The sequence below is a fragment of the Chiloscyllium plagiosum genome, chromosome 5 (genome assembly GCF_004010195.1).
Source record: "Chiloscyllium plagiosum isolate BGI_BamShark_2017 chromosome 5, ASM401019v2, whole genome shotgun sequence".
NCBI classification, from domain to species: domain Eukaryota; kingdom Metazoa; phylum Chordata; class Chondrichthyes; order Orectolobiformes; family Hemiscylliidae; genus Chiloscyllium; species Chiloscyllium plagiosum.
The window spans coordinates 64,064,341-64,136,429 of record NC_057714.1 but is presented as its reverse complement, the minus strand read 5'-3'; the positions used below and the strand labels follow the sequence as shown (position 1 = coordinate 64,136,429).

The window sequence follows — 72,089 nt, the reverse complement described above, 5'->3', positions numbered from 1 at the left end:
CAGAACTAAATCTCACTCACTTAAAAACTTCCCAGAAGCCCTTCGCTCCTCCCTCGCACCTCTCGGCAAACGGAGACCCCGACGCCTGAACTAAGGTTTTTAAATGGTTAGACTCACCTTCCCAGATGTCCTTCGCTCCTCCCTCACACCTCATGGCCAATGCATTGTTCTTCTTCATATGAAGTTTCTTTCCTTTCAGTATTGATGTGCTTTTCACAACGTTCAGTTGTGAAGGCACAAATGCATAAGTTGAGTGATGATTTGCTCTTCAGACTGTAACATGTCTTTGGGAAGGGACTCTCTTTGCTGCAGTGAGTAGCTTGTTGGTCAAAATCTGGATGGTTTGATTTTGCTGATGTGGGGTTTTGCAGTTACGCCTGTGATTAGGTATTATAGCGTAGGATTGTTTCGGATTTAACATTGATATTGACATTTGCAATACATAGTTGAGAGATTTGTCTCCTCTGGTCAGATAACTTATTGTGCTTTAATTATTCAACGCACTCTGTCGAAGGTTTTGCATTAAATCAATCCTTTGCTGTACGATGCTTCCAGAAAAAAATTCCAAACTGTGAATTGACTGTTATTTGGACTGCTTTTCCTAGATTTATATCCTCTTTGGGTTGAAGAAATTCAGTGACTGATTTATCTAAGAGTCCAATGATAATTCTATCACAAATGAGCCCTTCTTGTAAATAGCCACATGATTCAGATAGTACACACAGTTTATTAAAGATACTCTCTACAGATTCTCCTGGAAGTTGATATCTGCAATAGAGGAGGAATCTTGCCAGGTTCTTATTTGATTTTCAAGTGATATATTGATCAAAAACTGCTGTGAGGTTGTCAAACAAATTTGTTTCTTGTTGGTCTGTTTTCTATGTAACATGGTGATCTGATGTTGTTCCCATGTCATTAAGAAACTGTTGTGTTTGATTTAATATCAATGCCGAAACTGTTCAAAATCTTAGGAATTGTGCTTTCCGCAAGAGCAGCTTGCTGATCTAGCAAATCGAACTAGAAGTTTAAACTTTTCTAGCAGAAAGATTAATACTGATGAATTTTGATATGTTGTTTGATCGTTGATGGGAACTTGAGTTGTTCAATAATTTCTTGAGCTGTAAAATGTTAGGACTTAGATCTCCTTCTACAATTGTTGCCCTTGTACCATTTTGTTGCCTGCATGTGTTCTTTGTTGACTGAAGTTATTGTTGAATCTTTAGTTTAGTAAAGATTATTGTTGTATTACTAAACTTTAAATTGGTTGAGATTACTGTTGTTTTCAATATAAAGTTGGCTTTTCCTTTACCACTACGATAAGTTCATAGAAATGAATAAAAATATTCATTTTCCAAATAGGGCGGCATGGTGGCTCAGTGGTTAGCACTGCTGCCTCACAGCCTCAGGGTCCCAGGTTTAATTCCAGCCTCGGGTGACTGTCTGTGTGGAGTTTGCACATTCTCCCTGTGTCTGCGTGGGGATGCTCTGGTTTCCTCCCACAGTCCAAAGATGTGCAGATCAAGTGAATTGGCCATGCTAAATTGTCCATATTGTTAGGTGCATTAGTCAGAGGGAAATGGGTCTGGGTGGGTTGCTCTTCGGAGGGTCGGTGTGGACTGGTTGGGCCAAAGGGCCTGTTTTAAAACTGTAGGGAATCTAATCTAAACTGGCTGAAGGATGTCTCAAACACCAATGGATAGAATTTACTCAAAATAGCTTCACTCAAAAAGGTTCAGTCATTTTTTGACTGTATCAAAAAATCTTTTCTGTATGCAAGGTATTTTTGTGTCTAATTCAACACCATGCAATTAGATTTGTGCTCTTTTCCTTCATTGTATTTTCATGAATAAAATCCTTCAGACTCTGTAATGGTTTAAAACCATGTGTTTGTTGTTCAAATGGTCAAAATAATAAATTTCTCTAACTCCACTGTTAGAGTTTTGATACTTAGAATTTCAATCAAGATTTTTATTTCTGATTTTATTTCCTTAAGCCAATCAATTTTCTTTAAGCTTGCACCGAAAGAGTTTCCAAAGCTTGTTATTGTTAACTTAATTGTCAAGAAAATATTTCATAACTTTAATCCACTGTTTGCTCTCTGCCTTTATTCCTGATGAAGGGCTTTTGCCCGAAACGTCAATTTTGCTGCTCGTCGGATGCTGCCTGAATTGCTGTGCTCTTCCAGCACCACTAATCCAGAATCTGGATTCCAGCACCTGCAGTCATTGTTTTTACCCTGTTTTGAAGTATTAACTGAGTTCCTTAGCCTCACCTTTCAAATGAAGCATTTTGTACCTTCCCTCAAGGGACTGAATCTGCTTTAAGGACTTAATAATCAGCCTGTTTTCATGGGGACTTGATTCAGATTTGTCCCCTTAGCTGCTGTAGCCTTTTACTGCTCTCATATCAATTTTTTAAAAGCCTGTTTCCCCTATTACAAACTATAAAAGAGATGTACAATATTTTGATGGTTTCCCTAGTGCATTTTTGTCAGGTCAGAGTGACTCTTTTCTGGCTGCCAGCTGGTCTTAAAGTTTTATGAATAATTTCTTGAAAAAAATGATGCTTTCGAATTTTTTATTCCTTTGACAATCTCATGTCTATTTCTTGATGTTCACTGCTGACATAGTTTCTAGTCAGTAAATCCAGAAGTGTGGCCATCTTTCATTGTGTGGTTTGATGCCACATATCTCTCCACCCTTCAGGCTCTCCTGATGAAGGGCTTTTGCCCGAAACATCGATTTTACTGCTCCTCGGATGCTGCCTGAACTGCTATGCTTTTCCTGCATCACTAATCCAGAATCTGGTTTTCAGCATCTGCAGTCATTGTTTTTACCAGAGAGAAAGTGGGGACTGCAGATGCTGGAGATCAGAGTCGAAACGTATGGCGATGTAAATGCACAGCAGGTCAGGCTGCATTCAAGGAGCAGGAGAATTGATGTTTCGGGCATAAGCTGTTAACCAGGGCTGTGCTTTTCCAGTGCCACACTTCTTTACAGACTGATCAAGGAGAAGGTGAAATGAAGAACTACTTTCAGGCTTAGACTTAAAAGCAACGTTACCTATTATATATTGATCCTGAATACTGCAAGACATGGTATTCAGAGATACACTCGTCTCTGATTTAATAGTTGCATTAGAAATGGGTGGATCTATCATTTTTGTGAGATCATGTTGATGTGTCCTTGAGACTCACTCTTATCATACTGTTACAGTCTTCTTCGACAGAGTTCTAATCCTGCCCATTCTGTGCTATTTATTCATAGTAATGTGTCACTCCGTGACATTATCACAAGTTTGCTCTAGGATCTTGATGCCATTACACAACAATTTCCATATGTCTCAATTCAAATGTATACTCCTTCTTTCCCAGGAGATATATATTACTAGTCTTTGGGGCACATTAAGGGAACATAATGATCATTTTTCAGCATGATACTGAGGGGCTCAATGGATCACCTGCTCTTTTGCTGTTTCATGTGTTCATGTGATGATAAACAGGACTCAAAATATTAAATCTGTTTCTTTCTGTACAAATGCTGCCAGACCTGCTGAGTTTCTCCAGCACTTTCTCTTTTTACGTCATTTACAATCAGCGTTGTTCAAACTTCTCACACGACAGAATTGTAATTATTCAATTACACGTGGCCAAATCAGCAATTTTACAGGCAGTCTTGGATGTTAAATTACTTGAAATGATTCATCTTGGAGTCTTTATTGATTTCAAAATCACTATGGTAAATAAGAAAGCCCAAAATCAGCCATTGTTTGCAGGTTTAAGGTGAAATAATGTCACAGAGGCCAGTATCCTGTCACCAAGTCACCTCTTATTTACATGTGGAGAGTTATCAACACTGATCCAGCTTCCTCAGAGCAGCTCTCAGAGTGAACAGAACCTCTGACACTTCTGTTTATATCTGTCAGCCCAGGCTCCCTGATAGACAAGGTTAACAGCTCAGTCAGGGATCTCATATTCCATGAGGTCCACCTGGTTGACATTGACCTTGTTACAATAACTACATTTAGGTGATAAAAAAAGCACATGGGCTATATGCTTTGCAAAGATTATAATTGGGTTTCATAAATTCCAAATAGATGACAAATGAGTTGGACTGCCCCTTTCTCATTCCTGCAGCCCACAGAGAGTTAAGAGAGTCTGCAAAATCTTACTAATGCTTCAATCATAAAATTTATTCACTGTTAATTTGAGGCACTTTGTTTTTGCTAACAGTAAAATCCTGCTGTGCATTAAATTGCAGTATGTAGGGGAACATCATTGCCCACTCACTTTTAAATTATCAAAATAGCAAATTCTATACTTGGAAGTAAGTTCTCAAAAATTCTGATACATTTTATATCTTTAAATAAATGACAGAAGAACCGAGTAGTTCACCCAACCACATACATGTGAAGAACATGTAAGACTCCCACTGGTTTGTATTGTTATGCGAGTGACTTGGTAAATTAGCAACCTTTGTTAAAAGGCAGAATCATATTTGTACAATTCATAATCGTAGACAGAGAATCCATGTTAGTACAAGTTTCATTCACCGATAAGCTACCAGCCGCATGAAAGACTCTGTTGGTGATGTGAAGTCTACAACATTCCTGCTCAAAGTGTAAGAATCTAACATGCCCAGTAGGAATTTCATGTTCTCCACTGATACAGTATGTCAAATCAGAACAAAGAATTGCCTTGAATCAGCCTCACATTGACAGGATTGATCACAACAGGACAGACTGAAGCCTGTGTTAACAAAACTTTTGTAGATCTGCCAAATGGCCCTTTGTAGATACACAGCAGACAACTGCTTCCTATCAGGTCAAAGCGCTGCCAACATTCAACTAAATTAGTATAATTGGGGTTTTGCAATGAAAACAGAAAATACTGAAAACTGGCAGCAGGGTGATAAGTATCTGAAAGAAAAAAAGATTGATTTGGCTAAGACCTTTCATCAAAATAATATTGGGATATTTCAAAGTTTGGTTATATCAAATATCTTTTCTACAGCAATTTTTCCCATGTCAGTATTGAAGGAATTAATGCTTAATGAAATCATATCCACTTTGAACTCTTGAACCTCATTACTAATGACTACTAGATCTTCACAGTTGCTTTTGTGATAAATAGTTGTCTCTAATGCTTATATGCAAAATTATGTTTATTGTTACTACATCAGGAATTCAAGGAATGTTGACTATGTGGATCCAGAATTTTACTTTGGCTATGTTCTAAGAACAAGTGGTCAAGCAAATATCATAACAGCCCTCACTTGAACATGGAAGAGCAAACCAGAAATGCAGAGTGAGATGGATACGGTAACTTCAGTCAGAACCCAGTGCCATTTTAACTCTTTTTCAATGAAGTTACACCTGGTGCCAGTTTTGCCTGGTTACCAAGACTGATCTGGAAAAAGCCAGGAGAAGAACACTAGGGACTGTATTGAGCTACAATCAAAGGCCGAGATGAAAGGACAACAAAGACACTAATGAGTGGTATAGTGAGTCCATTCACTTTCTGGCAATAGGAAAAGATTTTAACTGTATATGTACAGAAATAATAGGCATTTTGAATTTCCCTGTTTACATTAATACCAATTTTAGATTTTTATAAGTTGTTATTATCCCTATGGGAGAACCAAAAGACAAAGTAGCCAAATTTAAAAACAAGTCCCAAGTGAAGAAATTGTCAATAAAAGTTAACTTTTTTTAAAATTTCATCTTTAACACAGATTAAACATGAATTAACAGGCAAATAAAAGGGTAAATTTCATTTTAAACTGTCAGTGAAACAGTCTTTAACAATCACAAATGTAACTATACCATTCCACAATTTGTTTATCTTTACACTTGCAAATTGTGTCAGGAGTCTCCAATATCAGCTTTCATCTCTGTGTTTCATGTGTACATTATAATTAGCAATGAGCATTTCTATGAATTCACTTCCCCTTTGGTCATGAAAACGCCAATGATGTAACTTTCCAGAGTCCTTTGCAACAACCAAGCAATAACACCATGGTTAAGCCACTTTTGGGAACACACCCAGCTCAATTTAGTCAAATTTCCAAGTTCTGCACCTTTTTAAATAGTTCACAGGGTGCCACTGAGAGCTCTCGTCTCCTTTTCTGACAAACAGAAAATGTATCAGTTCTTGAAAGCGATTCACTTCCATTGTGATAGCAATTTAATGATCCTGTTTTAGTCTCTGGCTACTTTCTCTTTATGTCTGCGTGTGTATACATTCATCTTCTCATTCCCATGCCACTGCTTGTCACTCTCCTTTATATTTGCAGCTCACCTTTACATCTACTGATCAACTGATTCTTTAGTTAATTCTTCCCTGTTGGCCCTGCTTCCTGGTCCAGACTCACCAGTGGATCAGAATTTCTTATTATACAATTAATTATTGAGTGCCCAGAACTTGAATATTGCCAAAAAAGACAGTTTGTCAAAGCCTTGAATATTGCAACCACATCAAGATAATTCATAAGAATATCAAAATGACAGGGAAGCAGTATATACACTCTGAGAGGGGAATAATGATTGGTTAGCAAGTGGACTCTGATTGGTAGAATCATTGACACAGAGAATGTCTTAATTAATGATTACTGTCAACTAACTGTCAAGCTTTATTTAAATTTTAAAATGGTCAAGTTTATTCTGAAAGCCTTAAAAGGATTTACTTTGAGATTTTCCTCTTCTACTATTCTATCTAAAACACTGAACTGTTCATCTTAAGGCTGTAAATCCTCATTAAAAATATACATATCATTACACTTCAGAGACCCCATCAGAACACACAGAACAAATCTAAGATTAAACTAAAACCCATGTTCTATTTTCTTAATATACGCAACATAGAAATATAAATCAAACCAAAAGCCACACTTTAGAACCCAAATTTTCACATAATAGTAATAAAATATTATGAACTTACATGACAGTAATTATAGCAAGCAATTAAGAAGGCAAATGGAATAAAAGCCTTTATTGTAAGGGGACCATATATAAAATCAAAGTAGGTAAAAACAATGACTGCAGATGCTGGAAACCAGATTTTGGATTAGTGGTGCTGGAAGAGCAGCATCTAAGGCAGCATCCGAGGAGCAGCAAAATCGACGTTTCGGGCAAAAGCCCTTCATCAGGAATAAAGGCAGTGAGCCTGAAGCATGGAGAGATAAGCTAGAGGAAAGTGGGGGTGGGGAGAAAGTAGCATGGAGTAAAATCAAAGTAGCCATGCCACAACCTTACAGCACATTGATGAGAGTGCATCTAGTGTACAATGCAGATTTCATTTGCCTTTTTAAGGAAGGATAAATTTGCATTGGAAGCAGTTCAGAAAATAACCTACTAAACTTACTCACGTGATGAAGGTGTTGCCATTAACAGAGTTTATAAAAGTTTGAGGGGGCTTGACACGGTAGTTGCTGTGAGGATGTTGCATCCCAAAGGGATATCTGAGATGAGGACTCAATTTCAAAATAAGAGATCTCTCAGTCAAGAGAAATGGCTCAGGCAGCCATTAACTTCTGGAATTGTTTAGCGCAGAAAGCAGTGGAGACTGGACTATTGAACATATTCAATTGGACAAACTTTTCAACTACAAGAGTCAAGGTTATAATGGGGCAGGCAGGAAAATTATGTTTAGTCTACAATAAGAAAACTACAATATACTGAATAGGCAAACGTGAGGACTGCAGATGCTGGAAATCAGAGTTTAAATTAGAGTGTTGCTGGAAAAACACAGCAGTTCAGGCAGCATCTGAGGAGCAGGAAAATTGATGTTTTGGGCAAAAGCCCTTCATCAGTATATGGAGGCATGGAGTCTCCGGGGTGGAGAGATAAATGGAGGGTCTGTAGCTGGGGAGAAGGTAGCAAAGAGTATAATAGGTGAATGGGGGTGGGGATACAGGTGATAGGTCAGAGGGGAGGGTGGAGCGGATTGGTGGGAAGGTAGGACAGGTCATGGGGACAGTGCTGAGCTAGAAGGTTGGAAATGGGATAAGGTGGGAGGAGGGGAAATGAGGAAACTGGTGAAGTCCACCAGTGGTGGACCTGTCCTACCTGCCTGATGAAGGGCTTTTGCCCAAAATGTCAATTTTCCTGCTCCTCGGATGTTGCCTGACCTGCTGTGCTTTTCCAGCACCACTCTAATTATTACTGAATAGTGTAGAAGGTTCAAGGGACCAAATGGCCGACTCCTGACCCTAATTCTGATGTTGTTTTGTGTTTTTATGTGGTGTACTCCACTGCCCTTTTGAAAGGGTCACAGTCATTTTAGCCGTCTGTTGTATTCCCCATAACATGGCTCTCCACCCGCACCCTTCCCAGAGCTATGTGGACCTGGAGAACAGTGAGATGTTTGGATTACATAAATCACTGGTTGGGGAGTGGTGTGTGTGTTGGTGTAAGGGGGTGTGGGTGGAGAGCAGGAGTAGGAAGTGAATGAGAATGAGAACGTGGAGGTAGAAGGGGATGAGGTTGAACAAGAGGGGTGCCCTGGCTGCGCAATATGGTGGCCAGATATGACATGGGGTATGAAGAGTTTGTAAATTTGTGAGAGCAGCACTCATTGCTGCAGAAGGCTGTGGAGGCCAAGTCAATGAGTGTATTTAAGACAAAGGTAGATAGGGTCTTGATTAGTGGAGGGTTCAAGGACAGAAGGCAAGAGAATGGGGTTGAGAAACATATCAGCAATGTATGAATGGTGAAGCGACTCGATGGGGCCAAATGGCTTAATTCTGTTCCTATATCTTATAGTCTTATAAATGTGAAGTATATCCTGATCCAAGACAAGATCAACTAAGCCCATCTGATCTAGGTTAAGGAGTATGATGAAGAATCTGAGATACTTATGGATGGCTGATACAGCCTGGATCTTCTAATCACTGTCACCAGAGCAGAAGCACATCTGCACAAAGGCTTTGCCCCCTTTCACCATCTCATACCCATTTTTTGATCACAGATGAAATGAGATGAATCCAATACCCTCCCAACAAAAACCAAAGAACTGTAGATGCTGGAAATCAGAAACTAAAACAGGAATTGATGGAAAAACTCAACAGACCTGGCAACATCTGTGAAGAGAAATCATAATTCATGTTTCAGGTCCAGTGACCTTTCTTCTGCTTTCTCTTGACCGCTGAAAGGAGACCAGGTATCTGGCTTAGTAGCATTGGTTATACCATGCAAGTTGAGGAAAACAGTAAACAGAGACTGTCAGAACACACCCTGAGATGTACTCAGCTCTCCATCTGACACCATTCAAGAAAAAGGCTCCCTTCTCTCCCTTGCATTTGCCAACATTAAATCCAGGCTGACTTCAATGAAGCAAGAGGTGACCGTGTCCCAGGTGCCAAGCCAGCAGCTCTCCTGTGACATCTCACTCCCCAGCGTTGCTGTGGAAGGCTTTGGCACAATCAACAGATCTCTCCTTTCGAACAATCACCAGCTTCAGTGATGGCTGTAGAGAGAAATAGAAATAGGTTATTTGGTTCCAGTCCACCACTGTTTCTAATTGGATGGGAAGCCAATTTCTATCTCAAGTAAAGATTCACCCAAATGAAAATCTTAATTTAGATCAATTTCACACTGAGATATGTTTCTGATCTGAAAATGGTCCGAGCTTCAGTTTGCCACCTCTGCAGCAACAATTTGGGCCCGAATGTCTGGAGGGCAAGCAGGGCAGTTGAAGTCAAACACAGAATTATGGATCCATTGAATGAAACAAATAAATATAGTTTCAGACTGAAGAAGCAATAGAGGAATGTCAAGAAAGCAAATGCGAAAGAAAAAGTGAAGATTAATTACATGAAACAGCAATTAGAATAGTTGTAGTGCTACTTCTGTTTGTTTACACCAAACTTTCGTGCATTACTCCAATATTTTAAGATACACAGCAATGACTTGGTGTCATGGGCATCAGAGTACATAGTCAGCAATGGCAGCTGCAAAGCATCCCAGGTGATTGCTAGAATCAAGTATTTCTTATGCTGCAACATAAATGTCCTGTCTCCCAGAATCACAGAAACACAGAATTCTATGGTTCAGTCGGACCAGTTCTATCGGATGGAACCTGCTCATGGTTTGGAAAACCTCGATGAAATCTCCTCTGTCTTCCCTTCAAGGAGAACAGTGTCAACCTTTTCAAGCTGTCCCCTAACGAAAGTTTCATATATCAGGAATCATTCTGGTAAAATGCATCTGCATTCTCTTCAATGCTTTCCCATCTTTCCTGTAATGTCGCACTCACACTCTACATAATATGTCAGCTGTGGTCTAACAAATGTCTTGTATAAGTTTAACATTACCAGCTTTATTTTGTACTCTATGCACCTATTAATAAAGCTGAAAATGCTGCATGCTTTCTTATCTGTTGTCTCTCCCTGTGCTGACACTTTCAATGATCTATTCATATAAACATTCGGGTCCCTCTGCTCTTGTATTCTCTTTAGACTGTATCCCCTATTTTATATTGTCTTTCAATATTCTTCTGGTTAAAGTGCATTGCTTCACATTTCTCTGCTTTGAACCAAAGGGTTTTTACAAATACATTAAGGACAAAAGGGTACGCAGGGAGAGAGTAGGGCCCCTCAAAGATCAGCAAGGCAGCCTTTGTGTGGAGCCGCAGAAAATGGGAGAGATACTAAATGAGTATTTTGCATCAGTATTTACTGTGGAAATGGATATGGAAGATGTAGAATGTAGGGAAATAGATGGTGACACCTTGAAAAATGTCCATATTACAGAGGAGAAAGTGCTGGATGTTTTGAAATGCACAAAGGTGGATAAATCCCCAGGACCTGATCAGGTGTACCCTAGAACTCTGTGGGAAGCTAGAGCAGTGGTTGCTGGGCCTCTTGCTGAGATATTTGTATCATCGATAGTCACAGGTGAGGTGCCGGAAGACTGGAGGTTGGCTAACGTGGTGCCACTATTTGAGAAGGACGGTAAAGACAAGTCAGGGAACTATAGACCACTGAGCCTGACGTCACTGGTGGGCAAGTTGTTGGAGGGAATCCTGAGGGACAGGATGTACATGTATTTGGAAAGGCAAGGACTGATTAGGGCTAATCAACATGGCTTTGTGTGTGGGAAATCATGTCTCACAAACTTGATTGAGTTTTTTGAAGAAGTAACAAAGAGGATTGATGAGGGCAGAGCAGTATATGTGATCTATATGGATTTCAATAAGGCGTTTGACAAGGTTCCCCATGGGGCACTGATTAGCAAGGTTAGATCTCACAGAATACGGGGAGAACTAGCCAGTTGGATACCGAACTGGCTCAAAGGTAGAAGACAGAGGGTAGTGGTGGAGGGTTGTTTTTCAGACTGGAGACCTGTGACTAGTGGAGTGCCACAAGGATCGGTGCTGGATCCACTACTTTTTGTCATTTACATAAATGATTTGGATGAAAGCATAAGAGGTACAGTTAGTAAGTTTGCAGATGACACCAAAATTGGAGGTGTAGTGGACAGCGAAGAGGGTTACCTCAGATTACAAACAGAATCTGGACCAGATGGGCCAATGGGCTGAGAAGTGGCAGATAGAATTTAAGTCAGATAAATGCGAGGTGATGCATTTTGGGAAAGCAAATCTTAGCAGGACTTATACACTTAATGGTAAGGTCCTAGGGAGTGCAGGTTCATAGCTCCTTGAAAGTGGAGTCGCAGGTAGATAGGATAGTGAAGAAGGCGTTTGGTATGCTTTCCTTTTTCGGTAAGAGTTTTGAATACAGGAGTTGGGAGCTCATGTTGCGGCTGTACAAGTCATTGGTTAGGCCACTGTTGGAATATTGCAATTCTGGTCTCCTTCCTATTGGAAAGCTGTTGTGAAACTTGAAAGGGTTCAGAAAAGACTAACAAGGATGCTGCCAGGGTGGGAGGATTTGAGCTATAGGGAGAGGCTGAACAGGCTGGGGCTGTTTTCCCTGGAGCGTCTGGGACTGAGGGGTGACCTTATAGAGATTTACAAAATTATGAGGGGCATGGATAGGATAAATAGGCAAAGTCTTTTCCCTGGGATCGGGGAGTCCAGAATTAGCAGGCATAGGTTTAGGGTGAGAGGGGAAAGATATAAAAGAGACCTACGGGGCAACTTTTTCACATAGAGGATGGTATGGTTATGGAATGAGATGCCAGGGGAAGTGGTGGTGGCTGGTACAATTGCAACATTTAAAAGGCATTTGGATGGATATATGAATAGGAAGGGTTTGGAGGGATATGGGCCGGGTGCTGGCAGGTGGTACTAGAATGGGTTGGAATATCTGGTTGACATGGACGGGTTGGACCGAAGGGTCTGTTTTCGTGCTGTACATCTCTATGACTCTATGACTCCATGACTCCATGCTAATTATCTGCCCACTCTGTCAATTTGTCAATTTTCTGTTGAAGTGCCACACTATTCTCCCCACAGTTTACAATTCTTCCAAGTTTAGTGTAATCTGCAAACATTGAAATGGTCCTCCGCACACTAAGATCCAGATCATTAAAAACTCCCAGGAAAAGCAAGGGCCCCAACACTGATCCTTGGGGAACTCTACTGTAAATTTTCCTCCAGCCTGAAAAATATCCATTGGCCATTACTTTCTATTTCTTGTCACTCAGCCAATTTTGTACACACATTACAAGTGTCTCTTGGAGACCATGACATATAACTTTCCTCACAAGTCTATTGACAGAAGGTGAGAGCTACAGATGCTGGAGAGTCAGAATCGAAAAGCGGTGGAAAATCACAGCAGGTCAGGCAGCATCTGAGGAGCAGGAGAGTCTCTGTTTAAGGCATAATTTCTTCATCATTCCTGTTGAAGACCTTATGCCTGAAATGTCACACTCTCACTCCTCAGATACTGCCTGACCTGACCTGCTTTTCCAGCGCCACATTTTTCAACTCACAAGTTTGTTGTGTGGCAGTGTATCAATCGCCTTCTGGAAATCCATGTATATAACAAACTATAATACCCTCATTAATCCATTCTGTTATCTCTTGAAAGATCTCCAGCAAATTAGTTAAACTTAATCGCCCCATTAGAAATCCATGCTGACTCTTCCTAACCAATCCACTTTTTTTCCATGTGATTTTTAATTCTATCCCAAATACTTTTTTTCTCGAAGTGTTCCCACCACCATCATTAAACTGACCGGTCTGAAATTGTTGAGATTATCTTTACAAACTTTCTTGAGCAAGGTCATAATGTTTGGAACTCTCCCTTCTTCTGGCACCTCTCAGAAGTCTTGGAAAGACTGAAAGATTATGGCTAGTGTCCCCAAAATTTTTACCTCGCTTTTTTCAAAATCCACTATGTATCTGATCCAGTCCCAGTGCCTTGTCAAATTTAAGTGCTAAGCTATCTTCCTTGTAAATTTTAGACCCTTTAAGTGACAGAATTTCCTCCTCTGTCACTATGGCCTGGACAGCATCCTCGTTTCTAATAACAAATGCAAAGTATTCATTTAATACCTTAGCTTTACCCCAGCCTCCATGTGTAAACCTCCTTTTTGAACTCTGATAAGCCCTACTTTTTCTTTAACCATTCTCTTACTGTTTATAAGGCAATCGAAGACTTAGAGATTTCCCTCTATGTTAGCCACTCATCTTTTCTCAAAATTTATTCTTACTTCTTTTATTTCTTCTATCACCTCTTCACCGACTTTCAATATTCTACTGATTCTCAAGTGTACTTTCTGACTTATGCCTGTCATAAGCACACTTGTTTTCTATTAAGTTCTACCTCCTTTGTCACCCAGGGATTTCTGTTTTTGTTTTTCCTATGTTTTCCATTAGATGGAGTGTATCTTAATTGTCCATGAACGACCTGCTCTTTGAAGGTGGCCCATTGTTCATTTAATGTTTGTTCCACCAACCTCTTATTCCAATCAACCCTGCCCAGTTGTGCCCTTGCCTCATTGAAGTCAGCTCTCCACCAATTGATTTGTTTTCCTCTGGATTGTTACATGTCATTCGCCAACACCTTCCTGAAACTAATGATACAATCATCACTGTCTCCTAATAACCCAGTTCACCACTAACAGAAACCCCAGGCCATCACCAACTGTTATGATTTGAAATGCATTGGCTGAATGGGATTGGAAACAGATTCAATAATCTTTAAAAATGAATGGATAAATCCTTAAAAGGGAAGTATTGCTGGTTTTGGGGGGATAGGGGAATAAGATTAATTTATTAGCTCTTTCAAAGTGTCTTCACATACATGATGGGACCAATTACCTCTTTTTGTGCTGCATGCCTCTATAAAATCAAATGCACCCACTCTGACCCTCAATTTCCAGTCTTTTATGTCAAATGACACACTCACCATCAAAATTTTGACCTATAATTTCTTTATGTAGGGATTGAAAAGATTCACACTTGCACCTAGTTCCAGAAGAGTCAGCTACCACATCTTAAGGAACAAGTGATTTGATTTAACTAATAGGCTGTGAGTAGAATAAATACAAAAGAAACATATTCCACCTCTATTCCCTATGGATCTTGTTAATTGGACTCTCTTTTCTGAGGCTTGAGCAATTTCCAGAGTTTGCAACCCATAAGAAGTCATATTATAACAATGAATTTAAATGTTCAGTTGTTTTCTTAATATATTAGTCCAAAATTAGACTGGGTTTGTTCTAGTTTTGAAACAATGGATAATTAGTCAGCAAGATTATGTTTTCCAGTGTGATAAGACTTGAAAGCTTGAATCCCTTACTATCAACATCCTGGGGTTAACATTGACCAGAAAGTGAACAGGACTTGTAGGTACAACAGCGGGTCTGAGGCTAGGAAACCTGCAGTAAGGAATTCACTTCTGGACTCCCAAACCTGTCCAGCATCTATAAGGAGTGTGATGGAATACTCCCCACTTGCCTATATGGATTCAGCTCCAACAACACTCAAGAAGCTTGACACCATACAGCACAAAGCAGCCAGCTTGATTAGCATCACCATCCTCAATCACTCATTCCCTCCTCCACCAATGCTCTGTAGTAGCAGAGTTTACCATTTATAAGATGTATTGCACAAATTCACCACAGACCGAATGCACAACTATTACCAGCTACAGGGAGAGGTGGGGAAGATTCATGGGCTTATCACAAACTTCAAACTCCCTGAAAGCCCCTCACCATCTGTGTTTGAAATATATTGCTGTGTATGATTCTAGTTTGCAATCAGTTATATCCTGATCACTCTCAGCTCCTGCTTCTGGACTCTGGGCTTATTTAGGGAATGCAAAATGAAGGGGCAATAGCAGGTGCTTCAGGGCAAAAGAATCACTGTGTTTATTTAAAATACAAAATGTAGGTATAATGCAAGAATTTAGGTAATGGATGTAGGCTTGCTCGCGGAGCTGGAAGGTTCATTTCCAGATGTTTTGTGACCCTACTAGGTAACATCTTCAGTGGACCTCAGGCGAAGCAATGCTGAAAATTCCTGCTTTCTGTTTATATGTTTGGGTTTCTTTGGGTTGGTGATGTCATTTCCTGTGGTGATGTCATTTCCTGTGTCATAGAGTTATAGAGATGTACAGCATGGAAACAGACCCTTCGGTCCAACCCATCCATGCCGACCAGATATCACAACCCAATCTAGTCCCACCTGCCAGCATCCGGCCTATATTCCTCCATGCCCTTCCTATTCATATACCCATCCAAATGCCTTTTAAATGTTGCAATTGTACCAGCCACCATCACTTCCTCTGGCAGCTCATCCCATACACGTACCATGCTCTGCGTGAAAACGTTGCCCCGTAGGTCTCTTTTATATCTTTCCCCTCTCACCCTAAACCTATGCCCTCTAGTTCTGGACTTCCCCACCTCCGGGAAAACGCTTTGACTATTTACCCTATCCACGCGCCTCATAATTTTGTAAACCTCTATAAGGTCACCCCTCAGCTTCTGATGCTCCATGGAAAATAGCCCCAGCCTGTTCAGCCTCTCCCAATAGCTCAAATCCTCCAACCCTGGCAACATGCTTGTAAGTCTTTTCTGAACCCTCTCAAATTCCACAACATCTTTCCGGTAGGAAGGAGACCAGAATTGCACGCAATATTCCACCAGTGGCCGAACCAATGTCCTGTACAGCTGCAACATGACCTCCCAACCCCTGTACTCAATACTCTGACCAATAAAGGAAAGCATACCAAACGCCTTCTTCATTAGTCTATCTACCTGTGACTCCACTTTCAAGGAGCTATGTACCTGCACTCCAAGGTCTCTTTGTTTAGCAACACTCCCTAGGACCTTACCATTAATATAAAAGTCCTGCTAAGATTTGCTTTCCCAAAATGCATCACCTCGCATTTATCTGACTTAAATTCTATCTGCCACTTCTCAGCCCATTGGCCCATCTGGTCCAGATCCTGTTGTAATCTGAGGTAACCCTCTTCGCTGTCCACTACACCTCCAATTTTGGTGTCATCTGCAAACTTCCATTAAGTGTATAAGTCCTGCTAAGATTTGCTTTCCCAAAATGCTGCACCTCGCATTTATCTGAATTAAACTGCATCTGCCACTTCTCAGCCCATTGGCCCATCTGGTCCAGATCCTGTTGTAATCTGAGGTAACCCTCTTCGCTGTCCACTACACCTCCAATTTTGGTGTCATCTGCAAACTTACTAACTGTACCTCTTATGCTTGCATCCAAATCATTTATATAAATGACAAAAAGTAGTGGATCCAGCACCGATCCTTGTGGCACTCCACTAGTCACAGGTCTCCAGTCTGAAAAACAACCCTCCACCACTACCCTCTGTCTTCTACCTTTGAGCCAGTTTGGTATCCAAATGGCTAGTTCTCCCCGTATTCTGTGAGATCTAACCTTGCTAATCAGTGTCCCATGGGGAACCTTGTCAAACGCCTTATTGAAATCCATATAGATCACATATACTGCTCCGCCCTCATCAATCCTCTTTGTTACTTCTTCAAAAAACTCAATCAAGTTTGTGAGACATGATTTCCCACACACAAAGCCATGTTGATTAGCCCTAATCAGTCCTTGCCTTTCCAAATACATGTACATCCTGTCCCTCAGGATTCCCTCCAACAACTTGCCCACCAGTGACGTCAGGCTCAGTGGTCTATAGTTCCCTGACTTGTCTTTACCACCCTTCTTAAACAGTGGCAAAACGTTAGCCAACCTCCAGTCTTCCGGCACCTCACCTGCGACTATCGATGATACAAATATTTCAGCAAGAGGCCCAGCAACCACTGCTCTAGCTTCCCACAGAGTTCTAGGGTACACCTGATCAGGTCCTGGGGATTTATCCACCTTTGTGCATTTCAAAACATCCAGCACTTTCTCCTCTGTAATATGGACATTTTTCAAGGTGTCACCATCTATTTCCCTACATTCTACATCTTCCATATCCATTTCCACAGTAAATACTGATGCAAAATACTCACTTAGTAACTTCCCCATTTTCTGCGGCTCCACACAAAGGCTGCCTTGCTCATCTTTGAGGGGTAAAAACATTGACTGCAGATGCTGGAAACCAGATTCTGGATTAGTGGTGCTGGAAGAGCACAGCAATTCAGGCAGCATCCAAGGAGCTTAAAAATCGACGTTTCGGGCAAAAGCCCTTCATCAGGCTCACTGCCTTTATTCCTGATGAAGGGCTTTTGACGAAACGTCGATTTCGAAGCTCCTTGGATGCTGCCTGAACTGCTGTGCTCTTCCAGCACCACTAATCCAGAATCATCTTTGAGGAGGCCTATTCTCTCCCTAGTTTCCCTTTTGTCCTTAATGTATCTGTAAAAACTCTTTGGATTCTCCTGAATTCCATTTGCCATGTCCCCTTTTTGGCCTCCTGATTTCCCTATTAAGTATACTCCTACTGCCTTTATAAACTCTTCTAAGGATTCACTCAACCTATCCTGTCTGTACCTGACATAGTGGTGAAGTCACTTCCTGTTCCTTTTCTCAGGGGTGGTAGATGGGGTCTAACTCGATGTGTTTGTTGATAGAGTTCCAGTTAGAATGCCATGCTTCTAGGAAAAGGAACAGGAAGTGACTTCACCACAGAAATAACATCACCATAGGGAATGACATCACCAACACAAAGAAACCCAAACATATAAATAGAAAGCATAAACTTTCAGCATTGCTTTGCCTGGGGCCTACTGAAAATGTTACCTAGTAGGGTAATGAAACGTCTGGAAATGAACTTTCCAGCTCAGCGAGCAATCCTACATCCAAAAACTTAACCTGAGCTACAAATCTTCTCCAAAAACGCTAACATAGGTAACGCAACATATCAAGGAAATTAACACAATCAATTGTACGAAGAACAGTAGTATTTTAAATACACTATTAACAAGACTAACACTATTAGAACGGTATCGTGCTAGCACACACAGAAAAATATCCATGTTTAATTTCAGAATCTTTAATTGGAATTCCTAACTTTAGGGTCTCAATGCACCATCACCTACTGCCTTCTCCTCCGTGCTAGCTCTTCCAGCACCACTAATCCAGAATCATCTTTGAGGAGCACAGCAGTTCAGGCAGCATCCAAGGAGCTTAAAAATCGACGTTTCGGGCAAAAGCCCTTCATCAGGAATAAAGGCAGTGAGCCTGGAGTGTGGAGAGATAAGCTTATGCCTTTAGGTCTCAGGGGTTTTAAACTCACTGCTAAGTAACAAGTTTTTGAAATGAGGTTGGCTCTTCTCGCTTGCTGCACCCCAAGCGTGGGAAAAAGACTTTGGACTGCGTAGGTTTTTCAGTTTGGGTTGAGTCTGCTGATACGGAAAGGTGTGTATTGGATCTATCAGATAGGTACCTGGTTTTATTTACTTTTGCTGGTTCTGCGGGCCCAGACTGTGTCTTACAATTGTGTCCTCCACAACCATCTGATGAAGGAGCGGTGCTCCAAAAGCTAGTACTTTCAAATAAACCTGTTGGACTATAACATGGTGTTGTGTGATTTTTAACTTTGTACACCCCAGTCCAACACTGGCATCTCCAAATCATGTAACAGATGTGGTTTGTTGCACACACCGAGTTTTTCTGGATACCTGTAAAGCGTATGGCAGCAGGAGACATAGAACATAGAACATAGAACATAGAACATAGAACATAGAACATAGAACAAATCATGTAACAGATGTGGTTTGTTGCACACACCGAGTTTTTCTGGATACCTGTAAAGCGTATGGCAGCAGGAGACATTGTGCACATGTGCACAAAATATGGTTCCCAAGGCCAAGCCAAGCCTAGAGTAAAACATGGGTGATCTACACAACAGAACAATGCAACAAACTGGCAGCAAGAAAAATATTAATAAGATTCACACTAATTATTCACCAAGAGAGTGAAGAAGAACTCTTTCACAATGATAATTGTGTGGTGATATTGGTTGACACCAACTATCAGCAAGATAACCAACTCCTCATCAAACAACTGTAACAAAGAACAATACATGCCTCTCCAGGCACCAGGTCATGATGAGTTGTCAAATCTCCAATTAGATTAGATTACTTACAGTGTGGAAACAGGCCCTTCGGCCCAACAAGTCCACACCGCCCCACCGAAGCGCAACCCACCCATACCCCTACCTTTACCCCTTACCTAACACTATGGACAATTTAGCATGGCCAATTCACCTAACCTGCACATCTTTGGACTGTGGGAGGAAACCGGAGCACCCGGAGGAAACCCACGACACGGGGAGAATGTGCAGACTCCACACAGTTAGTCGCCTGAGGCGGGAATTGAACCCGGGTCTCTGGCGCTGTGAGGCAGCAGTGCTAACCACTGTGCCACCGTGCCGCCCACGATTCATTACTTTGAAATGTGAAATGTTAGTCTTGTAAACTCTGTTTTACTTTTTGTATAATTAATGAATTTACAACTCATGCCTATATAAAACAACATAAAAATCTGTTTGAAATAAGTATCCATCTTTGAAAAATAGGGAATTTTGTGTATTGTCTCAGGGTCAGTAGGTCCGCAGACCTTTAAGAGACGTGCTCATGATACTGACGGTATAAAGAGTTCACACTCCATCTTACCTCAGATGCCTTGAAGCATGATAATCTACAGAAATCATGCTGCTTTCTTTTACTCATTCATAGGATATGGCATCACTAGCTAGGCCAGCATTTATTGCCTATCCTGAATTGCCCAGGGGGCAGTTAAGAGTCAAACACATTGCTATAGGTCTGGAATCACATGCTGGTCAGACTAGATAAGAATTGCAGTATCCTTCTCCTAAACGGCATTAGTGAACCAGATTGGTTTTTCCAACTATAAACAATGGATTCATGGTCATCATTACACTCTTAATTGTAATTTTTTTATTGAATCCACATTCCACCATCTGCTGTGACAGGATTTGAAACTGCGACTACAGAACATTATCTGGGTCTCTGAATTAACAGAGCATCAATAATACCATTAGGCCATCATCTGCCCTGTTCTAAATGCTTTGTTCTGTGGGTAGGGTATAAATGCCTCATAACCATCTTACTGTGGATCATTGCCTCTCAATGCCCATCTATTGTGATTGAATAGCTTGATGTAAACTCAGACACGCTGTGACTGTAACTGTAATGTTTGTCCTTAATGATGTCATAAATGTTTGTTGGATTCTTCAATACTGTAATATCCATGCTTGATTTTCTCAAGTTATGAGAGATCAAATGTACGTTTCCGAAGGAGGTAAAAATATCCCACCGGAAGTAAAATCACATCAACCACAATAACTTCCCTGTGCCGCAGTTTTGATTCCAACCAGCGGGGAGTTTTACATTCATTCTGAGTGATTCTAGTTTTTGAGAAGGTTCCTTGATATCAGGCTCAACCAAATGTTACATTGATGTCAATCCCACCTCCTATTTGGAGTTTAGATATTTTGCCCATATTTGGTTCAAGGCTGTAATGAGATAAGGATATAAGTAACCTTAGCAAAACTCAAAGTGAGCATCATTGAGCAGGTTATCCCATTGGTATTGCTGCTTGATAACAATCAACAACCCCTTCCACTGATTCATTGTGATCAAGCGTAGACCAGTGGGGTTGTAAATGGTTCCATTGGATTTATCCCAATGTTTGTGCGCAGACATACCCTGAGCAATTTTCCACAATGCTAGGTAGTTACTTTGGAATAGCTTTGCTACTGATGCAGCTCATGCAGGAACAGAAGGCTTCCCATGCAACTGCAGGAATGTTGGCAAGGTGCAGAGCATTTGCAGTACCTAATAACTTTAAGTTATTTCTTGATCTCACATGGAGTGAGTCAAGTTGATTGAAGACTGACAGATATGTTGCTAGTGACCATCGGGAGAGGAAGAGATAGATTATGCATTTGATATTTTGGCTGAAGTTGAATGCAAGTGTTTTAGCCTTGTCTTTTACATTGATGAATGTGCTGCCCAGTTGTTGAGTGCTGGGATATTTGCAGAGTCTCCTCTTCCTGTCATTTGTTTAGTTGTTCACTATTGGTCATGACTGGGTGTACCAAAACTGCAGAAATTTTAATATTATTTGTGAGATCACTTGTTCCATCTTTTTTGTGCTGCTCACATTATCTGGCATGCTGAAAGTCCTGTGCTGTAGCTTCACAAGGTTGATGTTGCATTTTTAAGTGTGCCACATGCTGATTTGGAATGCCCTCCTGCACGCCTCATTGAACCATAGCACAATTCAAAATATGGGGTCTCTAGGTTGAATTGAAGGCTTTCAGCATTCTACAAATACATATGGTCAGCCAAACCTCAAGAGCTAACTTGTACTTTTCTGCAACTGGATAAAGCAAGATAAACTTGTAATTGTACAACCACAAAGTCTGTGAGGGAAAGGAAAAGCAAAACAAATCAGAAAATATAGAAAAGCAGAAGCTTATGGAAAAGAAGGTAATAATAGGAAAAATTCATTACTGATACATGACCATCCCAAGTACCTCAAGGATTTTTGCCAAGATTTCAATTTTAGTTACAGCTTAGGGTCTGTGCTTTGTGCTTCAAGTCTTGCACCTAAGATTCGTCCAACATTGACAGCTTTGATGAAGTACTGAAAGTATGGAAAATTTAAAATTCTGGCTAATGTATTGCTGTTAGATCCTGTTAAATGAATAAATTTGACCTACAAACAGGATATTAATTTACTAATACTGTACCAGGTTACAAATGTATTTACTGGTACTTTGGCAGTTTTTACAAAGCTTGAGCAACTGACGTCATTTCTGCACTCACTGCCAGGGTCATTGCATGATACTATTCTAAATACTTGAAGTTACGGGGTAAGGATTAATTGAAAATATCTCCCGGCTTGCATTTAATGAGTCTATTGCACCAAAGAAAAATTTTTGCTGAAGATCATGCCTGTAAATTTTGAAAAAGCTTGTATAATGCGAAAATTAAAACTAAATGTAATGCTTTCATTGTTCTGCTTTAAATTATAAAGCTATATATTTCTTACATTTTGATTGTCTCGCTATGAATAAAGGCTGAAATTAACTTGTATCAATTTGTTTTCTCAAGTGTGGTATCTGCAGTACTGAATGTGATGTACATTTAATTGTTTGGCTATCTGTAGGGATAGCATAATTGTTTAATTAAATGTATAATGGTAAGATCATCAAATAACTGACTATAGTGGTCATATACCTTAGTAGAATTAATTGGCCCTTTTCAGAAAGCCTTTCCAGGCTGTAAAATTGATATTTGAATCAATAACAAAGATACAGTTCTCTCCACAGAATTTTATAAAATGTGTTATCACCTGATAATTTGTTGTTGCTCTTACTTCAAGTACAGTGAAATCCTAACATTTGCTGATTTGTTTGGAAATCCAGTTCCACAGTTTGTGAATTAAGACAATTTGCTCTTTCTAAAATGCATTACTAACAACTATTATTTAAAACAATAGTTGCAAAATTGCTCTGTTTGCAGTAATATTGCTACATTGAACACCTAATGCAATGCCTTATCTCAGCTAGTCATCTAACAGCTCTGGTAATTACCATAAGTCCTCATTTTGTGTGTAACATTTAAACAAGCTAAATTGGAATGTTTTACAGTGTCTAAAATATCAATTAAGCCAATTATTAGTGGGTTGTTCTAATTAAAATAATTAATATCACCATACTCCACATTACATAACCTTGAGTTCTGAAACTGTTTATTGAAGTAGGGTTAAATACTGCTACTTAGACATTCAATGACTTTCCTTTATGTACAAGTTCAAAAGTAGCTCATGAGGGAAGTGTTCCCTTTGCAGATTTTCTGCATCAAAGACAGAACAGAGGATGGTGAAGGAGATAAAATATCAGATATTGTGTACATGAGGCAATTATAAATTAGTTGGCCTTGTCTCAGTATTACAATTTTTGTTATTCATTCAGGGGCTGCGAGTATTGTTGGCCAAGCAGAAATCTTTTACCCATCCCTAAATATTCCTGGGAAGATGAAGGTCAGCTACCTTCTTAAACAACTGCAATCCACATAGTGTGGAGAAACTGATAATGCTGCTATAGGAGGAAGCTACACGATTTTCACCAAGAATCAGTGAAAGAACAGTAATATCGAGCCAGGTCAGGATGATGTGAGACACTGAGGAGAATGTATAATTGAAGGTTTCCCCATGCAGCTGCGACCCTTGTTTGTTTAGGTGGTTGACATCACTGTTTTGAGGTGCTTTCTAAGGTGTCTTGGTAAGCTGTGCATCTTGTAGGTGGTGCACACTGCTGCCACCATGCATTGATGGTGCACAAAGGGAGTGAATATTGAGTGAATATTGAATCTGCCAATCAAGTAGACTACTTTATACAGAAACTTGCCAAACTGTTTGGGTGATATTGGGTCTGCACTCATTCAGGAAAATGGAGAATATTCCATTAGATGCCTGGCTTGTATCTTGTAGATGGTGGTCAGGCTTTGGAGAGCCAGGCAGTGAGTCATTCATTTGGACCAGGTAGATTCCAGTTTTATAATTACTGAAACAGCTTGGCTGTGGGCATGGCTAGTTTTAGAGCACAAGTCTTCAATACTATTGTCAGAATGTTGCCAGTGCTCATAATCTTTGCAGTGTTCAAAGCATTCGGCCATTTCCTAATATTACATGGAGTGAATCAAATTGTCTGAAATCTGACTTCTGTGATTCTACAGACCTCTTCAGGAGACTGAGATGGATCTTCCATTTGGAACTGGGAAACACTTCAGCCTTATCGTTTACACTGAGGTGCTGGGTTCCCTCATCTTTGAGGATGGGGTTATTTGAGGCAACTCCTCTTCCTCCAGCAAATTGTTTAATTGTCCACCACCATTTAAGACTGGTTGTGGCAGAATATTAGATCTGATCTGCTTATTTTACCATTACTTAGATCTGTTTATCATTTGCTGCTTCTGCTGTTTGGCAGGCCTTGAGGTTGCAGATTGTGTTTGAATACAATTCCCATTATATTGATGGCCTACAGTGCCTCATGGATGTCCAGTCTTGAACTACTACATCTATTCAAGATCTAACCCATTCAGCATGCTAGTGCTCAGCCATACAACACAATGGAGGGTATTCTCAATGTAAGGACAGGACCACAACACAAGGACTGCTGATGGGACAACACATATCCAAGAATGGCAATGGTCCTGTCTGGAACATTGTGTGTAAGGTCTAATTCCATAAGAATGACTATGTCAGGCTGTTGTTTGACGAGTCTATGCAGCAGCTTTACTAATTTTGGTACAAGCCTCCAGATGTTAGTTAGGAGGATTTAACAATGTTGACAAAACTCTATTTGCCATTACTGTTTCTGATGTCCTTGCCTATACTGGTTGACCCATCTGGTTTGATTTCCTTTAACAGATATTGAAGTAGCTCATTTTGAATAAGTGGCTTGCCAAGCCATTTCAGAGAGCACTTGAGAATTAAGGCTGTGAATCAGAAGCCTCATGTGGACCACGACAGGTAAGCACAGTATATGTCCTTCCTAAAGGACATGAGTGAACGGGATGGTTTTCATGACAGTCATTTCATAGTCTGCATTTCAGAGCTCTGTAAGCTGCTGGTATCATCTACTTAACTAGAATTGCTGTGTCATCTCAGTGCAATTTTACTGTATAATTGGTGTGAGTAAGTCTTTTTGTCTATTAATAGTTGAAACACAAAGTTCTGGGTTCAAGTCCCATCCAAGGAAATGTTGTACTACAGGAGGTGTTTCTTTCAGATGAGATAAGCTGAAAATGTAGCTGCCTACTTGGATGGTGTAAAAAAGTCTTATGACACTATTTCAAAGAACAGCAAGAGAGTTCTCCCAGGTGACTTTGCCAATGTTTATCCCTTCTTCAACATCACAAAACAGATTATCTGATCATTATCGCTTTGCTGTTTTTGGCAGTTTGATTGCAAACATTAGTCGGTGATACATTGCCGTAATGATTACACTTCACAAGTACTTCATTGGATGAAAAGCTCTTTGAAATGTCCAGTGGTCCTGAAAAGTATCATATAAATGCAAGACTTTCTTTTTTTTTAACTCTCTCTAAAACAGATCCTCTTGAATTCCATAATATTTTTGGTCATTTTTGCAAACAAGTTGTGAATGCCCTGATTTATATAAATTTGCTCCATTTTGTGCTGCTTCACATCCTCTTCCATCAAGGTAGTAACATCAAAGATATATTCAAAGGTAAAGCTGTAAGATTTTTTGAGAAGGGCCTCACTGTATGGGTTGGATAGAAAGGAGTTCTGGTTTGGGGTTTGAGAAGGTTGTGAGGGGGGTGGGTAGATGAAGTCAGCCAGTCAATGGTAATACCGTATCTGAAGCAGAACAAAATGCATCCAGCTCTTTTAGCAAGGTGACAAAAACTGCAGATATTGCTGCAGCAAGTAGGCAGCAAGGGACAATAGAGGACCCAAGATCAAAGTGTCAAGGGGCAGGAATTAAGAATGACTTCTTCCGTACTAAGACTGCAACTGCTGCTATATATTTCTGTAGCAGTATTCCACCAAGGAGCCACTGAGGGTGACAGTAACTTATGATGGGGTGCTGCAGGAGGATGGGAAGGATCCCTAACCCTGGCCCTCTTGTAGAATTCACTTAGAACAGGAGTGAAGTTGTTTAGGAGGGAAAACAAAAGCAGTGAAGCAAATTGTTTCTTTGAACACAGTATTCCTAATTTATTTCCAATAAACAGTATTCTGGAACTAATTGTAGAGGTATTGTCATTGACTGTTGGCCTTTTTCAATAAGGCAACCCTTTTCCAAATTTTGCTCTTTGAGAGTTCTCCATATGCAGGCTCTTCAAAAAGTTCAGAAGTACGTCCTTGTCAACATCTGTGAAAAGACGAAATTCATATCGCAGGCATGTACTCTGCAGATTACAGCAATACGAATGCTTAACACATTCATTTGAAATTCTTGTCTCTGTTAATTTATCAGAACCATTTAAATGAATGCATTAATTGTTTGCACAATAGTTTTCTATGGTGTAATTTTACTGCCATAATTCTTATGTACATTAATTGCATGTGATATGTTGAACATAATTACACTCAAACTACTTCAGTTTGCACATTTGTAGAAAATAAATTAGTTTCTTATGAGGCTTAGTAAATAAATTATTTTTGACGTATATACATAAATTGTATGGATAAGATTGGTGGAAAAATTCAAAAAATATTGATTTATTTTCATTATTAGAAGCATAGAAAATAGGAGCAGAATAAGGCCATTGGGCTCTTCCAGTCTGGTCTGCCATTCAATATGATCATGACTGATCATCCAATTCAGTCCTGCTTTCCCCATATTCTTTGAACCTTTAATTCAAAGAAATATATCTATAGTTTTCTTTAAAGTCTTCAGTATTTTGGCCCCAACAGTTTCCTGTGTTGGAGAATTCCACAGACTCACTACTCTTTGGGTGAAGAAATTTCTCCTCCTCCATGTTCTCCCCATCCTTTGTCCTGAGACTGTGATCCCTGGTTCTGGACTCCCTGGAAAATCCTTCTGCATTTACCCTGTCCAGTCCTGTTAGAACTTTGTAGGCTTTTTTGAGAATACTCTCATTCTTCTAAACTCCAATGAATGTAGTCCTAACCGATCTCTCTCAACATGTCAGTTCTTCAACAAGAATCAGTCTGGTAAAGGTTCTTTGCACTCCTTCAATAGTCAGAACATCCCTCTTCAGATAAGGAGACTGAAACTGCACACAATACTCCAAGTGTGGTCTCATCAAGGTTCTGTACAGCTGCAGAAAGACATACCTGCTCCTGTATTTGAATCCTCTTACTATGAAGGCCAATACCATCTGCCTTCTTCACTGCCTGCTGTATCTTCATGCTTACATTCAGCGACTGGTGCACCAGGACATCAAGGTCTCATTGCACCTTACACTTTCCTAATCTATCCCCAGTCAGATAATAATCTGCCTGCTTATTTTTGCTCCTAAAGTGGATAGACTCATATATATGCATATTGTACTGCCATGTATTTGTCCGCTTACTTAATCTCCCAAATCACACTGAAGCTACTCTGCATCCTAGTCACAGCATACCGTTCCACCCAGGGTTTGTGTCATCTGCAGCCTTGGACACATGTTTAATTTCCTCCTCTTGTGAATATCTGGAGTCCAAGAGCTGATCCTTGCAGTAACCCACAGTTTCTGCGTGCCGCTCATTAAAATGATCAGTTTATTGTGACTCTTCATTTCTTGTCTGCCAACCAGTTCTCTATCCTCCTGATTTCCAATCCCATCTGATTTCCAACCCCATGAACTTTGATTTTGCAATCTCCAGTCTATCATAGCCACCTCATACCATTGAGATGTTTTTAGTATAAATTCAGGATTCTAGTCTCATAAACAACTATGTCACTCTCTTTCTATCCTATCCTATTATGGTCAATCTTCTCCAAAGGCTCAGATTGTCAATGTTCCTTTCTCATAACACATACCAAGTTAAGCCTTTTCTCTAGTTGACTCTTCAACATATTGATTCATAAAGCTATCCCATTAACAGTACAAGAGCTCCCCTGTTAGTGGTATTGCTACTGATTAGATTTATCCAATCTATATGTAGATTAAATGTACCCATAGTTACATCTATTACTTACATCTCTAATTTCCTTTTTAATGCCTTCCCCAATATTACTACAACTTTGGAGTCTTTATATAACTCTGATGATGTTTTCTGTCTCTTGGTATTTCTAAGCTCAACCCATACCGATTCTACTTCACCAGAGCCAATACGCGTCTTCACAATCACATTAATTTTTTTTATTATAATCAGCTACCCCGCCTCCTTTTCCTTTTTATCTATCCTTTCTGAAAACGAAAAAACCCTGGTTATTCAGTTCCCACTCCTGGTCACCCTGCAGCCACATCTCTGTAAATCCCACGATACCATATCCATTTAGATCTATTTACGTGGCTAATTCATCTTTTTAATTGCAAATGCTCCATGCATTAAGGCAGAAGGCTTGTCTTTCTGGTGCTGCGTGATTCTAATCCTTGAATTCACTGCCTAGCACCTTTCGTAATTCCCATCTGTCTATTGTTTTAGTGATTATTTCCCTGTCATCCGTATCACTGTATAGGTTCCCTTCAGCCTGTCACTTTAGTTTAAACCCTCCCTAACTGCATTCAAAAATACATTCCTGAGGTTGCCAGCCCCCATCCTTGCCCTGGTGTTCAGCCTGTACTGGTGCAACTGTCCCCAGAACAGGTTCCAATGCCCCAGAAATCTGAAACCCTCCCCACTTCACCGTCTCTCCAGCTACGTTCATCCGATATATCCTGTCATTTCTACTCTGGTTAGCATGCAGCACTGGCACAATCCCAGAACTTTTGAGGTCCTACTTTTTAACTTGCTTCCTAACTCCCTATAACTTACTTTCAGGATCTCATCCCTTTTCGCCATGTTGTTAGGACTGCTTTGTATCACAAATACTAACTGTTCAAACCCCTATTCTAGAATGTACCATAGCCACACTGAGATATCCTGAACCCAGCACCTGAAAGGCAAGGGATCATCCTGGAGTTTGGCACTGGGGGCCACAGAGCCATCGATCAGTTCCCCTTACAATTGAATCCTCTATTATTAAAGCATTTCAGTTGTGTTTCCTCTGCTCCTGTGCAGCAAAGCCAACTGTTGCGCAATGAGTTTGGCTGTTGTCACCTTCCGCAGAAAGGCCATTCTTCCCAACAGTATCCAAAGCAGTAAATCTGTTTTACAGGGAAATGACCACAGGGATTTCCTGCACTACATGTCCCGCCTTCTTTCTCTGTCTGGTGGTCACCCATCCCCATTTTGCCAGTGGAGTTTTAGCCTGTGGAATGACCACCATCCTGTAAGTGCTATACACAACATTCTCTGCCTCATGGATACTTCTCTGTTTCCCAGTCACTGCTCCAGCTCCAAACCTTGGACTGTCAGGATCTGCAGCTAGAAAGACTTCCCACATACATGCTGACCCCAGGCACTGGAACTGAGCCAGATTTCCCACATAGAGCAGGATTTGATTTGATTTATCATTGTCACATGGACTGAGACACAGTGAAAAGTATTGTTTTATGTGTTATCCAGGCAAGTTATGCATAAGTAGGGTGGCACGGTGGCTCAGTGGATAGCACTGTTGCCTCATAGCGCCAGGATCCCAGGTTTGATTCCAGCCTTGGGCGACTGTCTGTGTGGAGTTTGCACATTCTCCCCGTGTCTGTGTGGATTCCCTCTGGGTGCTCCGGTTTCCTCCCACATTCCAAAGATATGCAGGTCAGGTGAATTGGCCATGCTAAATTGTCCATAGTTGTTAGGTGATGCATTAGTCAGAGAGGGGTGGGTTACTCTGCGGAGGGCTTGTTGGGCTGAAGGGCTTGTTTCCATACTGTAGGGAATCTAATCTAATCTAAAAAGTATGTTATGGTAGTAGAACAGATTGCAGAATATAGTATTACAACTACAGAGAAGGGGTAAAGAGAGATCAACTTTAATATATGATAGGTCCATTCTTAAATCTGATAACAGCAGAGAAGAAGCTGTTCTTGAATCTGTTGGTATGTTTTTTTCAAACTTTTGTATCTTTTGCCTGATGGAAGAGAGTAGAAGAGAGTACACCCAAGATGCAGCAAACCATGGCTTTGAGCTCTCCTTTCATCATTTAAACCTTTAACTCAAATGTTTGAATTGCTCTTAAACTCAAATAATGTTAATTCTAGAACCCAACTACCCTAGCTCACTTAACAATACTCAGAACCAGTTTTGATGAACAGTGACTGACTTAACTCTGCTTTGTACCACATATGCTCCCAGACCTGCTTAGCTTTTCTGTTTTCACCCTGAACTTTTGTCTTATATATCTTAAAACAAAGACAAACTAAAATCAGCATTAAAACAATATGAAAGCAATATAGTGTGTATTTATGAAGACTGAAGAAGCTAATTATCTTCACTTTTGAGAGTCTGGAAGATAGTGTTTGCAGAATTCTGTATGTACTGCATTTGTCAACATTTCCATTAATTACTCACTTCTTGTTCCTTTAAGTTTCTGTATCATTAGCTTGCAGCTTCTGATTTCTATAATTCTTCTTATTCTACCGGTCAAACTGTCTGCTTTTCTTGAGACATTTTTGTTTCCTGTTGTTGCCCTTCCTTGCTTCGTTCCACTTTCAGTTTCTGCAAAACCTCTTTGCAAGTATCTCCTTTTGGACTCCAGTGGAGTCTGTATCAGGAACCCAGTGAACGTAGAAGCCCTTTAATTTCAGTTTCTGTAAATTCACTAACCTGCCTTTACACCACAGTTCCTGATCTTTTCTCAGTACCAGCTGTCATTGAGATTAACCCCTGGCAAACTGCCAAGCAATACTGTGTCCTGCCTCCCACAGTTGTGCACATACTCATGATGTCACTGCATTGTGTGAAAGTGGAATTGGACCGAACAAGTTGTTAATGATACATGTTGGTGGGGCCTCATACCACTAAGACCACATAGTCTGGATACAGTTTTATCAGTATTGCCATGCAACATATTGATCATTAGATGCCTGGATAACCTGAGGTTGGGTCTATTTCAAATTCTAGCTGGCAGTATCATTAACCTGGCACTGGGAAGCCCAAATAATCTGTTAGAGATCAAAGTGATGCTTGTGTATCCAGAAATGAAAACCTCTGTGGCTTGCCACCAATACAAATAAAGTTAATCAGAACAGACAAGGGGCCATCATTTTAAAGTGAAAGGCAAGAGTTTTAGAGGTGATTTGAGAAAAACCTTTTTCACCCAAAGAATGTTGGGAATCTGGAATGGAGAACAGGTTGGAAATGTCACCATCTTTAAAAAGAGGACTTGAACAAGCACTTGAAGTTTCATAATATTCAAGTCCATGACCAATTTCTGGAAAGTGGTATGGGTGTAGATAGATCAGTACAGGCTCAATGGGCCATAGGACCTTTCCTGTGCTGTATGATTTGTGGTTCTATGATTCTGTGACATAGCTTAAACATCCCCAGTTGAATCGTTTTGCAAAAGGATTTCTGGAGCCCGTCTGTTTGTAGTAGGAAGGAGTATTCAAATAGAAGGTACTGTTAATAAAATTTCTGTCTGAGTTTTCCATAATTTAATTCAATGGATGCTCACCCTTCGAAGTGGGATTCCAGGTTGTACCTTGAACTTCAAAATCTGAGAAACAACAACAAAGAAACTTCGCCTACCTCAAAGCAGATAGGTTTAAGATTTTCTTCTTGGGAGATCACTGACTAACAGACGGGATTATTATTATTTTGAGAGCAACTAATAGGGTTCACTAAGTGTGTGGATTCCAGCAAGCCCAAAGTGGTATAGCATGCATAAGGATAGCAACATTTTATGTAACTGGAAGAGCCTTGTTGAGTGAGCAATACCAAGTTTATTTCAAAACTGCAACTAGTTCCAACTTACATGAATAAGACATACAATGCAACAGAGACATTTAGGAGCACACTAGATCCAGGTCTACCATCTACAAGTTCCTTCTTTAAGGAGAAAGTGAGGTCTGCAGATGCTGGAGATCAGAGCTGGAAATGTGTTGCTGGAAAAGCGCAGCAGGTCAGGCAGCATCCAGGGAACAGGAGAATCGACGTTTCGGACATAAGCCCTTCTTCAGGAATGAGGAAAGTTTGTCCCGCAGGCTAAGATAAAAGGTAGGGAGGAGGGACTTGGGGGAGGGGCGTCGGATATGTGATAGGTGGAAAGAGGTCAAGGTGAGGGTGATAGGTCAGACTGGGGTGGGGGCGGAGAGGTCGGGAAGAAGATCTCAGGTTAGGAAGGCGGTGAGTGGGAAGACTAAGACCATCCCCACAGCTCAAATGGGGCAGCTTTTTTTAATTCATTCATGGGACGTGTGTATCACTGGCTAGGCCCGCATAATTGCTCAGAGGTGAACCACATTGCTTTGCATCTGAAGTCATATGTCGACCAGATGAGGTGAGGGTGGCAGTTTCTTTCCCTGAAGAACATTAGTAAATCAGATAGGTCTTTCCTGCAAATTGACGATGAATTCATGGTCATTATTGGACTCTTAATTCCACATTTTGTATTGAATTCAAGTGCTATCATTTGCCATGGCGCGATTCGAACCTGGGTCACCAGGACATTTATCTGGGTCTCTGGATTAACTGTTTAGCAATTATACCACTAGACTGTTGCCTCCCCAAGTTGCCATCCCAAATGTGCGGCAACAGTGGGCGGCACGGTGGCACAGTGGTTAGCACTGCTGCCTCACAGCGCTCGAGACCCGGGTTCAATTCCCGCCTCAGGCGACTGACTGTGTGGAGTTTGCACGTTCTCCCCGTGTCTGCGTGGGTTTCCTCCAGGTGCTCCGGTTTCCTCCCACAGTCCAAAGATGTGCAGGTCAGGTGAATTGGACATGCTAAATTGCCCGTAGTGTTAGGTAAGGGGTAAATGTAGGGGTATGGGTGGGTTGCGCTTCGGCGGGGCGGTGTGGACTTGTTGGGCTGAAGGGCCTGTTTCCACACTGTAAGTAATCTAAATCTAAATCCAGTTGGATTCTCATTGCCAATCATACACCAACCAAGGTAAAAAGAGGAATCTAACTGCCACTGTAGCACTGGAACAGAGTCAAAGGACCTTATGTGATCCCACTGAATGCCTCAGCTAAGGAGGCCTTCAACTGATAAATACTGGATGGGATTTGGAGGGAGCGAAGGCTTGCATTGGCCTGTATTTTCACTTCTTGGGACTTATGATTATCTGTCGCATCAACAGCCTCAGGATCATTAGATTTTTGTGTATTTGTGACTCTTTGAAAGATCTAACCAATCAGTTAAAGAGCCTTGGCAAAACCTTGATCAGTAACAACTTGGTTCCTGATTCTGTCAGCTCTACAAGTTGTAACATCTGCCTGATATATCTGATGTAGTCAGAAGTAAAGCAGATTACTGATTTTAAGTTTCCACGATGGGACTCTGCACTTAGCCATTCCAAACTCTCCTGAAAGCCTTTCTTTTCTAGGATCCCTCGTTTAGACTTTATCTTGTTTTAAGATTTTTTATTCGACTGACTCTCAAAAATCCAAAAATAATTCAGGAAATATAATCCCCTACTGCTCGCCCAATTAAAAACAAGCACTAAAATTACAATATCACAATTCAAACAGGAATCTTCAGCCCTTCTATTGAAGATTCCAATAACACCATTAAAGATGGATTAGTGAATTACATAGTGCAACCTCATTCTAAACAAGTATGGAATTGTGCTGAACCCTAATTAGTTACTCAGTTTAGTTAAACATCTGGCACACTTTATTCAATAGACTTTAGACCTGAACATTGGCAAGTAAGTAAGGCAAACTAAATTCAGCACCCAAACTCCCAGCCCCTGTTTCTCAATTTGTTCTGAACGAACTGAACTGGCCAGCAAGAAAGTACTCACATGTGTCTTTTAAGAATGCTTCTAGTGTAACTGAAAGGAAGCATGCTTTTAATGACACTCTTTTGAAAACTGTCTTCAGCAGCCAACTTTAATAAGCTAAAGGAACATCATAATATATATAGAAGGATGGTTTGTTTATGTGAGTGAGAGATAGCCACAGCATTCCTATAATGAGTGAGATCTTGGAAGACCAGAATACGTCACGGGACATGACAATAATAAACCCTGTTCTTGCCTAACTTCAACTCTAAATAAACTTCGTATAAACAAATTGTTTTCTGTGATAATATGCAAATTTCATATTATTGGGACCAATTTGGTACCTTGCAAAGAGGTTTAACTAATTATGCTAATTCAGGATCAGTATTTGGGTCTCTTTGAAGTAGAAACAACCAGTCAGCTGAATGCTACTGATGGTTTTCTTGTGTTAAAAATAAAACAGCACAAATTTCCCAATCAATGCAGAAAATTCAATGTGGCGGCAATACAAAACAAAAGTAAAATTAGCACTGGAAATATGCTGTGATGTTTACGGTAACATTACCATATCAGAAAATTAAGCCCTTAGTTTCATCCTGTTGGCCTGCGACCAGGATGAATATTAGAAAGAAATTTAGCAATGTGGTGAGTAGCAATGTGATCTGCCAGTGAATCCACAGCCAAATCATAAAGAAATGGTAAATGTGTTCTCTACAGACAAGCTTATGATTTTGTTACAAGCAGGTGACCTTTTATGAGATCCCAGGCCTCAGAAGGACTTTGAACACAGGTGTTGCAGCCACCATTTTCCAATAAGCCACTTGCTGTGTATTAAGTCCTTCAGTATCACATAGTCAGAAACTTCAGCTACAGTGCACTGAAGAGAGATTCCTGGCAAGGTATTGAAATGGAACTTGGTAAGGTCAAATGCTTTGAATTCTTGGTGAGTAACTCACCTCCTGACTTCACAAAATCAGTCCACCATCTACTCAGCACAAGTCATGAGTGTGATGGAATACTCCTCCATTTGCCTGACTTAAGGAGGTGGAGTGAAGTTCCACCAGTACTCAAGATGTTTGACACCATCCAGAGCAAGGCAGTCCATTTGATTGGCATCCCACCTGGAAGGACAAGGGCAGCAAATACGTGGGAAAATGACCACCTATAAGCTGCCCTCTAAGCTACTCCCATCCTGACTTAGATCAAGGTCACCATTCCTTCACTGTCATTGGACATCGCTCCCAAACAGCACTGTATGTGTCCTTACATCTCAAGGCCTTCAGCGGTTCAAGAAAGCAGTTCGCCAGGACCTTCTCAAGGGCAATTAGGAATGAGCAATAACACTGGCCAGCCAGTGACACCCACATCTTGTGAATAAATAGTAGAAGAAAAGAAAACCAGAAGCTAGTAGGTTAGAAAACAGCGTGCAAATTTGCTGTTCCCTGACTATAAACAAATAAAAAATGGCAATTTTGTATTCACTACTCATTTTCACTAACTTGCTTAATAAGCGAAACAAACTTGTTTGTGTGTTCATCATACAGGATAATACCAATAATTAGACAACAATCTTGCAACTCAAAGCAGAATCCATACAATGTGTAAATAAATGGTTTGGATATCTTTGGCCAGCCTGTCAATGATCAATTCCATGGCAACAAAAATAGAAAATGTTGAAAACCAAAAAGGATTTTGTCTGTTTGCTGTATATGACAAAATCAAAAACATGTTATTTTTAATCTCTAATTTATATCTTAATTGCAAAAAGCAACCAAAGAATATCTTCTCACCTTACTTTTCAACAAGCATAACGTTGGAGTAGTATCTGACAAAACCCTAACCAATGTGTCAATAATGCTAAGAGGGGTTCCAAGGCAACACTGTACCAATGGCTATCAGCTAAACACAGCAGTGGATGAGAAGGATATCGGAGAGATCGAAGGATAAGTGTAAGAGGGCAATGTCCCTCTTCAGAGGGTGAAGAAGAGTAACAATAGGAGGAGGAAGAGGAGGAACATGTTGCAGCCATACATATAACTGGCCAACTCAAATCAGGAGTGTGATGGAATACTCCCCATTTGCCTTGGTGAATACAGCTCCAACAATACTCAAGAGGTTTGGTACCATCCAGGAAAAAAACAACCCTTTTGACTGGCATCACATCTACAAACATCCAGTTCCCCCATCACCCATGATCAGTAGCTGCACTGTATCCTATCTACAAGATGCACTGCAGAAATTCACCAAAGATCTCATAGACAGGTCCTTCCAAACCCACAACCAATACCCTCTAGAAGGTCAAGGGTAGCAGATACATGAAACATACAACCTATAAGTTCTCCTACAAGCTACTCACCATTATAACTTGGAAATATATCACTGTTCCTTCAGTGTCACTGGGTCAAAATCCTGGAACTCCCTCCCTTAGGACTTTGCGGGCTTATCCATAGTTCATGAACAGCTGCAGTTCAAGGAGGCAGCTCATTACCTACTCAAGGGGCAACTAGGGACAGGCAATAAACACTGACCAGCCAGTGATGCCCACATCCCACAATTAAACAAAAAAACCCTGAGTTATTCAGAAGCAGTGTTTCCATTTTTGCACATCAGTGCTGAATTCATTATGTTTCACCCCACAGCTCCTAACACAAAGCAGTCTCACAATTAGCAATCTACCCCACTCACAGAGAATGCTGTTTATCATTAGCCCTCTCCGTTCTAATATTCACAAGGCAGCAGATCACAGCACATGACAGACATCAGACACAAATAGGTGAATGGAACATTAGAGTTTGAAATAAATTTGATGGTGCATGGATATGAAATGGTAATATGTGTTTCAACACAGGTATAGCAAGCTAAACTAAATCAACCTCCGTCTCACTGGATTTGCAACACAATGAAATTAAAACATTCAATGACCCTCAAAGTTGTTCAAATGTTCTTAACCTGACTTTTCAAATAACAGACCTTGGACACTAAGTCTATAACTTGAACAAAAATTAAGAATTTATTGTTAAGGATGTAACTTCAATGGAATCCATAAACGACAAGGCAATCCAATTAATTACTGCAAACAAAGTCCAATCTTCTTAATATAAACCCACGCTCACACACTGACAAATAGACAGATGCAGTTAAGGGATGAGTCAAAAAATAAAATAAAAGAATCATAATTTGCCAGTTCGGTATCTGTTTCAACGATGAATAATAGGCCTTTATGAAATTCTTTGACAATGTGATACAGGCATGTAGGATTGTACATGTTGCTTAAAGTCCAAATCACTAATCAATGCAAACAGGTTTGCAGGTCACTGGAGACTTATTTCTACAACTGGAAATCTTTTCTCCAAAGTTTTCACAAGTTGGTAACTGGAAATTAATGAGAGAGAGAGCACAAACCACAAATTCAGCCCAGACTGACAGCTCCTAAAGCAAAACTGCCTCCGAACCAAAACCTAGTGAGAGCAGGTTTACTCTCTGTTTTCCACTTTTCTTTGCTAATGGCCTCTGTAGTTGGCTGGCCAGCCCTGGTCTGCCATTTATTGATCAATTCTACATCCAACCAGCTGCCAATCTGGGTCAAAGTCTTTATTTATGACCCAGAGCAGACAAAAGGTTGTCAGCTCAGAAATTTTCAGGCCTGACTTCAGATATAGAATTTGTCCCCAAAGATGCAGTACAGCAACTGGGAGAATGCAAGTGTGTAAGTTGGTGAGAATGCTGGGGATGTAGGGCATGTAGTTTAGGTAAGGGTGTTGGTTGCCATGTGGGTAAGAGTTCGAATTTCTACCTGGGTGAGAGGATAGGGTAATAGGTAGGTGTGGGTAATATGTGTGAGTTATGGAGTAGGACACCAAGTGGGTGAGGGAGTACATTGGCAGGTGGGTAAAGGTGCATAATACCAGGAGGATGAGGAGGTACCACGGCAGGTAAGTGGGTGAGCGTGTAAGTTGGCAAGGTCTGAAAGGGCTTGGGTGAAAGGTGGGTGAGGGTTTACAGGTGACAAGTGTGTGATGAGAGGTTGGGTGGCTCAGCTATCAGGAAAGTTTCTGGACTAATATTAAGCTGTTCGGTTACCAAAGATGAGCATGATTTCTATAGAGTATCATGCTTCAAGTGATCCAATGGAAGATGAAGTTGAAGTCTTATATGCCCTCAAGTCACATGCTATGATAGTGATAATATCGTGAGTATATTTCTTTAAAATGTACTGATATGCTAACCATATAACACAATTTGCCCCTTTTTCCAAAGAGAAAATCTTATTCAGATATACGTTTGTACACAGACATGTGTCCTCAATTCGATAGTTATACAAACAAGTGCAATCGAGTTTTCAAGACTAACATTACAAATTTTAATTTAATGCTTTGGTGATTTGATAGCTCATCCTGATCTGGTAATGTTATACTTATCTGGAAAATTATGTACTGCTCTTTATTACACTTACTTGACAACTCAACTTGTCTTGCTTTCAATTGACATCATCACATAAACATTGTCCGTGTGTTCTTCCTCACTGTCTTTATGCATGACTGGTGTGCTGTACATCAATCTGAGCTGACTCCTCGTATTTTAAAATGCAACATCATTATCAGAAATGATCTGGATTGGTTGTGTATTTTAGAAATACTTGTGAATCGAAGTATTTGTATTTTTACCTTGCCTTCCTTATCTAGAGTGCAGTTTTGATTGTTCTCTACCTGCTCACTTCCTGTGTACCTCTTCCATTCTCATCTGTCCTTGAAGAAGAATGTCCTGTGTCTTGGAATGTTTAGACAATTGTTGTTAGACAATATTATCCAAACCTCTCTCTTGAGCAGGGGGTGTTAACTTCTTCCCTATTAGTGTTGCATGTAAATATAGAAATACAATGGGGAAAATCTTGTTCTGTTGAACAACTTTTGATGATAATTGATCATGGAGTATTTGAGCATGGTTAATGGGGTGATGATGTGACACGGCTCACTCTCTACTTATTCACATCTTGAAATGGTTTACTAGTGAACTGCAATTTATATTCAGACAATATCTGATCTGGGATGGTGAATAGACTGAGAGCAGCAGTCACCATGACAATGGAGGTCATGCTTATTTTGTTGCTAGGTTGGAGATTCACAGAAGTAATTCATCACAAGGATGTAGTCTTCCCCATGTACCAAGACCGTGCTGCTATTTTCACCAAAAAAAGTGGATGTAACATTGTGTGGATGTAAAGGCTCCCTCTGCTGCTGGTGTTAAGACATTAGGTGTACTTCACATCCATTGAATTGTCATTGAATATACTGATTTATCCCTGTCCAGTACACAGAATCTCATGCTAATCATCAATACCTATATGTCCTTGGTCTAACATGGGCATGATTTCTTGCCATAATATTTTTAGGATTAGGACTAGTTTGCCCTTGAAATTGACTTATTGTAATATACCAAGTTCATCCCTTTGTGGACAAAATTTTAAAAATTTTCTCAGGTATTTCTTTAATAATGTCAGACCATACCTGGATAATTACCATTTGCAGCTCTTGTAGTTGCTCATCTTTGGCAGTTGCTGATCGTGACTGTTCACACTGCCTCTGACCAACTTTAAGAATATCTTCTACTTCATCATTTTGAACATCAATGCTGGGATCAAGAAGAATATCTTATTGTGGATTAGGTAATCTCTTCAGACATAATTAGATACCTGGCTCATATTTCATTTCAAAGTCATATCCTTGCATATTGACACTGGATATCCTTTCAGATTGCTAACTGATTTTATTGTGTCATGTGCAATCTATTCCACCATAAAGGACGGGCTTTGATTCTCATGAATTGTAACCGTAACGGGACCTAACATACTTGTCGTCCTACCACTGCTGGACCATTGGTGTCTGCCAGAATGAAGATTTTGTGTATCCAAGCTTGTGTATTGGCATTGCAGTATGATTCTGCCAATGCGTAGGATTGGTGATCAGTTATATACTTGCGAGATGCTCTTCTTTCAGCTGTACAATGAAGTATCGATTGCTTAGGTACACACTTTTCAGGATGTTTTCTGGGAATATGTTGGTACCAGCTCTTATGTTGATTTTGTCAGTGGGTGCCCACGATTTGTTTTTCACTAACCATGAAGAAAATATTAGGAGTGATAACTGGTACATTTGACTACTACATTTTTCATCTATTGGTATTCCTGTTTTAAGCTTTCAACATTTCAATGAGCTACCGAACATTATCGTAATCCACTGCATGGCATGAGTCATTGACAGCAGACAACGCCCAATTCCACAATATTAAGGTATCTTTCTAACTTTTATACACATTAAAAACAACATTGTTCCAATGAACTCCTACTGAAAAATAGCATTATACTGTTTTATTATTTTGTACTCTAACTTCCTGGTTTTGTACCAGTTGATGTTGATAAAATTACCTGTATAATTCTTCCTGATGTCCATTGTGAATTAATTACACTTCTAACAGAGGGAATGCTCCACTGATTCAGATGGTACCTCTCAATGAAAATGATGCTTAGTCCATGGAAGTGAATAAAGTGCATGAAACAGAGAAATGAAATCTGAATTCTGAAATTGTATTTTTTATTCCCATATTAATGTGGTTGATGGATCAGCAGTTAACCTAATATTGCTAGCATAATATTCAATTAGTGCACAGTTCACAGCAATTATTGCATTATTACTAACATGAAGGAACTTAATCCCTTCAGAAAGAGTTTTAAAAACCTCTTTTGTTGGGTTCTTACAATTATCATGTCTTCTTCGACATATTCTATTTAATGGGTCATGACTTAAAATTATGATTATATTATTCAAATAATTAAATGTAAATAATTGAAGGAAATGCTTCTGAGAAGATATTCAGTGTGTTCATAAGTAGATTGTTCCATATCATTGTAAATCTGACCTGTAAGTTTTACTTTGAGTAAACATTCATCCATTTCATAGACATAAAATTATTTGAGCTATCAGCATTGGCAATGTTTAAAATCATAACATTTGTAGCTCACAGACATCACTGTTAAATATATATATATTAGTGTTCACCGCACAGTTGAGTATTTTTATATCAGTAATGAATGAGATGCAAATACTGTTTGATAGTGTTCTGATAGAACAGCCTTAACTGATACTCTCAATCTTCACCAGTGACTGTACTAAATGTTATTTCTCCTCATTGTAGATAAACGCAAAATCCTGGCTCTGTGATTCCAACTTTCATTATCATCAGCGGTCCCTCGCAGATAAGGATGATTCTCATCCAATGTCAGGGCAAGTCTGTTGGTGGCTGTACAGACCACCACAGACTCTGTTACACTTGGGGCAGGTGGTGGTCAGAGGAAGAGGTGAATGGGGCATTGATGTGGCAGTGCACTCCTTTTGGTGTTTTCGTCTGGCTTCCATTTTTGCTAATGGCAAGTCTCGAGGTGCTCGATGCCTTCCCAGATGCTCCTCCTCCACTTTGGACAGTCTTGGGCCAGTGATTCCCAGGTGTCTGTGGAAATGCTGCACTTCGCCAGTGAGGCCTTGATTGTATCACTGAAGCACTTCAGAAACTCGCCTGCCATTTTGGAAGAATTTCAATATGTAGCGAAGGGCTTAACCATCAGGTTTAGGATGATAAGTATTAAGTGATTTTTGTGGCAAGAAATTACCAACTTAAATAAGATATCTCATCACCTCTCCTTGATATTCACTGGCAGTTTCTGAGTACCCCCAACATCAGAATCCTCCAGGACTACCATCAACCATAAACTCACTTGGTCAGTATTGAAGTGAAATGGGTACTGAGAACATCACATGCTCAGTATCTTCAAAATCCTTCCAAAGCCTTTTTACAATTCAGGGACATTATAGTGTACTCACTCTCACAGACACTACTCAAAAATGGTCATTATGTCTTCAGATGGCCTTCTAGTAGCTCCTACTGTTAATTAGATGTGTGTACACTTGCAGATGTTTTGCATGGTAGATTGGTTGTAGTCTGAGATGGTAATGTCAAAGTTAGGAAATCCAGGAAAATAACAGCATATCTGCTTCATCGATCAGATTGAGGATTATGAAATTACAGTGTAAGGACCGATAAGGACATGTAAATTATGGTGGGTGAATTCATAAACTTATGTTTTAAGGTAGTTATTATGTCAAACCTGTTTCCTCTGAATTTGGCAGCAAACTTCTGGAGTTGGTGTGTGCAGTTAAATGGAGAAAGCCCCAACTTGCTGTCAGAAATTCACTGCTGTAGTCCTTGCAGATGGTAATGAAATGAAATTCAGAATTTACAAGAATTTGTTATGAGGTGATACCCTTTAAAAAGTTATACCTTTTTGAATTGTATGTAACTAGGATGTTAACAGCGTTATATTAACTCCATGATAAATGTTCTCTATTCTAAGAATCTCATTTGATATTTTGGGAAGTCAAATTTTGTCACTATGATAAAACATTCACATATCTTTAAAATAATCGTTCATGTTTAAAAGTTGTTCATGAAATACCAATTTGTATGGCCAACTCATTATATCAGTCCCCATTTTACTTCTATGTTTGCTACTGGTGAGAATACTTCAATATGATTGGTTGCTTATCTTGTTTGATGGCTTCACTGTTGCTGGATGCAAGAAGATCCACTCAGCATGTAGAAGGATATAATCATGGTGGTCATGCAGGGATCTCTCCTTGCCTTGGAAATGACGGACAGAATTCTACAAGTTTTTCTGTTTACTAAAACCTTCATGACTTCCTCTTAAAGAAGAAAGCTCTCCATGGAGAAATGGACATGACATTTAAAATAAAGGAGAGCAGTGGCAGCAACCATGTTCTGACACTAAAGTGGGATGGCAGAACAAAGCAGCATTATAGTGAGGTGGGGCAAAAGAAAAGTAGTTGCTGCAAAAGAAGCCACAACAGGCAGTCTCAGGGGATATCTGATGAATCATGGAGAAGAAGGACAGCAAACATAGAGTGATCAGAGTGCATCAGTAGGCAACACACTGAGGCAATCATATTTTTGTGATAAGACAAACTCCAATGATAAGTGAAAACGGCAGAAAGCAGAACAGAGTAGTCACACTGACAAGCAAAACCACAAGGCAACAGGAACTTGGGGCAGACATAGCCATTGGCAGGGGTATTTACCAGGAGAAAGTGAGGTCTGCAAAAGAGGTATTTACCAGCCAACGATGTTGGCAAGATTAGCAATATTAAGAAGAGCATAAATCATGACAAGGCAAATGAAAGTTACTTTTATCTGACTCATCTGACCTAATGTGCTGGTAGATTAAACCCCTCATGGGGAAGAGAGCATTCCAGCTCTTCCCCTTAACTCCACCATTTGGAAGGGCCAGACCAGGACAAAAGAGAACTATTGGATGAACTAGGCATCAATCTAAGGGGATAGGAAACATCCAGAGACTGACAGAGTACATTTCCTCATCCAGACACATACAAACATATGAGTGAAAAGAGAGGAGCAAGAGGAAGAGGGAGCAGTAGCTACCATTATCCCATGTCCTTCTTGCTCAAGAAGGTGACCTGACCAATGGGTGAGCTGCCCCACTATAAATGTACTCTCTTAACTCTGTCAAACCCATTTTAAATCAGCATTTCACAGTCTAAAGCTTCCAGCTCTGAAATGTACAAGGAGGAGAGCAAAAAGGGGACGTGAGATAGCTTTGGCAAATAGAATTCAGGAGAATCCAAAGGGTTTTTACAAATACATTAAGAACAAAAGGGTAATTAGGGAGAGATTAGATTACTTACAGTGTGGAAACAGGCCCTTCAGCCCAGCAAGTCCATACCAACCCTCCGAAGAGCAACCCATCCAGACCCATTCCCCCCTTCACTTAACACGACAGGCAATTTATCATGGCTAATTCACCTAACCTGCACATTTTTGGACTGTGGGAGGAAATCCACACAGACACAGGGAGAATGTGCAAACTCCACACAGACAATTGCCTGAGGTGGGAATTGAAGCTGGGTCTCTGATACTGTGAGGCAGCAGTGCTAACCACTGTGCCACCGTGCCACCCATAGCAAGATGGCCTTTGTGTGGACCTGCATAAAATGGGGGAGATACTAAACGAGTATTTTGCATCAGTATTTACTGTGGAAAAGGTCATGGAAGATATAGAATGTAGGAAAATAGATGGTGATATCTTGAAAAATGTCCATATTACAGCGGAGTAAGTGCTGGATATCTTGAAACGCATAAAGTTGGATATATCCCCAGGACCTGATCAGGTGTACCCTAGAACTCTGTGGGAAGCTAGGGAAGTGATTGCTGGGCCTCTTGCTGAGATATTTGTATCATCGATAGTCACAGGTGAGGAGCCGGAAGACTGGAGGTTGGCTAACATTATGCCACTGTTTAAGAAGGGTGGTAAGGACAAGCCAGGGAATTATAGACCAGGGAGCCTGACGTCGGTGATGGACGAGTAGTTGGAGGGAATCCTGAGGGACAGGATGTACATGTATTTGGAAAGGCAAGGACTGATTAGGGATAGACAACATGGCTTTGTGCTTGCAAAATCATGTCTCACAAACTTGATTGAGTTTTTTGAAGACATAACAAAGAGGATTGATGAGGGCTGAGCGGTAGATGTGATCCATATGGACTTCAGTAAGGCATTCGACAAGGTTCCCCATGGGAGACTGGTTAGCAAGGTTAAATCTCACGGAATACAGGGAGAACTAGCCATTTGGATGCTGAATTGGCTCAAAGGTAGAAGGCAGTGGTTGGTGGTGGAGGTTGTTTTTCAGATTGGAGGCCTGTGACCAGTGGTGTGCCACAAGGATCAGTGCTGGGTCCTCTACTTTTCATCATTTATATAAATGATTTAGATGTGAGCATAAGATGTATAGTTAGTAAGTTTGCAGATGACACCAACATTGGAGGTGTAGTGGACTGCGAAGAATGTTACCTCAGATTACAACAGGATCTTGATCAGTTGGGCCAATGGGCTGAGAAATGGCAGATGGAGTTTAATTTAGATAAATGTGAGGTACTGCATTTTGTGAAAGCAAATCTTAGTAGGACTTAAACACTTAATGGTAAGATCCTAGGGAGTGTTGCTGAACGAAAAGACCTTGGAGTGCAGGTTCATAGCTCCTTGAAAGTGGAGTCGCAGATAGATAGGATAGTGAAGAAGGCGTTTGGTATGCTTTCCTCTGTCGGTCAGAGTATTGAGTACAGGGGCTGTGAGGTCATGTTGTGGCTGTACAGGACATCGGTTAGACCACTGTTGGAATATTGCATGCAATTCTGGTCTCCTTCCTATCAGAAAGATATTGTGAAATTTGAAAGGGTTCAGAAAAGATTTACAAGGATGTTGCCAGGGTTGGAAGATTTGAGCTATAGGGAGAGGCTGAACAGGCTGGGGCTGTTTTCCATGAAGCGTCGAAGGCTGAGGGGTGACTTTATAGAGGTTTACAAAATTATGAGGAGCATGAATAGGATAAATAGACAAAATCTTTTTCCTGAGGTGGGGCAGTCCAGAACTAGAGGGCATAGGTTTATGGTGAGAGGGGTATATGAAAAAGAGCTAAGGAGCAACTTTTTCACGCAGAGGGTGGTACGTGTATGGAATGAGCTGCCAGAGAAAGTGGTGGAGGCTGGTACAATTGTAACATTTAAGAAGCATTTGGATGGGTATATGAATAGAAGGGCTTGGAGGGATATGGGCTGGGTGCTGGCAGGTGGGACTAGATTGGGTTGGGATATCTGGTCGACATGGACGGGTTGGACCGAAGGGTCTGTTTCTGTGCTGTACGTCTCTATGACTCTATGACTCTACAAGATACTTGTTGAGATGGGAGATCAAGAAAAATGTTTGGAGTGTGGATATTCTCATTAACAGCCTCAAAATGAATTTTAAGATGTAAATTAGAGCCAGAACTTCACAGCACAGGAGTAATTGGACTGAAGATAAAGAGGCAGCTAACCGCTACTCTTCATTACAAAGGGAGGGAAATCACAGAAACACTACATTGTTGCTCATTAAAATTGTTCATCTGAGCTGGAAAGCTTGCTCAGATGTCCAACCTCTACAATAGGTGTGCAAATTGTGAAAATCCGACAAGTCAGAACATCTCAGATCAGAATGCTCAAAGTTATTCACTGGTCCGGGGGCACTATGCATGCTTTCCCTCTATTCCTGTATGCTGCTACTCCTCCCCATCTTGAGGAAAGTTCCACATCTGCTTTGACCAAGGGCTGAGCAGGAAATGGAGTTGATGCTGCATCAATGGTCATATCACAGTAATAAAGGTCACCAGGTGGTATTCAGGGATGGTCCAATTCTCAAATTAAATGACTCACTACATGTTTGCGTAGACCTCACAAAGTTAGACAAGGTCATGGAAACAGAGGTCCACAGTAGGGGAGTACATGAAAGCCTGAAAAAAGATTGAGAGGCACTTTACTAAATTATTAATACACATGTATACATAATGGTCTGACTGCATCGGAGTTTTAATTGGCAGAAGACTACAAACTGAGCTCCTGGCTCTTCCACACATCTTTCAACCTTAGCTAGTCACTGGCAGGTTCTCCGAAAGGGATATAGATTGATTAGTGAAACAGAATTTTTTTTATGAAAATAAGCAAGAGTTGCATGGTCACCATTAGACTTCTAATTCCAGAATTTACAAAAAGACAAATTTAATTTAAATTCTACCTGCAATGGTGAGATTTGAACCAGAGCCCCAAGAATATTACTGGTCTCTCTGGATTGCTAATTCAGTGTTAATACATTAGGCCATCACTTCTCCATGTTCCTGTTAAAGGAGGGAAAAGGTATTGAAGTAGATGAGAATGAGGCATAGTCAGATCTGCCATAATCTTATTGAATAGCAGAGCAGCTTGAGAGACTGAGTGGCTCTTAATTTGAATGTTCATATATAATAGAACATAGAACATAGAAGAATACAGCGCAGTACAGGCCCTTTGGCCCTCGATGTTGCGCCGATCCAAGCCCACCTAACCTATACTAACCCACTATCCTCCATATACCTATCCAATGCCCGCTTAAATGCCCACAAAGAGGGAGAGTCCACCACTGCTAACCTTACAGCCTGTTTTATACTGTATTTCAATGTCCTTCCTACCGAAGTGCATCACCTCACACTGCTCTGCATTAATCCTCATCTGCCATAAACCTGAAAACTACACCAATGTGTCACTGTCCTGTTGGAGTTCCACACTGTCCATCACAAACATTATAATTCTTCCAGGTTTAGTATCTGCATATTTTGAAATTGTCCTACAGTCACACACCACACAGAAATACCGATTCACTCACTATTGTGAGGAAGTGCACTATTCACACACTCCCTGAGGACAGACTTAAATACTGACACCCACCAGACAAAGCAAGTGAAATGCTGACAAGGTCACCCTGGAGCAAGAGAAATACCGACAGACATTCCATGTCTGTATTAGTTTCTGCGTATTAATGAGTTTCTCTAAATCTCTGTATCAGTGTGTGTGTGTATATCTGTGTGTGTCTGCGTGGGACGAGTCTGGCAGTCACTATGGTGCTTACAGTGATGTAATATCTTCTGTACATACCTCAAAGCCATCCATTCTACTTATTTGTGCCTCAGTATTCTCATCGACAACAATGCCCTGTTCCTGAGTGAATACTGAAGAAAAGTATTCATTCAGTGTCTTCCCAATCTCTTCCGCCTCCACACGCAACTTCCCACTACTATCCTTGACTGGACGTATTCCTACCCTAGTCATTCTTTTATTCCTACCATACCTATAGTAAGCCTTAGGGTTTTCCCTAATCCTACCGACTAAGGACCTTTCATGTCCCCTCCTTGCTGCTCTTAGCTCTCTCTTCAGGTCCTTCCTGGCTACCCTATAACTCTCAATCGCCCCAATTGAACCTTCACGTCTCATCTTGAGATAGGCTGCCCTCTTCCATTTAACAAGGGATTCCAATTCCTTATTACACCACGGCTCCCTCGCATGACCCTTTCCTCCCTGCCTGACAGGTATATAATTATCAAGGACACTCAATAGTTGCTCCTTGAACAAGCTCCACATATCATTTACACTCTTGCCTTGGAGTCTACTTTTCCAAGCCACACATCATAAGTCATGCCTCACCGCATCATAATTTCCCTGACCCCAGCTATAACTCTTGCCCTGTAGTACACACTTATCCCTCTCCATCACGAGAGTAAAAATCACCGAATTATGGTCACTATCCCCAAAGTGCTCACCTACCTCTAATTCTAACACCTGGCTTTGTTGAGATCAGGAAGTATGTGTCTTGGTGGAACCCAAACTGAGCATCATTGAGCAGGTTATTACTGAGCAAGTGTCACTTCATACCACTGTTGATTAGCCTAACCATCACTTTGTTGATGATTGAAAATGGACTTATGCAATGGTAATTGCACCAAATTTATCCTGCTTTCTGTGGACAAGACATTCCTTGCCCATTTTCCATCTTGCCAGGTAAATGTCAGTGTTGTTGATGTACTGGAACAGCTTGGCTAAAGGCTATGGAGTTCAGGAGCACAGATTTTCAGTATTATTGCCAGAATGTAGTCAGGGCTCATAGTCTATGCCATATCCAGTGCATTCAGCCATTTTTGATATTGTGCACAATGAATCAAATTGACTGTTGACTGGATTATGTGATGCTAGGGATCTCAGGAGGAAGTGGAGTTGGATCATTCACTCAGCACTTCTGGCTGACGAAATGCTTACATCATTGTATTTACACAGGGATCTATATAAAATGTGTATCATTTAATAAACATTCCTAGTTACCATATCCTGCTCCATGCCACCTCTAAGCAAAATTACATACTTATCCCCTAGGCAGTATTACCTGATTGGTCTTTCTCCTTAATCTTTCTCTTCCTCCAGGAAAGAGATGGATCATTCACTCTGGTTATAATTTTTTTCTTCCAAAACAGTTTTTTTTAAACGAAGGTTTAATGATTACTAGCTGCTGAGAGCTAACAATTGCAAATCCCAACACATTTTTGACATTTACATAACATAGTGATTACCTGCTGTCAGAAACAGCATTTTACTCAGATTTAGGGCTTGCTTTTGGCTGTGCAACAGTGTAAAACAGGTAATATTTGAGTCACAGCCCATGTTACATCTCTTCTGAGTTTTTTTTATCTGTATTGAGGTAAATTGGATTGCTATCATCTGCTTTATAAATTCACACAATCATTTTTTTTTCATGCTAAATAAAGAGGAAAATGGGCTTGCAATTAAATTGTGACTTTTATAACCGTAGAATGTGCAAAATCGACTGAGAACCAATGCAGTGCCAACAGCAGAGGTTCAATTCCTCCACCAGCCAAGGTTACAATGAAGATATCACCTTCCCAATCTCATCCCTCACCTAAGTTGTGATGACCCTCATCACCAATTATCTCCCTGCAATAAGAGCAGCCTATGGTTCACTGGGACTGTGGCAACTTTATCTTCTCTTTCTCTTACTTTTGAAATGAAACCACTGTTATAAAGTCGGAAATGCAGCAACTAGTCATGTACCAAGGTCTTACAAGCAACAATATAATAATGAATGAATGTTTTTGATGATGTTGATTGAAAGATAAATATTGCCCTAGGCAACAGGAATAATTACCTGCTGTTCTCTGAATCAGTGTTGAGAGATCTCCTATATCTACCAGAGAAAGCCTCTGTTTAATGTTTCACCAAAACAACAGTGCAGCACACCCCCTGTGTTACACTGCAACATCAACCTTGATTTTTGTACTCAACTTTTAGAGTAGAACTTGAACCCATACCCATCTGAGTCAGGGCTTAGAATCCTACCAACTGAGTTACAGTTGCATTACGAGGGAGTACTGTGAGGAATAAAATCCTTTTCATATCATCTTTTCCCCAGATGACAGCAATATTGTGACAGTCCATTTGCCCTTCTGAACATTTGGCATGCTTATTATGTTAAAATTTGGCATTATAAGCAATTATTACATCCCAAATGAAATTGAAAGTTGTTATGAGCTGTCACCATAGTAGTCAAACTAAATAATGACGTAAATTTGCAAATAAGACACAAGAAATCTTTCAGTGTTAGCATGCACAGACCAGGATCTGAAGCATTAAAATGGTAATCCAAAAAAACTCTCCTTCACCATAATTCATCTCCACAAAATTCCTAGCATGTTTTGAAATATTAAAAATGGGAGTGCTTCAAAATACTTTGTGACATTAGGAAATGTGGTTTCTATGGTTGTATACCTAGATTTTAGAAAAAAATTGCAGTATAATCAAACATTTCAAAGCAATGAATGATTGTATTAGAGCATGTATATTTTATTCCTTCAAATTCTGAATGGATGCTTTCCTGTAAATCCCGAACTGGGCATGAACAATTCTGCACGGCTACATTAACCACTTGTGCACCAAATCCTCTTTACGCACAATAATGTACAAACACGATTTTCCTAACAATTTGCCTGCTTCTTTATTTTTTGGTCAGGACTAATTGGAATGTGTAAGTGCTCCATATGGAGGGACATTATTTCCCACAATCAGTAAAGCACAATTACTTTTTTGGGTTGTTCAGGAAAGATTTTGTCCATTGGTGAGTTTGAGTGCTGGATTTACAATTGTGGATTTTCTCCAAAGCAAGTACTATACATGTTTTCTATCAACTGAGTGATGTAATTAATACCTAGTTTATTGGAATAACTGCTCTACTTTGAAAGTAAAATGGTATTAACTGCAAAGGATTCTTGTCTCAAGTGGAGCAAAATTTAAATTATCATTGACAAAATTAAAATCATTATTGATTCTGGTTTTATCATGCTTTAAAAGAATAAACACAAGGATTTTTGGGAAGCAAAGTCTTTGGAATTCGTCCCCAGCACATAAATTAAATCTCATCACCAGGGTCAAAATGCATTTATCAGTAATTTAATAGCAGAGTAGGTGGCATTAGCAAGTTAGTACAAGATAATCTCAAATACCATTTGTGGACTAATAACAGTAGCAGAAATGTATCACTTATGAACATTGCACATTGCACCTATAAACATACAGCAATTATTCACTAATAGCTTTACATTTCATTCATGTAAATACCACCAGCAATGTGGATGCATTTATAAAGTACCAGTATTAGTAATGTGCATTTATAGAATTTATCTATTTGGCCCATCGAGTTGCTCTGCTATTTGATCATAGCTGGTATGTTTCTCAACTCTATTCGCCTGCCTTTTCCCCCAATCCTTGATCCCTTTACTCATCAAAAATCTATCTAACTACATCTTAAATACACTTGATGACTTGGCCTCTCCAGCATTCTGCATCAATGAGTTCCATAGATTAACCATCCTCTGGCTGAAGAAATTCTTCTGCATCTCACTTGTAAAGGGTCTTGCCTTCACTCCGAGGTTGTGTTTTAGAGTCCTCATCTCTCCCACTTGTGGAAACATCCTCTGCATGCTCACTCTATCCAGGCCTCTCAGTATTCACTAACTTTCAATGAGATCCCCGTTCATCACTCTGACCTTCATTGAGTACAGACCCAGAATCCTCAACCGCTCCTCATGTGACAAGACCTTCATCCCCAGGATCATTCTTGGAAACATCCTCTGGATCTCCTCAAGGCCAGCATATCCTTCCTTAGAGGGCTCAAAACTGCTCACAATATTCCAAATGTGGTCTGATCAGAACCAAATATAGTCTCAGGAGTACTTCTCTGCTCTTTTATTCAAGCCCTGTTAAAATGAACGCTGAAATTGTATTTGCCTTCCTAACTGCCAACTGAACCTGTATGTTAACCTTAAGAGAATCCTGGACAACTCCTAAGTTCCTCAATCTTTCTAAAGCCTATCTCCATTTAGAAAATAGTCTACACATCCATTCTTGGAAGAGGATTCGCAGTAAGGTTAAAATCAAACAGGCAAAATTGAGTACTGCAGATGCTTGGCTTTTCCTGATGAAGGGTTTTTGCCCGAAACATCGATTTTCCTGCTCCTCAGATGCTGCCTGATCTGCTGTGCTTTTCCAGCACCACAGTCTTGACTCTAATCTCCTGCATCTGCAGTACTCGCTTTTGCCTACACACCTATTCTCCCCACTACAGTGTATAACCTCACATTTACCCATATTGTATTCCATCTGCCACTTCTTTGCCCACTTTCCTAGCCTGCCCAAGTTCTTCTGCAGCATCCCCACTTCCTCAATGCTACCTGTCCCACTGCCTATCTTTGTGTCATCTGCAAATTTATCAACACTACCCTCAGTTCCTTCATCAAAAAGATTATTGTACAATATTGTGATCGCAACACTGATCTCTGCGGAATCCCACTAGTCACCACAACCATCTTGAAAAAAACCTCTTTATCCCCATTCACTGCCTTTTTCTAGTTAGACAATCCTCTATCCATGCCAGTAACTTCCTTTAACACTGTGGCCTCTTAACTTATTTAACAGCTTCCCATGCAGCAACTTGTCAAAGGCCTTCTGGAAATCCAACTAGATATGTCCACTGGCTCTCCTTTGTCCAACTTGTTCAAATACCTCCTCAAAGAATTCAAACAGATTTGTTCATCTTGATAAAGTCATGCTGAGGTCAGTCCTTTTTACTATGCATTTCCAAGTGCTCCACAATCTCAGTCTTAATGATGGACTCTAAAATCTTAGGATCAACAAAGGACAATCCCTCATCCCACAAAACAGTCCAATGAATTTTTGTTGTAGTACCTCTGGGAACATATATTCTTTCTTAGATAAGGAGACCACAACTCAACACATTATGACCTGAACAACAAAGACTTTTTTTTTATTAGATTAGATTACTTTACAGTGTGGAAACAGGCCCTTCGGCCCAACAAGTCCACACCGACCCCCCGAAGCGCAACCCACCCATACCCCTACATTTACCCCTTACCTAACACTACGGACAATTTAGCATGGCCAATTCACCTAACCTGCACATCTTTGGACTGTGGGAGGAAACCGGAGCACCCGGAGGAAACCCACGCAGACACGGGGAGAACGTGCAAACTCCACACAGTCAATCGCCTGAGGCGGGAATTGAACCCGGGTCTCTGGCGCTGTGAGGCAGCAGTGCTAACCACTGTGCCACCATGCCGCCCACTGCCACCGTGCCGCCCACTTCCTCATTCTTATTCTTCTACCCTTTTCTCATAAAAACTAACATATTACTTGAATTCCCAAATTCTTGCTGGCCTTGTGTGCTAACTTTCTATGATTCATGTACAAGGATAGCCAAACCCTCTGAATGCAAACATTCATCAAGCCTCTCACTGTTGACCTAAACTGATTTAATTTTTTTTTTTACACGGGTATATTACCACATGCTGTCAAGCAAGTTCTTGCTCACTCACCCAACCTGTCTGTATCCTCCCAAAGTTTCTTTGCAGCCTCTTTGCATTCTCTTCATTGATTATTTTCTCACCTATTGTATTGTATGAAAACTTGAATATGTTACATACAGTCCCCTAATTTTAATCATTAATACAGATTGATATTAACTAAGACCAAGCAAAGATCCTTACAGCACAACACTAGTTACAGCCCATTAACCTAAAGATTATCAATTTATTTCTACTCTTAGTTTTCTGTGAGGCAATCATCTATCCATGCTAATACTTTACCTCAATTCAATGAGTCTCATTTTGTAATAAACTCTTGCATAACACTTATCGAATGCTGCTTGAAAATCAGAGACATTGCATCGATTGGTTGACCCTATTTATATGCTAGACATACTCTTAAACATCTTCGAGGAGAAAGTGAGGACTGCAGATGCTGGAGATCAGAGCTGAAAATGTGTTGCTGGAAAAGTGCAGCAGGTCATGCAACATCCAAGGGCATTCGGGCATTCCTGAAGAAGGGCTTATGCCCGAAACGTCGATTCTCCTGCTCCTTGGATGCTGCCTGACCTGCTGCGCTTTTCCAGCAACACATTTTCAACACTCTTAAATATCTCAAACATTTGAGAGGCATGATTTCCTTTTCATAAATCCATGTTGACTCTGGTTGATTTTGTTAGTTTCCAAAGTGCACTATCACCCAACTTTAATTATAAATTCCAGCATTTATCTCCTACTCAAGTCAGGCTCACTGGCCAAGGATTTCTCTGTTATTTCTTTCCACCTGTTGTTGGAAGCAGGGTTATGTTTGCTTATTTTCAATCCATGGGAACTGCTCGAGAGTCAAGAGAATTCGGAAAGATTAAACCTACACATCTGCTGTCACTGCCGACAAATATTTTAAACCCTTCAGGCCTGGAGAGTTTGTTGGCTTTGGTCCCATTGATTTCTCAAGTACTATTTCTTTGAGATTTAATTTTAATAGGCACATGGTTCCTTACTACTTCTTGGATGTACTTCTGGAAGGAGAGAATAGTGATAGGCAGTGGTTGACAATACTGATGGGCTTGGAGGAGTCTTGTTCCTTTCAACCTCAAAAGAGAAGCCTCCGAAAGTCCCTTTGAGGACTATTGATTTGGCATACTTTTGAAGCCAATGCAAACAAACACTTAGTAGGACAATTGAACCACCAGTCAAGCTGGTGTGAAATAAGTGGAGTAGCTTCAACTTCAATTTTGAAATGCTGTGGTTGTCTATTGCAGAAGACTATCAGGGTCAACTACAGCAAAAACCTCAACCAATTTAACAGTGGATCATCCACCATTACTGTTGTTTTAGGCACATGTATCAGTCACAACAATATTCAATGTGGGTCTCTAACACTATAGTAAGCTATTAGGGATTTGTTCCAAAATATACTCAAAATTGAACAGGTTAGCTTTCTACTAAAGTTATTTGTATAAATAAAATCTTCCATGAACCAATACTGTCAGGCAATGAAATAAATCATAATTATTTATTTTCTGTCTTTATCTTGATTAATAAATCAGTGGTACCCTGTTGCAGAGTTGTCAATACAGTTGAAAGAATACATAACTTTAAAAATAAGTATTTTTAATTAGGAGCCCAATCCTCCAGTTGTGGATAACCTGATTTGAAATTACTGCACAAAGAAACAAACAGAAACATTGAAAAGGTTAATTGGTATACACCTCTTGACATTCAAAAGTATTACTATCATTGAATCTGCACCATCAACATCAAGGGGGTTATTATCGACTTGGAAGCTTAACTAAACTCATTGATAGAACAGCACAGTGGTTAGCACTGCTGCCTCACAGTGCAAGAGACCTGGGTTCAATTCCTGCCTTAGGCAACTGTCTGTATGGAGTTTGCACATTCTCCCTATGTCTGTGTTGGTTTCCACTCACAGTCCAAAGATGTGCAGGTTAGGTGAATTGGCCACGCTAAATTGCCTGTAGTGTTAGGTGTAGGGGAATGAGTCTGGGTGGGTTGCTCTTCGGAGGGTCGGTGTGGACATTTTGGGCCAAAGGGCCTGTTTCCATACTGTAAGTAGTCTAATGTAAAAACAAGATCAGATTTTGGAATGAGCAGCTCATCTCCTGACTCTCAAAGGTCTGTCCATCAACAACAGGGCACAAGTCATGCATGTGATAAAATACACTCCATTCACTGAGCTAATTACAGCTCAGCAACATTTAAGAAACTCAACATCCTCTAAAGCAAAGCAGCCCATTTGATCAGTGCATCATTCATCAGTTTAAACATTCACTTCCTTTACCATCGACGCAAAGTAATCTATGCCATTTTCAGCATGCATGGCAGGACCGCATCCAAGCCCTCTTTGACAACCTTCGCAATGCAAACTCTGAGTAGTACAAATGAATTTACCCAACCTGGTCTGTAATAGGAAGAGTAACTTCACTTCAATATTAAATTGAAACGTGTGCCAGGAGACTGCTAGAGTCAACTAAAGCAAGGATTTGTACCAGATGCAGATGCATCGGAACACCTCCAGTTGCAAGTATCGTTCCATACCACAGACCATCTGGACTTGGAAGTATGTCACCCTTCTACCATTGTTACTGAATTGAAATCCCTCCCTACCAGCATGCGTATGCATCTATACTCCAAGGAATGCAGTAGTTCAATAATGTGGCTCACTGTTATCATTTCAAGGGAAATTAAGGTTGGGCTATAAGTGTTGTCCTTGTCAGTGATGGTCAGGATACATGTAAAAATTTTTAAAAGTTAATTAGTTAATTAGTAAGATTTTTTTTGTGTGCATAAAAAGGTTTAAAATGACCCTTGCAGTAAATGACGTACAAGAAAATTAGAAGCATTTTCAAGCTCAATCAGCATTCCTTCCAATTTGACCCAGTGATGTGGCCAGAAATTGATCAAGGCAGCATAAACCTTCAGCTTCCAAAGAGCTAGCTCAAAAATTTGAGCATAAGTTTATTTCTGAATTAGAGTCACACTGGACTCAAAATGTTAACTCTGTTTCTCTCTCCATATATGCTCCCAGGGATGCTGAGTTACTCCAGGATTCTTTTTTTTTGCATTTGAGATTTCCACCAGTATTTTGCTTTTACTAGTGTGTATCTGTCCATGATTCACTCGCATTCAAAATTGCTCAAAATTTCATGCTAGGTCATTCATTATACTGGATTTCAGATGCAAAACCAGCAAAGAAAGTAGGAAATCAACCATACTTAATTAATTAAATATTTAAAGATGGTGAAATACTTCTGTCTTAATTAATATCTTTAATATTTAGACAAGATTACTATGATTCTTAAAAGTGTAGACTGGGACGTGATCCTCAGAACATTCCGCTTAGGTGTGGCTGAGTAGTTCACTAATTATTTTATTGCAGTTTCAGAAAGGATCCCAAGGGATACAATTGCTTTATTTGTGTTATGTCAGTGAACGTTAGAATAAAATCATTACTGCAAACATGACTAAATTAAACTCACGTAATACATTGAGAATATTATTAATATTGTCAAAGTAAGGCCTTCGCTCTAGATTTCACTCAGTGAGTTAAAAGCTGGAGAAGCTGAGGAAGGAACCATAATATTCTTGGGCAAGCTGTTGAAGAATATTTACAGAATCTGCTGAGATAAGAAAAAATGTATTTCATAAAAGCTGTATTTAAGAAGCATTTTACTATATCTTCATATCAACATGAGACTGCAAGAGAGAATTTTTTTTTTCACTCATGGGATGCAGGCATCACTGGCTGGCCAGAATTTATTGCCCATTCCTAGTTGGTCTTAAGAAAGTGGTGGTCAGCTGCCTTTTTGAATTGCTGTAGTCCATATGCTATAGGTAGATGCACAATGCTGTTAGGAAGGAATTCCACAATTTTGACGGAATGATATGAAGGAACATGGAAATATGATATTATTGCAATCACAGAGAGCTGGTTGAAGCAAGAGCAGGAAGGACAGCGCAACATTCAAGGTATGGAAGGTTCAGGTGTGATAGTGGGGGGATGCAAGAGAGTTGGGGACATTGTATTATTGATAAACTATGCCACCACTGAAGTAATGAGGGAGGACATCTTTGAAGGGTCTTCAAATCAGGCCATCTAGGTAGAACTTGTGAATAAAAAAAAACAGATGAATACCTTGCTGAGATTGAACTACAGGCCTCTTAACAGTCAAAGGGAGATAGAGGAGCAGATGTGTAGGTGAATTACAGAAAACGTGTGAGAAGAACAGGGTTATAGTTATAGGGGACTTCAACTTTGCTAGCGTTAACTAGGATCACCCTTGTGTGAAACAACCAGATGGGGTGTAATTTTTAAAGTGTGCCCAGGAGAGCTTCCTTTGCAGTACATGGATAGTGCTTCCAGAGATGGAGCAGTACTTGTCTTAATCTTCAGAAATGAAACAGGTCAAGTGGTTGAAATATCAGTGGCAAGCATTTTGGGATGATGACCTTAACTCTGTAGGTTTCAAAGTCATTATGGAAAGGGATAAGGATGGTGCAAAAGTTAGGTGTCTAAATTGGGGGAAGGCCAATTTCAATAATATTAGACAGAATTTGGAAAACATAAACTGGGAGCAGTTACTTGCAGCTAGTACCATTTTTGGAAAGTGGGAAACTTTTAAAAGAAGTTGAATGAGAATTCAGGATGTTCCTCTTAAGAGCAAGAGCAGCAGGTCCAAGGAACCCTGGATGTCAAGGGATGTTCAGAAAAAAAAACAGAAAGAAGCATATGTCAGGTGCAGCACATTAAAATGGGGAGGATATTTAAAAGTATAGAAAGTGTACAGGGTTGCTTATAAAGGAAATTAGGGGGATAAAGAGAAGCCACAAAATACCTTTAGCAGATAGAATCAAGAAAACCCAAACATTAAGAGGATTAACAGGGAAAGAGTGGGGCCTATTTGAGACCAACAGGCAGCCTGTGTGTGGAACCAATGGATATGGGTGAGGTTGTACATGAATCATCCTTGTCTGTATTCACAGAGCAAAATGACATTGTAGCCAGGGATAACAGTTGGATTGGTGAGGTTCTATAACGTTATGATTGATAAGGTGGATGTATCAGATGTTTTAGCAATTCCCAAGGCCTGATGCAATGTATCCCATGCTGCTATGAGAGGCAAGGAAGGAAATTGCTGGATATATTTAACATTTCACTGGCCACAGGTGAAGAACCAGATGACTGGAGGATCGCTAATGTAGTTCCTTTGTTCAAGAAAGGCAGCAGGGATAGGCCAAGTAATTGCAGACAAGTTAGTCTGACATCAGTGGTAGGGAAATTATTGGAAAAAATTCTGAAGGAATGGGATTAATCAATATTTGGAAAGATAGGGTTTGATCTGACATAATCAGCATGGATTTGTTAAAGGGAGATCCAATCTGATGAATTTAATTGAATTTTTTGAAATAGTGACTGAAAACATTGATGAGGCTCGAGCAGTTGCTGTAGTTTATATGGATGTCAGTAAGGCCTTTGACAAGGTCCCAGATGGAAGGCTGGCCCAAAAGTTAAGAACTTATAGGATCCAAGACAAGTTGGCAAACTGGATCCAAAATTGGTTTAAAAATAAAGAGCAAATGGAGATGGTGGAGGGTTTTTTTTTAATTGGAAGACTGTGACTAGTGGCGTACCACGAGGATCAGTGCTGGGACCCTTGCAGTTTGTTATGGACATTAACAACTTTGATGTGAACATAGGAGGTGTGATTAGTAAGATGACACGAAAATTGTGGGCATAGCTGATGCTGAGGAGGATGCTCTCAGACTACACTCTCAGACTCTATATTGATCATCCAATAAATTAGGTAGAACAATGACTGACACACTAATCCCGATAAGTGTGAGGTGACACATTTTGGGAGGTTGAATAAAGGAAGGATATACACAATGAATATTAGGTCTCTAGGGAGTACTGAGGAACAAATGGACCTCAGTGTGCAAGTCTACAGATCCCTGAAGGTGTCAGCACATACAGACAGACTGATGAAGAAGACATGTGGAACGCTTGCATTCATTTGCCAGGGCATAGAATACAGAAACAAGGAAATCTTGTTACAACTTTATAAAACGGCTAGGCCACAGATGGAATACTGAGTGCAGTTCTGGTCATGACATTACCAAAAGGATGTGATTGCATTACAGACCGTGCAGAGAAGATTCCCCAGGATGTTACCTGTAATGAAAACTCACAGTTATGAGGAAAGATTCAAGAGGCTGCGTTTGTTTTCCTTGGAACAGGAGTGGCTGAGGAGGGATCTGATTAAGGTATTTAAAATTATCAGAGGTTTAGGCAGGATTGATCATGAGAATCTCTTCCCCATGGCAGAAATGGCTAAGACTAGGGGACATAAGGTTAAGGTGAGGAGCAAGTGGTTCAGAGGAGATATGAAAACTTTTTTCATCTAGAGAGTGGTAGAAATATGAAACATGTTGCCTGAGAGGGTGGTGGTGGCAATTAAGAACATTTAAGAGGCATCTGGATGAGCACTTAAAATGTCAGGGCATAGTAAGCAATGGACCAAGTGCAGGTCAATTGGATTAGTGTAGTTTCGTGTTTATTGATCATCAGTGACATGGTTGCACATAGGACTTTTTTCTACGATATGTATCTCTATGACTCTATAACTCTGTGAACGGTGATATATTTCCCAGGTCAGGATGGTGAGTGGCTTGGAGGGAAACTTACAAGTGATGCTATTCTTATATATCTGCTGCCTTTGTCCTTCCAGATGGAATTGGTTGTGGGTTGAGAAGGTGCTGTGTAAAGATCGTTAGTGAATTTCTGCAGTGCATCTTGTACATAGTGCACACTATTGCTACTGAGCATTGGTATTGGAGGGAGTGGATATTTGTGGTTGTGGTGCCAATCAAGCAGGCTACTTTGTCCTGGATGGTGTCAAGCTTCTTGAGTATTGTTGGAGGTGCACCCATCCAGGCAAGTAGGGAGTATTCAAGAACACTCATGACTACTGTTTGTAGACGGTAAACAGACTTTGGACAGTCAGGAGGTGAATTACTTGACACAGTATTCCTAGCCTCTGGTCTGCTCTTGTAACCACTGGTTTTATATGGCTAGTTCAGTTGAGTTTCTGATCAATGGTAAACCCCAAGATGTTGAAAGTGGAAGATTTAGTGATGGTAACACCATTAAATATTAAAGGGTGGTGGTTAGATTGCTTCTTATTGGAGATGGGACTGGCATTTGCGTGGCACAAATGAAGATAATGTAACATTGCACGACTTCCTGCGCTGATACCACATCTACGCAAGACTCTATCTATTACACTACATCTCCCCTCAAGAATGTGACATTAAATTATATTTTACAAGGACAATCCACCATGATAATTTCACAAATCTACTTCAACATTTCCTCATTTTTGGAGGAGATTGAGAATTCAAGACTTCTGTATAGTATTTCAGAACCTGCTGAGCAAAAGGAGAATTGACAGATGACTCTAGTTCAGGCCTTCATCAGGACCTCTTGATGAGTATAGCATCTTGGATCTGTTTGACCAAAAGGGAGAGCAAGCAGCCGGAAGTCACAATAGACATTGGTACCAATTAAATAGGCAGGAAGAGTGACGAGGCCATGCAAAGGAACTTCAGGGATTTAGATAGTAAGTTGAAAAGCAGGAACCCTAGGGTTTTATTGTCAGGATTACTGTTGTGCCACATGCCAGTGAAGCCAGGAACAGGAAGCTTGTGCAGTTAAATACATGGCTAAATAGCTGGTGTAGGAAGGAGGGCTTCAGAGATGTGGATCATTGGGATGTCTTCCAGGGTGGGTGTGACCTGTACAGAAAGGATGGGTTGCAATAAACTGGCAGAGTACGAATATCTTGGCAGAGAGGTTCACTAGTGTCACTTGGGAGGCTTTCAACTAGTCAGGCAGGAAGATGGGGACCACAGCAATAAGTCAGCAAGTGACATGACTAGGAGGAGTTAGAGACTAAGGCTAAGAGGAAGAATAGGTTACTGAACATGGCAGCAGTGGCACTCTCATGTGTATTGGTTTTAATGCGTGGAGTATGACAGGTAAGTCAGATGAACTTAGAGCTTGGGTAAATACACATAACTATGATGTTGTAGCTGTTAAAAAGACTTGGTTGAGAGAGGGTCAAAATTGGCAGCTTAATGTTCCAGGATTTAGATGTTTCAGGTGAGATAGGGGTGTAAAAGAGGTGGAGAAGTTGTGTTACTGATTAGGGAGAATATCACAGCTGTACAGAGGGTGGACACCTTGGAGGACTCATCCAATGAGGCCCATATGGGTAGAGGTCAGGAATAGGAAGGGTGCAATCACTTTGATGGGATTGTAGTACACGCCTCCCTACAGTCAGAGGGTGTTAGAAGGTCAGATATGTGGACAGATTATGAAAAATATATAAACTACAGGATTATTATGATAGGTGATTTTAACTTCCCATATATTGACAGGTACTCCCTTAGTGCCAGAGCTTGGATGGGGGGGAAGGGGGGAGGGGTACTTTGTGAGGTATGTCCAAGAGGGTTTCTTGAAGCAATATATAAATAGTCCAATTAGGAAAGGGATCATACTAGACCAGGTATTGGGAATGAGCCCAGCCGGGTGATCAAAGTTTCAGTGGAGGAGCACTTCAGGAACAGTGACCATAATTCCATAAGCTTTAAGTTACTTATGGATCAGGGTAAGAGTAGTCCTTGGGTAAAAGTATTAAACTGAGGAAGGCTACTTATGACAATATTAGGCAGGAACTGGGGAATGTAAATTGGGAGCTGTTTGAGGGTAAATCCACATTTGGCATGTGGAATTATTAAAGACCAGTTGATTAAAGTCCACGTTCCTGTAAAAATAAAGGATAAGGATGGCAACATTCAGGACCCTTGGAATTGTGAGCTTAGTGAAAAAGAAAAAGAAGGCATAGATATGGTTTAGGAAACTGAAGGTGGACTATACCCACACCAAAGCCTCCATATCCTCCTTGTAGTGTGGTGACCAAAACTGTGCACAACATTCCAAATATGGTCTAACTAAAGTTCTAGCCAGCTGCAACATGCCTTGCCAATTTTTATAGCATCCTCTGGCCTGAACACATTCATTGTCCATTTTCTGTTCAGTTTCTGTTAGTGGATGGGATGCAGTTTTTTCTATCGATCTCCATCTGATAGAGTACGACTTCCAGTTCTGATGAAGATGTATTTGCAGCTCTGAGAATGGATTGTTCTGGGTCATAGTGAGCTAAAATATCAGGCGATATCAATGATTTGGAGATGCCAGTGTTGGACTGATGAAAGCTAGTGTGCTTCCAATTAAACCTGTTGGACTATAACCTGGTGTTGTGTGATTTTTAACAAGGTGATATCAACATCTCTTTGATTTTCTCAACAGACGTCTGTTACGCTTCCTCCCATCAGTATGCATTATCTTGCCAAAGAGACTCATTGTTGAGAGCTAGGTTGGACAGAAACTTTCCAACTTTGTTTATCTTGAATTCTTGAATCTGTTGAACCGAGTCATATTCCAAGAAGGTGGAAACATTTTTGATTTTTTTTCTCTTCTGCCGATATACTCTGATATCAGATGCTAAAGGAACTTGACAGTTGGCTGTAAGAATTTACATTTGTCATTGAATGTGAGTTCCATTTCCTGTAGGCATTCCAACACAGTTCACACCCTAATGTCATATTCTGTCTGACTGGATCCATGGATCAGAACATCATCGAAGCTCTGATCCATATGACACTATCTAGCCTTCTGGGGTGGCTTAATCTTATACTCTGGAAGATGTGGAGGTGATGCCAAAGTTTAATCTGCTGAAATTAAACGTTCCACATGAAGGTTGTGAGTGACTTAAGACTCTTCATGAAGGGGTAGTTGTCAAAAGCCACTATTTTTACCTGGCTTCATAAAACTATAACTCTTTCCCAATTTTGCTGACCTGTTGTCTGCTTTATTCAGCTATGTAAGATCTATGCAGATTCTGATGGATCTTTGAAGTTTTACCGGGATTATCCCTATGCTCCAGTTTATTGGTTCTGTCACAGATTAAATAACCCCTTGCTTCAATATGGAGTTAATTTCCTTCTTTACCTTTGGCAAAAGAGACGAGGAACCTTTCTAAATGCAAACAGACACACCAGCTTTGAATAAGAATGTAGAGTGATGTAATGTATTGCCTTCAGGTTCCCTTTTTCTGTGGACCACCATATAAATGCAGTTTTCTGAAATTTTCAAACAAATCTTTGATATCTTTCCAGTTCTGATTTAGGATCACATATTTGGTCTTGTTTCAGTCTGTGCCATCAGGCCCAAAAGGTCTGACTTCTTCTCACACTCAAGTTGGGTTTATTCAGGTGATTACGTTCTTACCGGTTCTTTTCAGATGCATACATGGGAAAATGCCACATTTTATAGGAATGTTGTTCTGCCCCTGTCAGGACTTTCCAGGCTCCAACTTCAAGGTGGCAGCACCTCATTCTCTGAAACCCAATAGCATCACTCAATCCTGCCTCAGTTAAAGGTGTGGAATCAAAGATAGACAATTTCATAGTTAAGCGAGCAGACAGGTATTTCCATAGTTGTCGACATAACTCCAGGATGGAATGCTGCCTCCTTGGTGCCAGATTCAAGGATGCCATTGAATGGCTGCAGGACATGCTGTTGGGGAGGGTGAAGAGTCAGAGGTCATGGTCCACATTGAAATAAATGACAGGCAAAAAGAGAGAAGAGGACCTGAAAAAAAGCTAGCCAAAGTGACAACTTTAAGGCAATTTACTCAGGAGTGTCCCAATAACACATGCCTTTGAGGATAGGAATAAGAAAACTGAGTAAATGAATATGCAATTCATCAAATTGTGCAGGAGGGATGCTTTAGATTTCTTGGGCAGTGGGACCAGTTCTAGGCAGGTGGACCTGTACAAAGAGGCTGAATTACATTTTATAGGACTGGGAGTAGTAACATCATGGTGGGTATTGGGAGTTGGTGGTGGTAGCTACTGCTATTACACAAGGTTTAATCTACCTTGTCAGGGGAATGAGAACCAAAGAGGGTTCTCATTCAAAACAAATCTGTGGATGGTAAGTGAACATCTGTAAATGAAAAGGGAAAGTGGTTGAAACAAGTCTTAGAATCAATCAGGATCAAATTCTAGAATAGTGTGAAAAGGCTGATTTAAAAGCAATCTATCTGACTGATCCTGGGACTGTCCTATGAGGGGACATGATGGAATCTGGGTCTGTATCCTCTGGAGTTTAGAACATTAACAGATGATCTATTAGAACCCTACAAAGTTGTTAAAGGGATAGACAGTAAATGCAGTAAAGCTATTTCCCTTGGCTGTGCAATAAAAGGGGAGGAATAGTTCTATAACCAAAGGATAGAGTCTCAGAAGAAAAGCCAGACATTTAGAACTGAAATGAGGAGGAACATCTTCACTCAGTGTGGTGAATCTTTGGAATTATCTACCCCAGAGAACTGTGGAAGCTCAGTCAAAAAATAAGACAGAGATCAAAACACTTCTAGTTACTAATGGCATCAATGTTTATGGGAATAGCACCAAAACATGGCATTGTGGTTAATGGTGTGCCATGATATGTAATGGCTGAACAAAGTCAAGAGTCTGAATGGCCTACTCCTATTCCTGTGTTCTAAAACTGCACCCATATAAACTCAGTCAAGATCATATTGAATGGTGAAGCAGATTCAAAGAGCCGAATGGCCTACTCCTGCTCCTATTTTCTATGTTTCTATGATAAAGCACATCTTGTATTCTTCTTCGAGGGTATCAGCACTCCAGTAGTTTCCACTTGCTTCCTTGATCTCAAGGGCATCTCCACATCATTATAGCGCAAGCAACATCCTGTGATATTGATGTCTTCTAATCAGACTGACTCTGTTAAATGAACTAGCTTAATTGTCTTTGGTAGTGACTTGCAGTTTAAAACTTTCTGAATTAACTTCTAATTTAATTTGCAGTATTCCTTCTTAGCATTCTTGCTTCAAACTTCCTTAATACCTAATGCAAATAATTTAAATCTGGAGCATGTTATCAAGTAACCATTTAGTAAAACTGCATCCTGCAAAATTCACCTGCAGGGCAAGAGCACAATTACATAACAGGAGTATAAATGTTGCAGCCAGTAGAGTTGGTTCAATACCAGATAATTTTTCCTTTCTTCCTCTCTCCATTTCCTCCTCAAGAAATCTGTAAATCCACGTGCAATTCAAGAATACCTCTGTACCAAGTAGATAACAACCTGTACAAGCCAAGCTTGCTGTGAATCGGTGCTGATAGGCCTGCATTGCAAGGCTTTTATTAAATGCTAATGGCAAGAAACATTTTCCTAGCCAAAAAGCTGCAGTAGATCTGTCTAGGTACATTATGACTGATATTTGCTTGTAAGTACATACAGCACTTGTTCGTTGTTCCTTATCTACCATGGTGCAGGAAGCTGACCTACATTCCATATAACAGAATATGATGCACAAACATGTTGAATACAATTTTTCATTTCAAGTTGAAAACAGTGTGGCAAAATAGGATTGACTTAAAGCCAATAAAAAAACAGTTCCTTCTACATGAAAATGTGCATTTTTCCCAATGAAATGATTTGTCTTGTGGCAGAATAAAGCTTGCTGAGAAGCATACACTTGGCACTGATGGATTGGATTTATGTATAACAGAATTACAGATAGTAAGAATGTATTGTGCCTTTATTTAGTGGGAACTATAGCCTGAACCACTTACTGTGATATTAATGTCTCGTAATAAGACTGACTCTCTTAAATGAAATAGGTTTGTTATGTCTCTAAATAGTGTAATATAGGTGTCATGAAAGAGAGGAAAGCACATAGATTGTGATGTAAACTAATAATCTGTTTATTATTGTGTGGGAGCTGCTAGGACACTTTATGTTCATGAGTCATAAGAATTATCTCAATTTTTGATAGTGGCTTTAAAAAAATGTTTAGTATATTTAGAAATTCAATTTTAGAAAAAGTATTCAATACTTAGCCACTGCATTATAGGAGCTGATATGCTAGAAACGAATACAAAATGTTATTCAGAAAAAAATAGCTATTAATTCCAATGTTCAGAGACTCGAAGAAAGTATAGCAAAAGATGAAGTCATTTGGTCCGCTAAGATTGCAATGTTGTTCTCATCCAGTTCCATTTTCCAGCCTTTCCTCAGACTTATTGTACACATTGTCAGCTTTGAAGTGTTATAAATATGGCAGTAATGCCAATCCGTCTAAGTACTGGAGATGACTGAAGGAATTGTAGAGATACCGTTGCTGTATATGCAAACGAAGTGTCAGCAAGCAAAACGTATTGTTGTCAGTTTACTTTCACATTTAACAAATTAGCTGTCACCTCATGTGAATTGTGCCAAAAGAGGATCATTTTAATTATAGTCTTGCTTTCAAGTATAATAATTCACATATCCAAGTTGTTAAAGAATGTGAAACTCCATAACTACAGTTAATTTTTTTCTAGTCATTAAAACTAGAAATGTTGTTGTTGAGACTTGAGGATTTTATAAATTAAGGCATTAATTTTCCTTGAGAACAGGCAGCCAACAGAGTTGGATAATGCCCCAATTAGGAGTGATTTTGACACAGAACTTTTCCACTAACAAATGGCTCCCAATCTAAGCTTAGACCACGAGTAGATTGGAGGTGATCTCCCTGGCACATTGAAATGGAAGTCTCCATGCCCCAATGAAACTCACATGTGAATGAAAGATCACAACTACTATCCCTGTGGCATAACACCATTATTAAATCAGAATTGGGGATGTTAACTAATGATTGCACTATTCATGACTTATCAAATATTGAGACAGTACATGTCCAAATGCAGCAAGATCTAGATGATATCCAGGCTTTGGCTAATGTGTGGCAATTAATATTCATGGCATACAAGTACCAGGAATTGGACATCTCTGTTAAGAGAGAATCTAATCATGAACCCTTGATATTCTGTGTGATTAGTTCACAGAATCCCCTACTGTGAATATACTAGAGCTTACCATTGACCAGAAACTGACTGGACAGACTATATAAGTACTGTGACTACAAGAGCAGGTCAAGACTAAGAATTCCTACCGTGAATAATTCAACTCCTGACTCCCCAAAGGCTGTGTACTATCGACAAAGCACAAGGCAGGATTATGATGGAATATACTGGAATGTGCCCCATTGGTCTGGATGGATGTAGCTCCAAGAGTGCTCAAGAAGCTTGACACTATCCAAGATAAGCAGCCCTTTTGATTTGCACCAGATCTTCAAACATCACCATCACCCTCCATCACCAAAGCACAGTAGCAGCAGCAGTGCATACAAAGCATAAATTCACAGGGTGCCTTGCAAACTCAAAAGCACTACCATATAGATGGTCAAGGGCAGCAGATACCTGGGAACACAACTACCTGCAAACACCCTCAAAGCCTTTTACCATTCAGGCTTGGAACTCTATTGCTGTTTCTTCAGTGTTGCTGGGCCAGAATCTTGGAACTCCCTCCCAATGATTGTAGATGTACCTACACTAAATTGACTGCAGGACTTTCTAAGGGGCAACTAGACTTGGGCGATAATTGGTGACCTAGCCAGTGATGCCCTTATCCCTGATTAAATAAAAAAGACTATGGAAATATTGAAGGGATAGGGATTATAGAACAAGCAGTTACATGGATAACATAAATAGCTTGATAATAGGTGTAAATTCGCTAATGGGATGCTGGGTATTACCATAATGACTTTGGAGTCGATAATGAATGACTCTCCATACTACTTGGACATTGTCCTGAACCTAATGCATACAGCATTTACTAATGTAGTAGTCTTCCTCAGAGCCAGTGTAAGTCTGTGTACCCTGTTAATGAAAGACAGCAATGTTACTGATGTAACAGCTGGAAAGAATTAGGAATAGAAGTAAGTCATTTAACACCTTAAACCTATTGTGCCACTTAGTGAGATCATGGCTGGTTTGTGACCAAACTGCCCTTGCTCCATATCCCTTAATGTTTTTGGCGAGAAAAGAAATTTATCAACCTTAGATTTAAAGTATGGGAAGAGGATATTCAAAGTTGAGTTCATTGCACCTACCAAAAGCTGTCCACCTTTTCTTAACAAAGCATGTGAAACCAAGGGACATTGGGCACATGGGTGCATGAAATGGGATTCCACAGCTAAACCAGACCTCAGAATAAAATGCAGGCAACAAACAAGATAGTACAACATCACAACACTGGCAGCAAGAGAATTCTTAAGATACACAAGCGCAAATATGGCAACCAAATGAAGATGACCAAGCCTTCCACTCAGTTAGCCTGAAACACTATGTTGAAGATTTAAGGGTGTCAGTAGCCTTTACACTAGTAGCATCATTTCCACTGAAAAAGCAGGCCAACACATGCTAAAAGCTGAAATGAACACAGGAGTGAGTGCAGGCATATTACCACTAAGTATCTTGAAAGATGTGTAACACAGCAAGTGATATAGCCTGCAAAAGACCATCTCACAGCATATAACTGATCACCAATTCTATACATTGGAAGAAGTGCAATACGGTGTCAATATGCAAGCTCATCTTAATTTCCCAAATTTTTCTGTCTATGGGGTAGCAGTCATCCAGTAGTGGCAGGACTATGATTTTAAACAAATCTCATTATAGTCACAGTGCATGAGATTCAAGCCACACACTGTGGCAGAGTAGTCCACACGTGATGCAAACGAATTAAAAATCTTCAAGCACATGGTGGGATTTATGGAGCAGTGGTAATGTCACAACCAAGGGCTCAGAGTCCTGGGTTTGAGTCCTACCCACTCCAGAAATGTATAACAATATCTCTGAACAGGTTGATTAGAAGAATATCTCTCCAAGGACATGATTTGCAGTGAAACATCAGCCAGTCACCAGATGATTATGTCGGAATTGCTAAGTGGATTACCCAACCAGTAATCCAACAGTACCCAACCAGTTTTTTGATTTGTACCTTGACGCTCTTGACCATGAAGTTGAAATGTTCTCAAGGTTAATCTGTTATACTTTGGCCAGGGCCAGTGTGAACAGTTGCAACATGCAACTGCTAAAAATGAGCAACTATAAGAGCTGTAAATGAATACCATCCAAGGATAGCCTGACGTTAAAGCAGGACAAAGCACACCTCTTAAAGCCACAGCATCACATTATGCCAAGAGACCATGCCCATGTAACACCAGGAACATGTGCATTGAAAGCACAACACGATTGACTATTGAATCCATATACTGGCCAGGGATAAATCAGGATATTCAATGATTTGTGAGTGCATTTGGCACATACTAAACATATCAATCCCAGGGACTGAGGAATCTATCCATCACATGATGTTTATCCACTCTTTGGAAGAAAGTAGAAACAGACCTACTCTCAGTGTGAGAAAGATGGTGTCCTTGTGACGGTTTACCTCTCAAAGGTTTCGATAACAACACATGAGCATGATTGCTGCTGATACAATGAGCGCTATTTTTCATTTATTCAATATCCCAGAACAAATGGTGTCTGATAATGAACCACAATACATTGTCAAACCATTTCAAGACACATCTACCAAGCAAGGAGTGATTCATACCATAGCATCACTGTGTTATCCATGATCAAACAGTTAGGCAGAAAGTATGGTGTATTTTATCAAATCAATGATCACTATGTCTTGAGCAACAAAACAAGGTTTTCACAATGCATTGCCATATATTTTGCAACAATACGGACTATCTCCAAGGTAACTTATATTGACAAGCTAAGCGCAAGCAACTTTGTCCAGTGACCAGTTCTCTAATCATTCTGACACACAGGACATTCTTCTTTTAAGGTAGAAAAGAATAAAAGATACATGATGAGTGAGTAGGCAGAGAAATACCAAAACTGTGCAGTTGGCACAGAATGTGAGCAGGAAATATAAATAGCAGGAAATAATTGATACCAGCAAAAGTTATGAAAAAATACAACAAATCTAGATTATATAAAGTCATTACTAATCAGGTGCTATATTTTGTAGCAATAGAAGCCTGTTTATAGCAATATATGGCATGCCTTTCAAACATGAAGAGAGTGATGGAAATTGCTGCAATAATGATGATTTGCAGTGATCTTAAATGATAGAAACCAGCAGCAAAATGACCAAGTTGTCAAACAAGTGTGCCCATCCAGATGGGTGTATAATCAGCAGATCAGGGTGAGTTGGCAAACCTCCAAGGCATTACCTTGAGGTTTGAATTGTTAACCTTATAAGTTCTGTTTGACCTGTTTGTATAATAATCAAATTGACAACATAAGCCTATGTACCGCTACATTCATTTGGGATGAGGCTGCTTATCTTCAGGAAAAGAAGAGGATATTGTTTCATGTCTCACAGTCAGTCTGTTAGTACACCTTAAGAGATATGCTCATGATATCATCACTGTGTTGAGGCATGTGATCAAAGGATATAAAGGTCACATACTTCATCTTAAATCAGATCATGTGAAGCAGGGTACACAAATGGAAGCATGCTGTTCTTTCATTCAGGCTTCTGAGTAATGTGATTCTTGTACATAATATGTAGAGGTAATAAATGACTGTTGGATTCTGCAATACCACATTATTTATGCCAATTTCATTTGTTACAAGGGATAACATAAGGAGTGCAGCTGAATAAAGCACAGGAGGTCAAGCAGCATCAAAGGGGATGAAAGGTTCCAACCTGAAACATCACCTCCCCTGCTCCTCTGATGCTGCTTGACCTGCTGTGCTTTTTCAACTCCACACTATATCCACTCTGACCTTCCAGCATCTGTAGTTCTCATTGTCTCCAAGGGATAAAATAAGTATTGCCACATTTGGTAAAACACCAACTGGAGGAAAATCCTCACATTATTTGTATCAATGTTTCCGAAGGCAAAGAGTGCTTATAAACTATCAGTAAAAACCAAAATGGTAGATGTAATGGTTTACATTAAAACTGATTAGCAAGATACACTGTAAATCCTGTCAAGGGTATATAAGTCACTTGTATGTAGAGCAAGTCTCCCATGTTACTAATTGAGGTGGGGTAGAAATGGAAAACTGGCTTGTCATAATCATGCAAACACCTCCAGAAGTGCCAGAGATTGAAAAGTGGAAAATTTAACAGGCTTATTAAAGAAAGGTTGCAAGAACACTTGTCCTAAGTGTAAGCATAGGAGAAAGTGAGGACTGCAGATGCTGGAGATCAGAGCTGAAAATGTGTTGCTGGAAAAGCGCAGCAGGTCAGGCAGCATCCAAGGAGCAGTAAAGCTGAAAATGTATTGCTGGAAAAGTGCAGCAGGTCAGGCAGCATCCAAGGAGCAGGAGAAGCTGAAAATGTGTTGCTGGAAAAGCGCAGCAGGTCAGACATCTTCCAAGGAGCAGGAGAAGCTGAAAATGTGTTGCTGGAAAAGCGCAGCAGGTCAGGTAGCTGCTCATTGGATGCTGCCTGACCTGCTGCGCTTTTCCAGCAACACATTTTCAGCTAAGTATAAGCATAAATTGTGAACATTGTGATGGGTGGATTCAGAAAAATAATAATAGGAAGAATTAACATGCATTTGGAAAGGTTTAAATTAATTATAAGGAACCAGCACACATTTTTAAAATTATGCTTGACTAACTTAGTTGATTTTTTGATGCAGTAACAGAAAACTCATGAGAGGAATGTGATAGATGTCTCATATGTAGACCATAAAATAGCTTTTCATTAAGTACCGCATAAAAGATTGGTTTAAATTAAGCCTTATGGAATACAAGGTTCAGCTGAGGTAAATATTAGTTTAAGGACAGAAAACAGGCAATCATGGTAAACGTAAATGCAAATTACTGCGGATGCTGGAATTTGAAACCGAAAGAGAAAATGCTG

General features: G+C 40.1%; 1 long non-coding RNA gene across 1 annotated transcript; it reads left to right on the top strand.

Moving 5' to 3' along the window:
- Positions 1-24,800: 24,800 nt before the first annotated feature.
- LOC122550297 lies at positions 24,801-42,100 on the top strand. The gene is made up of 3 exons (XR_006311800.1): positions 24,801-24,898; positions 40,022-40,116; positions 41,019-42,100. It is a non-coding gene; the product is annotated as an uncharacterized LOC122550297 (long non-coding RNA).
- Positions 42,101-72,089: the final 29,989 nt, after the last annotated feature.